The sequence below is a fragment of the Trachypithecus francoisi genome, unplaced genomic scaffold (assembly GCF_009764315.1).
Source record: "Trachypithecus francoisi isolate TF-2019V2 unplaced genomic scaffold, Tfra_2.0 Lachesis_group21, whole genome shotgun sequence".
NCBI lineage: Eukaryota > Metazoa > Chordata > Mammalia > Primates > Cercopithecidae > Trachypithecus > Trachypithecus francoisi.
In genome coordinates, this window is record NW_022681467.1 from 52,761,694 (window position 1) to 52,833,782 (window position 72,089).

A 72,089-nucleotide genomic window follows, 5' to 3' on the forward strand; every position below is an offset into this window, starting at 1 on the left:
TTCATTCATATAATTGCAAAGGTTAGCATGGTAGGTGCTCTGATGAATATGCTCCACCTCCATTCCATCCTCCCTCTAGCATCCCTGCCTGTAAGGCAGAGACTATAAAGATGAAAATCATATTTTCTGGACTCTTTTGCCCCTAGATTTCTGGATGTGAATTAGATTCTGCTAAATGGATACACCTGTGTGGAATTTGGAAGGCAAGGCAGGTGCCATTGTCCTGCCCCTTTTGGATGTGAGAGATGGGGTTTACTGCAGCTGCAACCCGCTGTGTATTTTCCAGCTTGCTCATTGTTGAGAATCAGGTGCAGTCATGTGCTCTTGAACCCTGTGTTTCTACTGGCAACCTCAGAAGTTGCAGCCCCACGCAAGGCCAGTTCTTCATGCTATAGGAGTCTTTCTTGGAAGAATACATTGGATTCCAGTCCCCAGAGCTCCCAGTGGTTTTGCAAGCACCCTGTTTCTTACATTAAACCCTAGAAAGCTTTCTATTTCTTGCTTTGAAACTTGACTGATATGATTCCATAATTAAACATTACAGAAATAAACAAAAAGTAAAAGCTTCCCTCCCTATCCCAATTCCAATTTTTCTTTGTAACATATTTATTATTTCAGAAAATCTTTCTTTGAAAATCTCTTATAGATAAGTGCATATAGTGTTGAAATATGTTGTTATATATGTAAAATACATATATAATACATATTATATTATGTAATATTACTTTTAAAAAGTTGTAATATAGCTATTGTCTTGCATATTGACTTTTTAAATTGCAAATCTTTTTGAACCTCAATGAGAACTCCTCACTAGAATAACTAAAAAAAGAAAAAACCTGACACTAGTAAGTGTTGACAAGGACCAGGAGCAATAGGAACTCTCATACATTGCTGGTGTGAGAATTGCAAATTAGTTGGACCACTCTGGAAAACTGACTGGCAGTTTTCATTAAAGTTAAATATACACCTATCCACTGCCTCAGCAACTTGTCCACAAAAAGACTCAACAAGAATGTTCAGAGCAGCTTTACTATATTAGTCAAAAAGTAGAAACAACCCAAATGTCCCATATGTAAATAAATAACACATTGTGTTATATCCTATAATAGAATGTTACATAGCAATGAAAAGGAACAAAGCACTGATGTATACATAACATGGATGAATTTCGAGACCTTTATGCTAAGAGAAAGAAGCCAGGTATAAGAGAACGCACACCACGTGATTCCTTTTCCTTGAAGTTCAAAAAACAGGCAGAACTACTCAACGGTCCCCAAAGTCAGAAGAATGGGTTCCCTCGTGTGGGGAGAGGGCGTGACTGATTCTAAAGGGCACGGGGAGCCCTCTTAAGTGACGAGCAAGTTCCATCTCTGGATCATGGTGGTGGTTACAAGGGTGTAGACACATGGAAACATGACTCAAGCTGTGTACTTAACACTAGCACACTTTCCTAACTAAAAGGTTATCTTTTTGTATCAGCACATTTACATCTGATTCCTTCTGTTGAATATCTGCAGAGATTTCCAGTGCACAGAGTTCCATGTTTTAACCACTCCCCTGTGTGTGGACTTAATAGGTTGTTTCCAGCATTTTTGCCATCGCAGATGATGCTATGATGAGCATCCCTGGACATACCTCTTGTGATTCCACTGCAAGTATCCGTAGGGTAAATTCCTAGAAGAGGAATTGCTGGGTCAGAGGGAATGTGGCTGTTGATGTTTCACAGACATTGCCCAATTGCTGTCCAAAAATCTTGCAGCAACACGCAGTCCCACGAACACCACAGTCACTCATGGGAGTGCTGGTTTTCCCACACCCTCCCCAGCACTGGAGATGATCAACTTTCACAATGTTTGCCGATCTGATAAGTGAAAATATTTTATCTTTGTTTTGATTTTTGATATTTTTTTAAAAATTACAAACTGCTCTATCTTTATTCATTTATCGTATTGGGTTTCTGCATCTGATTTTGTTTTTTTAAAAAGGAACAAATTTGTTTTATTCGTTGCTACATAAAACAAATTAAAATGTAAGACTAGAATAAAGCAAAGATCACATTTCTTGAGATTTGACAGCCAAAGGAACACCAGAATTTCTCTCCAGTGGGTCATTTCTGTAACACTGAGGCTGGGAGACCGTGTGGACGCCCAACTCACAGCTCCCGGGGGCCAATTCTCGCTTTGGGCACGATGTTTCAATTTTCTGTGCCTCAGTTTCCTCACCCATGAAGCGGAGGGAACCACAGTGTTATTATTGCTGTGACAGTCATTTGAGCTGTGACTCATGCAGTGCTCAGACTGCGCCTGGCACGTCCTGGGTCTTATCTCCACTTCTGCCCTTGCCGACATCAGCATGAGTTGTCTAGAGGCTTCCCCTGTGGGCTTGAGTTTCTGTTTTTCTAAAATCAGGCTGCGGAGTGAGATCCCGTCCAGCTCTCCCGCTCTCCTGATTTCCTGTCCCGTGGCCCTGTGCAGACTTTGCTTCCCTGCCCTGGGCACTATGCCCCAGCCTCCTAAGGCCACCCAGCTGCCAACGTACCTCCCAGGCTGTGCTGCCTCCGCCTTCTCCTAAAGGCCAGGCCACACTCAGTTGCCCGGCCACAAAGCGATGAAGCTGAAGCTTTCTCCAGAGCCTCAGGATCCCCAGAGAGAGCGTTTCCCTTGGCTTCAGCTGCAGCCCCTCTTTCTAGAAGGAGTGAGCTCTGTCACAGGGGTCCCCCGGGGGACAGATGCCTTCCCGTCCCCTCTGCCCAAGGGCCCACGCTCAGAGCACTGCCTCCCACACTGTCCCTCTGCAGATCAACCAAGGCATTGACTCCAACAGAGACTGAATTCTAATTTAGTCTTGGCTGGGACCCTTTTCCCCAAAAAGATATCTGACCTGATGTCTTGCTAAGTCTCCATCCTCCTCGGCTTACATCATGGAACCTCTCTCTCTCTCTCTCTCTCTTTTTTTTTTTTTTTTTTTGTTGAGACGGAGTCTCGCTCTGTCACCCAGGCTGGACAGGCTGGAGTGCAGTGGCCGGATCTCAGCTCACTGCAAGCTCCGCCTCCCGGGTTTACGCCATTCTCCTGCCTCAGCCTCCCGAGTAGCTGGGACTACAGGCGCCCGCCACCACGCCCGGCTAATTTTTTTTTGTATTTTTAGTAGAGATGGCGGTTCACTGTGTTAGCCAGGATGGTCTCGATCTCCTGACCTCGTGATCCGCCCACCTTGGCCTCCCAAAGTGCTGGGATTACAGGCGTGAGCCACCGTGCCCAACCAGAACCCGTCTCTTTAACTTTGTAGAATTCAAGAACGCTTTCTTCCCCCTGGGTCTAGATATGAAGCCAGTCAAGAAGGGAAGGCACTAACTTCTCTAATTGAAAAATCCTCTCCTCCACATTGTAACGGGCCCAGACGAAAGGATCAGATCATCTGAAAGACAAATACTCTCTAAGTAAGTTTCCACATTGTTAATATTTCTTGCCTCTCTGGCCCCCACTTTCCTATTTCAAGGCCTCTCTCTAGTCCTGGTTGTGTTCACTGGAGCCCAGAACCTAACCTGGCCTTTTTTCCATTAAATAATCAATTATAGACTCACATTAGGCCAGGCGCAGTGGCTCACACCTATAATCCCAGCACTTTGGCCTGAGGTCACGTGTTCGAGACCAGCCTGGTCAACATGGTGAAACCTCGTCTCTAACTAAAAGTACAAAAATTATCCTGGTGTGGTGGCGGGCACCTGTAATTACAGCTACTTGGGAGGCTGAGGCTGGAGAATAGCTTGATTCTGGGAGGTGGAGGTTGCAGTGAGCCGAGATCGTGCCACTGTACTCTAGCCTGGGCGACAGAGCAAGACTCTGTCTCAAAGTAAAAAAAAAAAAGACTCACATCAAAGGGAGGTTGATGAGAAGCACAGGAGGGAAAGACGTGCACTTCTTTATTAGTTGTTCATTTTGATGGCTCTTTTCATCTTCGCTTTGATGGCTGGGAAGGCACTATATGTTAGATTTGAAGGGGTTATTGTTAAATAAAGTGCAAGGCATCGAGAGGCACACTCATAAAAAGAAAAGTGATTTCCATCGGTTATCCTGAACATTGATTCACTTCATAGCTTGGAAGTTTGCTGTGTCAGGGTCCTGCTAATGTTGAATTCTAAGCCTGCAAGCAAAAGTTTGCAAAACCCCTTCTTTTTGCATAGCTCAGGCGGACAGACAGGTAGGTGGATAGCAACAGCGGCTGGGACATGGTGAGAATGTAACTATGTGTCAGGCATGAGCTAAGCATTTGACTCACATCATCTCACTGAAACCTCACACCCATCCTGGAAAGAATGCTACTTCCACTAACCTCAGTCTACAGAAAAATGAGAGTTAGCCAGGCTTATTAATAAGAAGTTCAAGGTCACACGGGAAACCTGAGCAGAGCCATGACGGAGGCTCGGTCTGTCTGGGCCTCCAACCTCCCTGTTCTAGGGCTTCTAGATCTCCACACTATTGACATTTGAGGCTGGGGTAATTGTGTGTGTATGTGTGTGTGTGTGTGTGTGTGTGTGTGGTAGGGGCTGCATCCTACAGTGCAATGTTCTATGCATTGTAGGATGTTTAAAAGCATCCCTGGCCTCTACCCACAAGATGCCAGCGGCACCTGTGCCCCAGATGTGACAACTAAAAATGTCACACATTGCCAAGTGTCCACTGGGGGACAGCATCACTTCTGGTCAAGAACCAGTGTGTTCAATGTTTTCAGTGTCTCTGTTCTCTTCCTGCCACCCACGTGCACGTTGGGACATGCTCCTTGGGACCCTCTACAGACTGTGGAAGCTACTTGGGAGGCAACCACTCCTGTAATCACTGAGCTTCTGAAACTGACTCTCCACCTGATGGGCCAGGGTATCTCAGTTCCAAGAAACCTGCTACCCCACCTGCAATCATCAAGAAGCTACCGTGCGCGAGTGGTTTGGAGAAGTTACAGAAATGTAGAAGACGTAGCCTTCCCTCACCACCGAGAGTAGAGGTTAGAATCTAGTGCTCTACAGGCAAATCTGGCTTAGGAGTGTGTTCGCTAGCTTTGCAAAAGATTTATACAAAATTGAATTAGTGGCCAACACCTAAAAATTTGAAACTTCCATGTTTTTTAATTTAAAAGAAATCTGAATTTCTGGCTTACTTGGAAAACTGGAAGATCTGGCTATGGTGGAGAGTGGGAAACCCCTGACGACACCATCAGTTGCCCTGCATTTTGCCATGGCTCCCTGTCACCCCCCACCCCCCACCTCCGTTACACAAACAGCTCAGCCCCTCTGGGCAGTTCAGAGTGGGGCCCCGGAGCTTGATCAGAAGCTCCTGGAGGGCTGGTATTAATACTAGTGATATTAACTTGTAATCCCTCCTACCAAGTCCCTTCAGATGACTGACCTTAATGCAGCAAGATTCCCAGAGGAGGGAGGGATTACTATGGGCTGGAGACTCAAAGAGGGCTCCCTGGAGGAGGTGAGCTGGGCAGTAAAAGTAGGTCGTGTTTGGCAAGATTGCAATTCAGAGAAGGAGATGCTCCATGGTAGACGCTGGATAACAGATGAGCTGTTATGCGCAGAAAGGGGCCAAAGAGAGAGCAGGTGGCCATAGGGAAGAAATGTAGTTCCTGTGCCCATGGGGCTGCCAGTCTGGCTCAAGAACCCCAATGCCCTAACTTCCTTACCTGAAGGGTGGGGACTGATCATGGCACCCATCACAAGTGCTGCTTTGCCCCAAGGGAGCTCCTTGACCTTAGGTGTCATGTTCATTCAGCCGAATTCCTCTGTTAGTTGCTCTATGATTGGTGTCTATTTTTATTGATGTTGATAATACACAGGCTCATGTAACACAGGCTCATGTATGTGGATCATCCAGCGGCTGAAGGTGAAGAAGGACCTCCTACTAGCTCACTTGTCCTAAGAGAATTTCCAGCAACAAAAAGGGAGGGGCTCCTTGGGCAAGGCCTGGTGCAGGCAGCCTTGCTACGAGGCGAACATGCTCTTCAGAGGGAAAGTCCAACTAGGAAAAGCAAATCAAGGGGAGCACTCTCTCCAGGGACTCCCAGTTGCTGAAGAATTATTGTGGGCCCAGCTCATTGTAAATGCAACCACATTAGTTTTTGTGAACATCGCTTATTATACCAGCCCAGGGGCTGTTGCTTCCAGCTAGAAAGCTGGCCAAGGAGAAATGGGTAGTAAAGTATTTCATAAAATTGGTTTGAGAATTGAGGGGTCAGCTTCACATCAAGGCATGAAGAGAGGCACCGGGCCCGAGCAGCTGCGTTTACTGTCCGGTGTAACTGGATATAAGCATGGTTGTAAAACAGATATTTACGGAGTGAGTCAGACGGAGAGGTTATCACCGGGTGCTTCTGTGGCCTCATCACATAGGTGACAAATTAAACAGCAGAGTTGGAGTTAAGAATAAATAATGTTTAATTACAGGTCATTGCTGCCCTGGCTGCAAAGTGAATCATGTTCAAATTCACGGTAGGTGAACTAGGGAAGCCACACATCTGAGATCCTGCTTCCTCCTGCTTCCTTCCCACCACTCTACCACTCTGGGTTTAAGAGCTGGATGTTCAGGCTGGAAGAGAAGACCTCCTTTTCTTTTCTTTTCTTTTTTTTTTTTTTGTTATTGTTTGTTTGTTTGTTTGTTTTGAGATGGAGTTTTGCTCTTGTTGCCTAGGCTGGAGTGCAACGGCACGACCTCGGCTCACTGCAACCTCCGCCTCCTGGGTTCAAGCGATTCTCCTGCCTCATCCTCCTGAGTATCTGGGATTATAGGCACCTGCCACCATGCCTGGCTAATTTTTGTATTTTTAGTAGAGGCAGGGTTTCACCATGTTGGCCAGGCTGGTCTTAAACTCCTGACCTTGTGATCCGTCTGCTGTGGCCTCCCAAAGTGCTGGGATTACAAACGTGTGCCACCGCGCCCGGTTCCTAACCTGTCTTTTCTGCCCAACCAGAGTGTACATTATTTTTGTTTTGTTTTGTTTTGAGATGGAGTTTTGCTCTTGTTCCCAGGCTGGAGTGCAGTGGCTCGATCTCAGCCTACTGCATCCTCCACCTCTTGGGCTCAAGCGATTCTCCTGCCTCAGCCTCCCCAGTAGCTGGGATTACAGGCACACACCACCAGGCCTGGCTAATTTTTTGTGTTTTTAGTAGAGACAGGGTTTCACCATGTTGGCCAGGATGGTCTCGAACTCCTGACCTCAGGTGATCCACCTGCCTCGGCCTCTCAAAGTGCTGGGATGACAGGCGTGAGCCACCGCGCTGGCCCTCATTCTTTAAGGGTAGGGATCCTTACCTCCACCCAGTGCAGCAAAACCTCATTCATGCCTATAGAGAAAACGAAAACGGAGATCCTGCTTCGAAAACCTGACAGCCCAGTGAGGAAGTGTGAGCTGAGCTGTGAACGTGTGCAAATTCACCAATGGAAATCCCAAATCTATTCTTTCTTTTAAAATATTTGCTCAGCATGCATGACGTATCAGGAACAGTCATAGGTGGTGGGGATGCAACAGAACTGTGAAGGTTCTAAGATTTTTCCATACTTGCAGCTAATAAGTGAGCCTGTCACAGTGTCGTGGATGCAGGAAGATGACATAAGACTACTGGGTCGGAAATGAAGGAGTGTGTTACTACACAGCAGGCAGCATGAGATTCACGTTTGTGCCTGTTCCTCTTTACCCCTAAGTCCTATGAGAGGTGACAGAGAGTGACCCAGGTGGTTGCTATATACACAAGGTTTTTCATCACAGCAGAGGAAACTTGAGTTTAGTGATCCCCAGTTTTTTATAAACTTCTAGATCCTGCCCACCCTTTGTCCTGGAGGGAGACATTACTGGTAAGCAAGCAAACTTTCCCTCTGTTATCTCTATTTTCCAAGACTATTTGCTTACAAACATCCTTGGAAAGGTAGGCTGGAACAAATGCTGTCAGTGTCTCTGCTCACAAGATGTACTGACATTCTAAAAGCCCATGGAACACTGTCTCCCAGCAGCTACCACTTCAGAAGAAGTTTGTCAGGGAGGAGATCGCAGGACTCCTCCTCCGCCATGTGCTGGTGGTGAACCGTTTCCAGTTCACTATGCAACAGGCACTGCACGTGGCTTGTCTCACCCCTCTTCATAACCCCATGAGACAGACTGTTGTTAGGCCTATTGACAGGGTAGGAAATTGGGACTCAGAGAAGCTAACTTGTCCTAAGCCACCTCTCTTGTCAGTAGCAGAGCCAGGACTTGAACTGAGGACGGCTGACTCCAGAGCGCCATCCCGTATTCTGCTCTCAACATATAACACTCATGGAACAAAACAAGTTATTTAGAAAATACCAGTCAATGCGGTTCTTGGAACCTCACCCTGGTCTGTGACCCCAGAACCAACATGTGCCCCTGCCCCTCTCTGACCTCCCTGGCAGCCAGCTTCCCTAAGGTGACAGGCTGTCTTCTGCCGTCTCCATCTCCTGTGGATCCAGAAGCCTGGTGCCCTCTCTCTTGGTCTGTGGTCAAGTAAGGAAGAACAGCCATGTCATGGGTGCTGGGCAAACATCAGCAGCAAGGGAAGCCCAGGCTCCGGGAGGAAGATCCGCTTCTAAGCTGCTCTAGTGTTGTGTGAATACTCCACAAACCTCCCAGCTGTCTTCCACCTGCCCCCGGGGTTCCCTGGCCAACAGGATCCCTCCACCCAGGGCCCCGAGAGAGTCTCTTGGGAAGTCTTTGAAAGCTGGAAGGAGCTTTTCGTGAAAGAAGAGGTTTGGCTAGTCCGGTTTCTTGTCTTTTAAACTGCCCTGCAAGGACAGAAAAAGTCCTTGGACTTCTCATTGCAAAATCCCCATCCACCGCCTTCTAGAATGGCAGGAGTTGCTACTGGGGAGAGGGAGTGAGGCACGCTGAGAAGGATGCAGAAGGTGAAGTCCAACCAGCCTGAGTTCAAATCCCAGTTTTACCTTTTTCCAGCTGTGTGACCTTGGGCCTCAGTTTCCCCATCTGCAAAGTGAGGATAATGCTTGCACCTACCTCATAGAGTCACTGGGAAGGTTTAATCAGATTATGCATAAGGAGGCATTCATTCTGTCTTTAAAAAATAGTTACTAAGCACTTAATATGTGCAGGAACAGTTCTAGGTGCTAGGACTACAAGAGTGCAAAAAACAAACGTCCTCGCCTTGCAAAGCTCACATTCCAGAGGAGGAGACAGACAGCACCAGCACCTGCGATGTAGTAAATACTCAGTGATTCTTCGCCACAGGCAGAAACAGGCTGCTTGGGGGACCCCTCTTCTGGTTAGTGGGGAGGTCTCAGAGAAAGGAGGTGATCAGCTAGCTGGAGACCCCGGAAAGCATCTCAGACAAGAGGAGGCATCTAAGGGCAAAGAACAGCTGGGTGGCTGACAGGGGACGCTAACAGCATTCTACTTTCTGAAGTTATAGGAAAATAAATCAACTCTCTGGGAACTGACTCTGGACCCCTCATGGGGGTGGGAGGTAGTCAAAACAGAGGGACTCCCTCTAACTTCTCAGAAAGCCGTCCTGGGGTAACTCAGCACCCATGGCTGTGGCCTCCTGGGAGAGGCAGAGTAAAGATGCCTGCTCCCCGGCCTGCCCTTTCACTCCCATCTCCACCCACTTCCCTTCACCGCCGCTGTCAGCCTGGGCCCCTCTGCAACACCTGGACCTAGGCCAGCTGTGGAGCATCTGCTCCTCAATCCGCCCCGAAGGGTTTGGCCCGCTGGAGGTGTGGCAGCCCCCAAGGGTGAGTGGTTCCGGAAAGGAAGAGACAGCCCTTTGGACGCGTTCTCGAGTTTGTTCATTTATTCGGTGATTAGACATTGTTTTGAGCCTCTATTGCAAACCAGGCACTGGACGTGTGGGGCTGTGGGGTCGCCACCAGCTTGGCGGAGGTGGGGATTATGGTACATTTTAAAAACACAAAAAAATCACTTCAAATAGTACATAATACTATCTCCGCAGGTCCTGAGATCCTCACCTTGAGCCCACATGTTCTCTGCCACTGGGGTTCAGCAAATGGCAGCGCTTTCATCAAGGTAGAAAAGAAAAACAACAAAAAAGTCAGAGCACCGCACCTGTGCCACCTGGTGGTGGGATCTGTCCACACTGCAGCCCAGCAGCGTGTCTCCCGCCACCCCACCGCCCCGGGGAGGCTAACCCTGCCCGGTGGCTCTGGGACTGGGTGTGAGGAAGGCTCCTGAGGCCTGTCTGGCCTCCAGGATCTGGGTGAAGCCAGAGGAGCAGGCTCCGAATCACCCCAGCCACTGAAAAGCCTTAGGAGTCAAGTTGCACCTACCTCATAGAGTCACTGGGAAGGTTTAATCAGATTATGCATAAGGAGGCATTCATTCTGTCTTTAAAAAATAGTTACTAAGCACTTAATATGTGCAGGAACAGTTCTAGGTGCTAGGACTACAAGAGTGCAAAAAACAAACGTCCTCACCTTGCAAAGCTCACATTCCAGGGGAGGAGACAGACAGCACCAGCACCTGCGAGGTAGTAAATACTCAGTGATTCTTCGCCACAGGCAGAAACAGGCTGCTTGGGGGACCCCTCTTCTGGTTATGAGACTGTGGGAAGCCTGGGGCTCTGGTAACAACTCAGCAAGACTGCGACAGCCCCGGGCCAGGACTCAGGACAAGACAACCCTGTTGCTGGCTCCTTGGCTTAGGACAATTTCTAGTTTACCGAGTCTCAGCTTGGTCTCCGCTAAGGAAAGTGTCCCTTCCTCTCAGAGGTCCATTAGCCCAGGGTGCCTTGATTCAGTGAGGAGGGGACACAGAATAAGGAAAATCCCATCTCCCATTACCGGGAACTCCTGCTGCAGGAGAGTACAGCGTGGTGTGACAACCAGGAACTCAGGACCAAGAGGCCTGTGGCCGATTGCTATCCCGCCTCTTCCTGTGTGGCTTGGACAAGCTGCTTCACCTCCCAGGGCGTCTTTATTTATGATAAAGAGAATAAACGTATCCTGATTATAGTGTTGTTGCAAGGAGTAAGCAGGAGGATGTAGCCAAAGCACTTAGCACAGTGTTTGGCAAGAACTGTACAATAAATAAAAAATTACTATTGTTATTATTATTATTACTATCATTTCTTGAGCATTTACGTTCCAGGCACCACAGCAAATGTATAGCAATAGTAATATACAACCTTTGATGAAAGCTTTCTTTATGCCAGGCCCTATGCTGAGAGCTTTATATTCATTATTTTCATCATTTTGATCCCCACAATTCTATAAGGTAGGCTACAATTAGCTCCACTTTTTGATGAGAAAACTGAGGCACAGAGAGGTTAAGTGACTTGCCAAGGTCACACAGCCAATGAGGTTCAAAGGTGAGATTAGAACACAAGTCCGTCCACTCCAAATGGCTTGTGGGTGTTAAAATAGATATTCAAAGGCAGCCCCATGGTGGGGAATTGAGATCTAAGGGACAAATATGATGAGTTCTTCAGTTTAAGATGAGTTACTCAGGTCACAATGAATGTGAAGGTAGAAGTGGCCATTGTGCCCCTTTAGGAGCCTGTGAGTGTGGATCAGGAGGCTGACTGGCAGCTGATATTGCAGCTGCTACAACCTCAGAGAACTGGGAAAAGTTGAGATGCAGGCAGGTGGCCAGAGGGAGCATAGACTGAGGAGCTGAGCTAGTCTCAGGGTGGCAGCCGCTTGGGGCCTCCATAGGGAGGAGAGCAGAAGTGGGAAACCAAGAAGTGGGGCATGAAGCTGAAGAAAGAGGAGGGCTCTGTGAGGGTCCCAAAGGGCCTTGTCAATGATGCCACAGAGTTTAGCCTTTATCCTGAAAGCCACGGGAAGTCTTGGAAGGAGGTTAAGCAGCAAGAGGATCAGATTGGCATTTAGAAAAATTACTCTCTGACTGGGCTCGGTGGCTCACAACTGTGATCCAGCAATTTGAGAGGCTGCTTGAGCCCAGGAGTTTGAGACCATCCTGGGTAACATAGTGAGACCCCCTTTCTACAAAAAACACAAAAATTGACCAAGTGGGGTGGTAGCATATGCCTGTAGTCCCAGCTACTTGAGAGGCTGAAGTGGGAGGATCACTTGAGCCCAGGAGGTGGACGTTGCAGTGAGCTGAGATTCTGCCAGTGTACTCCAACCTGGACAACAGAGCAAGACCCTGTTTCAAAAAAAAATCACTCTGGAACCTATCACGTAACCAAAAGTCACCTGTACCCCAAAAACTATTGAAAATAATAATAATTTTAAAAAAGAAAAATCACCCTATTTGCAGTGTGGAAAATGGATTCAGCTGCCTCCATCTAGTTCTCCAGCCTGTCTTTTAAATATTTTTCACCACAATTAATACACATTCATTGTAACAAATATAAATGGGAGAGGAATATGTAACATAAATAAAACACTCTCGCCCTCCAATTCTACTCTTCAAAAGTAATCACTATACCATAAAGCGTTTTGACACATACAGTTTCAGATTTTCAGCTGCACGTATAGAAGACATGGATACAAATATAAAATTGTTACCTAGCAACTGCTGGGAGAGCCTAACGTTTCATGTGACACCCAGGGTGGTGTTTCCCAAAGTGCACACCACCCCACTCTGGCGGCACTCAACGGGGCCTAGACCAGTTGTTCTTAACCAGGCAATCCAGGGGCATTTGGCAATACCTGGAGACATTTCCATTATCACAATGCATGTGCTTGGCAGGTGCTACTGGCATCTAGTGGATCAAGAGTGCTCTGCGAACATCTTAGGTATTATAGGATCCCCACAACCAAGTGTCATCTGGCCTCAGATGGCAACAGTGCCAAGGCTGATAAACCCTTGGGATCTTTGAGGGAATCCCATACTGGTGAGATTTGCTAGTTGCAAGGAACAGAAATGCAATTTATTTTTATGGTATCAGGCAGCTTCTGAAACTATCTAGAGGTTGCAGAGCCAGGTTTATGCAGCCAGGGACAATGCCCTTCACCCTGCTGTGGAACTGGTCATGTGATGGCACGGTGCACCGCTGTACCTGATGAGCACAGATGCTGAACTTTGCCCCAGACTGTTCTCTGGACTCTGCTTCTGGAGCTCATTGTAGCCACTGCAGCTACCACCTCCCCACAGCTTCATCAGTGCTGCCTGGAGCTGCAGTTTTGCACTGGCAGCTTTCACTATGTGTTTGGGATGGGTGCTTCTGATTGACTGAGTCTAGGTCATGTGCTCATGTCCTAGCTGCAAGGGAGTCTAGTAAAATAAGTTTGCATCATGTTGAGCTCCTATAGGGATTGGCTGTCTGCCTTATGAGGCAGAGAACTCCTCAGACATGGGATGGAGGTTTGGAGGAACCTGACAAAGGGCCAACCTATCCAGAGACAGGATGTTCAGTAACAGTACCTCAAGCCACACTGAATTTCGCTGTGAACCATGTATTGTCTCTCTCCTGTTCGGGCCACTTTCTACCTCCTAGGTAATCTCTCTCTGACTCTTGCTCATCTGCCATAGTAGCAGAGACAGGCAGGTGTCAGGCTTGGGTCTAGGGTCAGCGACAGTATCTAGTTAAATATACAATAATTTGTTTTCATGATTTTTCCTGTAAGAATCATTTTTAGGCTTCGTTTCCTCCTGAATTGTTCTTTTTTATGAGATATTAATACCATGGATATATTGCATATCTCTTTAGGTGTTGTCTGTTTATCTGTGTTTTATCAATAAAAAGAGCAAGACTTTCTTATCCACTCTCCATCATCCTCCCCAACCAATATTTGCCCTCCTGGGGGCAATTTTGCCCTGCTGAGACTGCATGGAGAGACAGACCTCATGTTTAGAGTGTCTCCAACTAGCCTAACATCAGACTTACCAGAAGAACCCTCCTAAAAATACAAATCCCTGGCCTTGATCCAGACCTATTGATTCAGAACTATCAAGAGAACAACTTGGGAATCTGCATGTTTAACAAGGGCCTCAGGGGATTTTGATAATCTGATAAGTTTTAGAAATGATCCTGTGGGCCAGGAGAGGTGGCTCATGCCTATAATCCCAGCCTCAAGGGATCATTCCACCTCAGCCTCTCAAAGTGCTTAGTCGGTCGGGATGCTGGCATAGCAGCTCACCAGTTGTGTGCCTTTGGGGAGGTGGCTTGCAGTCTCTGAGCTTCAACTCCTCGGGCCTGGAAGATGAGGTTTGGTGAGCATCAGTGAGGAGGTGGACTTTTAGTGGTCCACACATAGTAGGTTCGAAATAAATGGGAGGTCTTTGGCTATTACAATTCAGAGATTGAACATTCCAGGTCTGTGTTTGCACCTGTCTTGATCTGTCGCCTGGGGGTCTTGTTAAAATGCAGATTCTGATTCAGCAGATCTGGGTGAGACCCAAGATTCTGCATTTCTAACAAGTTCCAGGAAACATTAACATTGCCAGTCTGAAGAGTAAGATGCTACCTAGACCAGGGTTTCTCCACCTTGGCACTCGTGGCATCGTGGCCTGGATAATTCTTTTGTGGGGCTGTCCTGCTCAGTGTAGGATGTCAAGCACCATCCCTGGCCTCTACTCACTGGAGGCCAGGAACACCCCCATCCCCAGTCCTAACAACCAAAGACGTCTGCAGCCATGGCAAAATGTCCCCTGAAGGGACCAAATTGCCCCCAGTTGAGAAACACCAGCCCAGGGCAGTGAGATGATAGTGAAAAGAGGAAGAAATAACTAGTGACCCAAGTCAGCTGTCTCTGTACAACCGGAAGCCCAGAGGGCTGGGACGTATGTGTTGCTGGATGACGACATGAATGGAATGAATGAGCAGACATAGAATACCTGGGAGACAGAGGAGCTTCTCCTGTGGAACTTGATTGCCGCTGATCTTGAAGCTTGGTCTCCCCTGGCTGCGAGAGAAGAGTGTAGAAACGTAACCAAAGTGACTCACTCGGGAGAACAAACCAGACCATTCACAAGCAGAAACCAGTGCCGGTTCAGTTATGTTTGGTATATCCAGGAGAGAAGGGAGGCAGTGTCCCATTTCATGTACAGACACGATGTGGGTAAGTTTACGGTTGTGTACGGTTGAGGTTGCCTTTGAAGGGAAGCGACCCAAGACGGTAACACCAAACAAACATGCCTCTGAACCAAGGCCCCGGAACTGCCAATCTAAACCTTGGGGGAACCTCCACACACACGCACACGCACATGCACACACGCACACACATGTGCACACACACGCACGCACACACACTCCTATGCACATGGGTGGCGAAGAGAGAGCAGGTCTGAGCAGGTCGTTGGAAAACACGGGCTCCCATTCATGCAATTACCCTGCACGATTGTACATCATGCAGTCGGCATCTCTAACTGATGCTCCAAAGCATTTTGTTTTATCTGGGATTCAAATCCATGACCACCCAACTCCAGAGCACAAACACTGTTCACAAACCTTCTGTGCAATTCTCAAAGCCATTTCACTTTCATGACAAAATGACCATAATAATATGGCTACTTTTATTGCACATTCTGTCTGTGCCAGTCACTGCCTAAGCATTTTATAGACATCATCTCCTTGAATCCTCACCAGAACAGGACAGAAAAATGCACCACTGTTTGCAGATGAGGACACAGAGAGGTTGAGCAAAGTGCCTGAGGTCACACAGCTCATAAGTGATGAAGCTAGGATCTGAATCCAAATGTGTCTGATTCCTGAGTCCATGCCCATAATAACTACACTTCTGACTCCCAGCTGACCCGAGACCCTCACTTCGCAAGGTAACAGCAGCCCCAACGCAGCAGCCTCGGCACCATGGGAGCTTGCTAGAAATGCAGAGGCCTAGGTGCCCTCGGACCTGCTGAGCAGAGTCTGAGCCCTGGCCAGGTCACACACACATCACCGTCTGGGATTTACTGGTGCAGAGAACAGAATGACACCTCACCTCCCTGCATGTTGAAATCCCTCATCTCCATGAATTAAAGGGTTCCTTACATTTGTTTTCCAGGCTGGGCAAGATGGCTCATGCCTGTAATACCAGCACTTTGGGAGGTCAGCACTTTGGGAGGTCAAGACAGGAGGATCACTTGAAGCCAGGAGTTTGAGACCAGCCTGAGCAACAAAGCAAGACTCTGTCTCTCCAAAAACACAAAAAAATTAGTGGAGCCTAGTGGAACACATCTGTAATCCCAGCTACTTGGGAGGCTCGATTGCTTGAGCCCAGGAGTTTGAGGCTGCAGTGAGCTATGATCGCATCACTGCACTCCAGCCTGGGTGACAGAGTAAGACCCTGTCTCAAAAATAAATAAATAAATAAATAAATTTGGTTTCCAAAAACTCATTCAAGAAATGAATGCTTATGGGGTTTACAAACATCAGATATGGTGCAGGAGGACTTCTAACAGAAAGCAAAGTCCCGTTTCCACCCTCCCCACCCTACACACACCCAGGGACGGTGGCTCACAAGGATTGGCTCTTCCTGTGGTTTCTACCTGGTTCCTAAAAAGTCCACTCGAATAGCTGTGTATCGAGTCCGCAGGTCCAACAGGCACAGTTGGCAATGGATGGATATTTTGCTCAGGTATGTAACCACTCCAAACCTCCTCCCTCCTGCCCATATATTCACGTCACTGCTTCCAGAACCTCTGCGGGCAGCCTTTGTAAATGGAGACATAGAATTAAACTTGTTTCTTGCTCTTCCACTTTTCCATAGGGCCCCTGACCATTCCTGTTTTGTGAGATGGAATCTAGAGCCCCATCCCTCCTTCCTTCCTTCCTCTCCCGTCCACTCCTGCCGTGGATCTGGGGATCCAGAGAGGCAGGGCCAGGGTCCGTGGGCTGAGCTAGGTGAGCTGCTAAAGTCCAGAGCAGAGGCATGGAGAATTGGGAGCTGGAGAATTGGGAGCTGGATTTGACCCAGTCAGTCCTGTTGCCTCTCTGAACCTGATACTGAAGCCAGAAGTTCCAGGTCGAAGCTCTGGCTTGCCTGTACCTCCCTGTTGGATAAGACCCTTTTCCAGCCTGAGCCTCAGTTTCCCTACCTATGAGGTGAGAAGGCTATTTTTGTTGTCTGAATTTACTGGAGTCATGGCTGAGCCCTCCTTCCACACACACCTCTGCTTGGCTGCAGGCACTTGTGGAGCCAAAGGAGGTGCTGCCACGTGCTGTGCAGGTGTGTCACGTTGTCACCCAGGCCCACTTCATGGCAAACAGATGCAAATGACAACATAGTCTTCAGAGCCACCTGGGCTGTGGGCAGGGCAGGTGGGAGGGAAGTTTCTCTCTAGGCACCAGCCCAAGAACAAAAGACTGCTTTGGACTTGAACTGTTCTTTAGCAAGGAAACGGTAACTGGAAGCTCATTAAAATCATCACGAGGGCTTCGTGGGTTGCTTTGGGGATTTTCTCCTTCCTGGTTATTTAGGATTAACAGTCAGTGTGGGATCTGTGCCTGCATCCAGACGTGGGGATGGGAGGTTTGGAGGAGGGGAGGAGAAGAAGCCATGGTGAAGGTTCACAGTTCAGGAGACCCGAAGCCAAGGGAATGGGTTAGAAGCAGATCCTGGGAATGGCCACAGTCCTGGCCAACCCCACCCCCCAGGACTCTCCCCAGTGCATCCCAGTTACGGCTCTCATCTCCTGCCCTTGCTCTGCAGCTCTGGCCACACTGACCCCCTCGCAGTTCCTCCAATGTGCCAGGCATCCTCCCGCCCCAGAGCTTTTGCATGTGCTGTTCCCTCTGCCTGGAATTCTTTTCCCCACAATATAAATACGTCTTACTTTCTCATTTCCTTAATCATGTTATCTTCGAGAAGTCCTTCCTGACCACCCTCCAAAGGAAAGGAACTTTAGGCCTGGCATGGTGGCTCACGCCTGTAATCCCAGCACTTTGGGAGGCTGAGGTGGGCAGATCATGAGGTCAGGAGTTCGAGACCAGCCTGGCCAACATGGCAAAACCCTGTCTCTACTAAAAATACAAAAATTAGCCAGGTGTGGTAGAGGGCACCTATAATCCCAGCTACTCAGGAGGCTGAGGCAGGAGAATTGCTTGAACCCGGGAGGCGGAGGTTGCAGTGAGCCAAAATCGTGCCGTTGCACTCCAGCCCGGGAGACACGAGCAAGGCTCTGTCTCAAAAAAAAAAAAAAAAAAAAGAACTCTAACCCTGGCACTTCCTGTGCTCCTCATCGCCCTTACCTCCCTCTACAGGACTCAGCGACCTTGGACATCTCCTGTGCCATTATTTACTTGATTTTTGGTGCACACTCAAGAGCTTTGAGAGAGGGGGGATTGCTGCGTGTTTAGTTCACGGCTGCCTCCCCAGCTCTAGAACATCTACAGAATGGACACTGGGTAAGGATTTGTCAAATGCCTGGATGGAGGTTAGGCAGGGAGAGTGCCCTGCTGTGACTGGTGTCAGCAGAAGCTCAAGAGCTCTTTAAGGCTTTAGGATAGGCTGAGCATGGCCCTAGAGGAGCACACTCTTGGCGCTGTTCCCGTTGGGTGGTTATCCCCAGTGCTGATGACATCACTTCCCACCAGAGCCCTGTCCACATAGCATGGTGGGGACCGGTCTTCTCTGCAAGACCTCCCCTGACTCCAAGCTTCATGAGGACAGGGACCAGAACCAGCTTGTTCACTGAGGCACCCTCAGTACCCACAGCAGGCTCACATCTGGTGACACCAAGAACACTTGTCCGTTAGTGAAATCATTTATTTTCTTAGTCCTCACAATTACCCCCATGATGTGGGGTTGATTATGCTTGTCCTGGAGATGGGGACACTGCAGTGGTGGGGCCTGGATTCGAAACCAGCACATCTCTGACTCCAAAGCCCTAAGCGACAGCCCCAGGGCAATACAATTTATCAGGATGGCCACAGGGCTGGAACAGCATTGTTAACCAGCACGGGTCATGGGCATCTCCTTAAAAAGGAGGCTCATCCTCTTTCATCCATTGACTTGGCCAGTTCAGGTCCACAGTCCCTTACTGAGCAGGTATTGATGAACATGAGCTGTTAGGTGATGCTAATTGGGACTGAAAAAGAATGCTGCCCGCAAAGGGCTTCCAGATTGATACACATGTGGAGAGAGAAGCTCCTGGAATCTGGAGGAGCTGCATCCCTGGCAGCTGGGTGATAAGTGAAGCGCCCCAGGTCAGGGTGGGGTGCGTCTTGGCTGAGCCCCCAGGGCGGTGAGGTACCAGCGGGGAAGGGAAGGAGAGTGCAGGGGACTCAGGCAGACCACACACCGCCTGAGCAGGTGTGTCCTGGGGCTGGGATGCCCAGGCTGTCTGGGAAGCTGAGGTCTTTGCCTTGGTGGTCAGAGCTGCCAGGAATCCTAAGGAGGAAGAAGGTGGCGTCGAGGTGGGTTACGACCATTAACCCGTAGGGGAGAATCCAATGGTTGGTGTATCAGTCAGGGTTCAGCTGGAGAGGCAGAATCAGTAGGAGGCAGATACTAAGGGATTTATTGCAAGGAGTTGACTTAGGTGACTGTGGGGTCTGGCCAGGCAAGTCCCGAGTCCGTGTGGACAGGCTGTCAGGAACAGTTGTGACTCACGGCATGGGCCCAGGTCTCTGTCACGGGAGGAATTTCTCCTTATGCAGGGAGCCTCTGCCGGCTCCAAGGTCTTTTCACTGACTGGACCAGGCCCACAGGGTCTTTTATTTAAAGTCAGCTGATTGCGGGCTTTAATCACATCTAGAAAATCTCTTCCTGCAACACTCAGATGAGGGACTGGTTGAATAACCGGACTGCAGCCTTGCTGGGGTGACACATCAAGCTGACCTTCACAGACCGCAAGGCCCTGTGCGTGGTCTGGCTCCTGCCCTCTCTGCCTCCCTCTTCCCTGGCACCTGCTCCCTGCTAGTCCTACCTCACTGCTTCGTATTTACCCTTCCCTGCGTGGAGCACTTCTCTTTCAGGTAGAAGCCGGCCTCCCTCCCTCACCTTCTTCCAGCCTCTCTTTCCGGTCTCAGGCAGGTCTTCCCTCACTGGCTCAGCCAAAGCAGCATAGCACGCCCCACATCCCTCTGTTTTCCTGCTACATTTTTATCACTAAGCACCTATCACTTCCTGACATGATATAATGTAACATTTATTTGTTTACTTATTTATTTATTTATTTGAGACGGGGTCTTGCTCTGTCGCCAGGCTGGAGTGCAGTGGCGCGATCTCGGCTCACTGCAACCTCCGTCTCCCAGGTGCAAGCGATTCCCCTGCCTCAGTCTCCCGAGTAGCTGAGACTACAGGCATGCGCCACCACACCCGGCTAGTTTTTTGTATTTTAGTAGAGATGGGGCTTCACCATGTTGGCCAGGATGGTCTCGATCTCCTGACCTCGTGATCTGCCTGCCTCAGCCTTCCAAAGTGCTAGGATTACAGGTGTGAGCGACTGCACCCAGCCCATTTTGTTTATTAATTGACTTGGATGAAAACTCAGAAAAAGTGGGGATGTGTTTTGCAGCTAAAGGTTGTGTCTTTAGAGTTTACATCCTGGCAGCCTGGGCAATATAGTGAGACCCCCACCTCTACAAAAAATAAATAAATAAATAAAAATTAACTAAGAGTGGTGGCACACGCCTGTAGTCCCAGCTACTCAGGAGGCTGAGGTGGGAAAATCGCTTAAGCTCGGGAGGTTGAGGCTGCGGTGAGCCCCATGATTGCACTGCTGCACTCCAGCCTGGGTGGCAGAGCAAGACCCCCTCTGAAGAAAAGGAACAAAACATGGTTTATATTTACCTCAATTAAGTCTTCAGATCTTGTTTTCGATATTTTCCCCAGGACCATGATCAAACTATTCAAGCACTGCTGTTCCCTTTAAAAAACCTCCAAACAAAACCCCAAATCTATCACATTAGTCAGCAATGATTTTATGACTCTTGATGATGGAGGAGGGGAGGGAGGCTGCAAGAACAAAATCAGAAATTCCTAAGAGTTTTTGCCCATATAAAACCCTATCTCTGTTGCATCCAAGCCCATGGAGATTTACAGCAATTGCAAGACCATCCAGGGAATTCCCCTGTTTCTCACCTTACCTCCGCTTAGATTTAAGACACTGATAAGCCTTTTAAACAGGATCTCCTCCTTCCCATCCTCATGACTAATAGGCTTGTTTCTCAGCTTTGTTCAAACATCTGTACCTTGAAAGGTTTGGAAAACTGGGATTTCCAAAGAACATTACAGCCTGAGCCCAGGAAGATCCTCCAGATAAGAGCAAATGCTCAGGGGGCTCCTGAGTCAAGCATTAAACATGGAGGTTGAGAACAGTTATTCCAAGATTTCTAACAGGAAGCTTTTTTTTTTCTTTGCCTCTTTGACTTCTAGTAATTAGTTAACTGCCCTTATGACTAGTTTGCAAAAGTCTGCAGAAGGAACTTCCAGTCCCTTGAGAATAAAGCCTCTTCTATTTTAAGGATATTTTCTTTCTTTTTGTTTTTGTTTTTTTTTGTGTGTTTGCTTGAGATTTGAGGCTAGTGATACAGGGGAGATTTAAAAAATAGCAGCATTTGGCCAGGCGCGGTGGCTCATACCTGTAATCCCAGCAATTTGAGAGGTTGAGACAGGTGGATCACCTGAGGTCAGGAGTTCCAGACCAGCCTGGCCAATATGCCGAAACCCTATCTCCACTAAAAATACAAAAAATTAGATGGGCGTGGTGCTACACGTCTATAATCCCAGCTACTTGGGAGGGTGAGTCAGGAGAATCACTTGAATCTGGGAGGCAGAGGTTGCAGTGAGCTGACAGAGTGAGACTCCATCTTAAAAAAAAAAAAAATAGAAAAGGAAAGAAACAGCAGCATTTGCTTATTAGCATTAAGCCAGCTGGTACCTGGCTCTCCGGCTACTATCCCCAACTCCAGTCCTCTTCCAGAAAGCTCTGGGTCCACCTTTACCTCTCAAAAGCTCTTTTAACACAAATTCTATGTGAAAATGCTCCCCAACAAGAAAAAAAAAGGGTTGCAGAGTTAAAAATAAATTACCCAGGCAGTGAGAGAGGAAAAAAAAAAAATGGAGAGTAGCTGGCCTCAGGGGGAATGTGTGTTTTCAAACAGGATTTCAAAAGGAGATAGCTGATTGATTTAGAGACTTAACAACTCTTCAACCAGAGAAGAGAGAATAAAGAAAAAGCTCAGGGGACTTGGAGTCAACTCAGGACTCCATAAATTTATCTTACAAATGGTGTTCATTCCTTTCCAAAACTTTCTAATCACATGTGCAGAACAGACAAGTCTTTCACCTTCACAAAATACATCAGTTCAACAATTTGATTTTCTCTCAGAAATGTCACAGCGTAAAGAAGGGTTTCTGTCTTTTTTTTTCCCTTCTTTTTTCTTAGACCTAAAGGTGATATCATCGTGACTAACAGCAAAAGGTATTCTTGGATCCCAGTTTTGTTTTATGAACTGTTATATATTAAGTGTTACCCCTTTGGTGAGAGCTGTCAAAACAGTTTCATGTAATCTTCCCCAGGAGAAAGATCTTTGTGATGCCACAAAACTCAAATTATACAAATAACTGTCAAAAGCCATTAAAGTCAGCTGCAGAGGTGTGTGGGGGAGGAGAGAACAGGCGAGAGCCAAACCCTTACTTAACGTGTAGGGAAAATTCAAGATGTGGCATCTGCTCGTGTTGATGAACAAGAATTCCTGCCTGCCTGGAATCTAAGGGTGAACAATTCATTGACTCTTGTGCTCCTAAAAGAGAAGATGTTGAGTCTGGTGACACATTTGGGCTCTGAAAGACCCCGACAGCCTGGCTTTGAATTCTGGGGCCATTGCTGACCGCTTCTGTCACCTTGGGGTACCTACTTAACCCCTCTGCGCCTCAGATCCTCATTCCTGAAATGATTTTAATCATGGAGCCCACGTGGTGGGTTGATGTGAGCCCTGAATGAGGTGATTCAGGACACAGTGGATACGGCGGTGGTAGACGAGGGTGGGACTCTGACGATGGGTCCTCACCCCCACTTATTTTCACCCAGTACTTGAGGTACAGCAGGGAGCATTTGCCTGGCGCAGAGGAGATCTGGGGCTGCATTCTCTCTCCCCCACTCTGTGTGGTTTGGGCCAACTTAGGCTTCTGGACACTCAATGGGTTGAGAGGTTGGGAAAAAGCAAAAAATCTCTGATGGAGGAGAAACTGGAGTTCCAAGCATGTAACATTCTCAGGAAGTGCGAACAAGGCCCCAACCCTTTGAGATTAGGTCGCTCGTTCCTAGGTAATGAGGGCGGGCCAGGAGTCCCCTTGTGAATCTCTAGCCATCTCCCTTGGATGCACAGTTGAACTCAGGAGATCTCTTTCTTGACATCTGTCCCCAGGAGGGATGGCCCCCAGCTGAGTCTCAAATCAGAAACAGCTGTGGGAGTGGGAGCCGGCTTTTGTGGTTGAAAAGCCTCCATGAAGTCAAATGGCCTTCCACTCTGGGTACTTGGGAGCTGAAGTCCTTGATGCCCCTCTCAGCAGGTGTATCCTGAAGTTCTCAGCACTGAAACAGTTTTTGCAGGAGGCTGATCTTTGCAGAAGAGGCCCCCCACCACGTGGGAGGCCGAGACGGGCGGATCACAAGGTCAGGAGATCGAGACCATCCTGGCTAACACGGTGAAACCCCGTCTCTACTAAAAAATACAAAAAACTAGCCGGGCGAGGTGGCGGGCGCCTGTAGTCCCAGCTACTCGGGAGGCTGAGGCAGGAGAATGGCGTAAACCCGGGAGGCGGAGCTTGCAGTGAGCTGAGATCTGGCCACTGTACCCTAGCCCGGCGACAGAGCGAAACTCCGTCTCAAAAAAAAAAAAAAAAAAAAAAGAAGTGGCATTCAAACCTAGCCTACTAGCAGGACCCAGATTGCAGGTTCCAGTCCTGGCTTCGTCATCTGTTGACTGTGGCTCTGGGCAAGCCACCTCTTCCCCAAAAGTCTCACCTTCCCCCTGTAGAAAATGGGATGATGATGGTACCCTCCTCGTGGGTGGCTGTTGAAGCAGCAAATGACATATTATAATGTTTGGCACTCAACAGGCTCTCAATAACTGTAGGCAACTTTTATTGCATTATGTTTTCATTTAACATATCTTAAAAAAACAACAACAACAAAATACAGAAAATCAAAAAGAAAGTTAAAAAAAAATCACCCATAATCCTACCAATGAGAAACAACCAGGATGAACATTTTGGTGAAAATGATTCCAGTCCTTTTTCGACGCATATAGTTATACCAAAGTCTAAATAGAAATATGCATAGACGTAAACAGATATTTACGACATACACATTTACATCTCTATCTTAGCTTTCTTGAGATGCAATTTGCATACCGAAAATTAATGTATTTGAAGTGAACAATTCAACGCTATTTAGTATATTCACAGACTTGTACGGCCATCATCACAGTCGGATTTTAGAAGATTTTTTGGCCGCAAAATGAAATCCCATCTTCATTAGCAGTCATGCCATGTTTCTTCTCTCTGCCCAGCCCAAGCAACCGTGAATCCACTCCCTGTCTCTGTGGGTTTACTTGTTCTGAGCATTTGACGTAAATGGAGTCATCTGATGCATGGAGTCTTGCCTGGCTTCATTCATTCGGTCTCACGTGTTCGAGGTTCACCCGAGCTATAGCATGGAGAGCACTCTATGTCTTTTTATGGCTGAACGATATTCCAGGCTATGGATAGACCGCATTGGTTTGTGCACGTCACCAGCCGATGAACGCTGGCCTTGCTTCTACTTTTTACTGTGTTATTGTGAATAAAGCCCCCGTGAGCATTCCTGTGCAAGTTTTTACCGTATGTATCTATTTTAGGGGAGTGAAATCTACATACTGTTTACAAGGTGTTTTTCCCACATTGCAGATATTCTCCATTAAATATTCTTCTACACAGTCACGGGTCTTGGCTTCACAGGATTAAATCTTGGCATATAACATAATTCACTTGGCCACCCAGTTATTAGTCAGTCTCAGCTCCATGAGTGCCCCGTGTCCGGTTTGTGCCTTCCTATCATCCCTCCCTCGTTCCAAAAGCATCTCAGGAGCTGGGAGGCTCACCTGTGAGGCCCAACTCCCTGGATGGTTGGACCCAAAGTCCCCCTGAGAAGTAATCTCCCAGCAGGCAGCCGAGAGACAACGATGGGAGAGCAGTGAGCAAGGGATCAGGTGGGTTCTTGCCAGGGGGCCCAAGGTAACATGGGTGCGATGGACTCCTTAGGTCCCTCAAACTCAGCATGTGCAATGCTGGCTCAGCCCTGACCTTCTCCATTCCTATGTTCCCTCCATGCCCTTCCCAGAACCTCATTTGGAAATATGGGGTCATTCTCATGCTTGAGAGTGAGAATGCTTGCAAGGATTCCCATGGCCTGCCTGCCCGCCAGGCCTCAGGGCCAGTCCTCCTGGGCTCCAGGAGCACCCAGAGAACATTTCTCTCTCTACTTCTGCCAGCCTGAGCGTGTGTGTGTGTGTGTGTGTGTGTGTGTGTGTTGTGGGGGATAAGAGGACACATTCGCCTTCCTGCTTTTCAAAGATACAGTCACGGCTGGGCGTGGCAGCTCACGCCTGTGATCTCAGCACTTTGAGAGGCTGAAAAAGGTGGATCACTTGAGGTCAGGAGTTCAAGATCAGCCTGGCCAATATGGTGAAACCCTGTCTCTACTAAAAATCCAAAACCAACAAAAATTAGACAGACGTGGTGGCGGGCACCTGTAGTCCCAGCTACTTGGGAAGCTGAGGCAGGAGAATCGCTTGAACCTGGCAGGTGGAGATTGCATTGAGCTAGATGGCACCACTGCACTCCAGCCTGGGCGAGAGAGCGAGACTCTGTATTAAAAAAAAAAAAAAAGAAGATATAGTCAAGCATCACTTAACGCTGGGGATATGTTCTGAGAAATGTGTCATTAGGTGTCGTTGTGCAAACCTCATAAAGTGCACTCACACAAACCTCAGTGGTATGTCCTACTGTATACACCTAGGCTACGAGGTGTAGGTCATTGTTCCTAGGTACCAAACCTACACAGCATGTGACCGTACTGAATACTGTAGGCAATCGTGAGTACGTGTGTATCTAAACATAGGAAAGGTCCAGGAGGAATACGGTGTTAGAATCCTAGGGAACCACTGTCGTATACGCCGTCCATGGTTGGCTGAAACATTGCTCTGCAGCATGTAGCTAGCTGTATTTCATCTCTGCCCACAAATCCTCCTCGCTCTTCTTTTTAGTTACTCTATGCTGTCTCTAAATTCTCTTTTGTTTTTCGAAAAACAAAGGCCAGACGGACTTGTAGGCCCCTTCTGCTCTCCCCTGCCTAGTTCCACTGGAACAAAGGAGCCCAGGAAGAGGCAGGGGTGGGGAGAACAAGAGGAGGAAAAGGTAAATACCTAAAAATACCACCTGGCTGCTATAAAAATAATAGCTAACATCCTTTCCCTTCACCTCACGCAAGCGGTAACATAGTTACTACTATTATGCCCATTTAATAGATGGGGAAAACTTAGGCTCAGAGAGGTGGAGTTACCTGCCCAGAATCACACAGCTTGTAAGTGGTAGATCAATGATTTACACCCAGGTCTGTCTAAGCTCCAGCTCCAAACCACCACTAGATACCCCCCAGAGAACAATCGCCCCTTTGGTGCTCCTACTTTCTGTGAGAGTTTTTATTTTTTCCATTCTTGATTTTTCTCCTTTCTTTCCTGTTTATGTATATACAAACATATTTTTAGTCACACTAAGTAGTTCTCTGCCATTCAAATAAAATGAAATGCAAGAGTAAAAATGTGAAAGCAATTTTTATAGCTCAAAATAAGTTGCTGTGCATTTTAAATAGTGAACATTTTCTAAGTCAGCTTATTCTAATATGACTCCCTTTAAGAGACTGTAATCTATGAAAAGCCTTTGTTTATCAATAAGAGTTCTAATTCAGTTCTTTTTCACTTTGGAGAGAGTGAAAAACTAACTCATAAAACCATCATCTTGTTATTACTCTCCTCATCCTTTACTAAAACTCTCTCTCTCTCTCAGACAAGTTATGGCAAAATCTCCACTGCACGTGGCTTAGTTTTATTCCAACACTGCTTTGTATAAGAATATTTATTTATTTTTGTAAGGTCAAAAAAAAATTTCAAACATTTTTACAAAAGTGAATGTTTCTCTTTGATTTTGCACTCTTTCTCCTATGTTTTCCTCTGTTTTTATTTCCCGATTTGATTCCTTTGGTCACAAAAAAAGTATGTATTTTTTGCCCAAGTGATTTTGGTCGATTTCAGTATCTCTTTTTCAGGGTTTTGACATTTGAGAAAACTTAATTCAGGTCAGGGAGTACCTGCTGCTGAAAAGAATCTTCTGGAATGCCATTTTGATTTGGTGTGACCTTTGTTAGCAAGTTCACGTCAAAGGTCATTGAGCACATAGAGCGCGGGGGATGGCCAAGACCTAAACAAGGGAGTACATGTCAAAAGCAATTTTCTGAAAGCGCGTGCCTGGACAAGCATGCCACTGGTCCGCGCGGGCCGCGGCAACAGAGCGCTCAAGACCTTTCCCTCGGGTGCTGAGGGAACGATCCCCTATCAGAGGTCTCCAAGAGAGGCCCCGCTTCCACCTGCCCCTCCCGCACACGGTACTGCTGCAGAACCCTCGCCTGGCCGGTGTTCACCAAGCGAAAGAGTTCTGCTCCAACTCATTTACTCATGAAATTAATTGCTGCCTCGAAGGAACGGCAGTTCACGTCAAAATCTGCACCTGAAATCTTTCACCTGTGCGTTTTCCTGCTACCCGTTTGCAATTCTCATGTTCGCCCCTCACCCTCAACTCGAATGCTGGGTTTGACCCCACCCCTAATACCTTCAGATCGTTTTCATTGATAGGGCACCTCGTATTATAAAAACGGATGTCCTTTTTAAGTAGATAATTTTTATATTAGTCGATGTACAAATGTGCTAGAGCAAAAGAAAACTCCTTTCCCCCATTCACTCCAGCCATGCGGTTGCCCTCCCCAGAGGCAAATCTATCTATCTATCTATCTATCTATCTATCTATCTATATCTATATTTTTTGAGACAGGGTCTCGCTCTGTCACCCAGGCTGGAGTGCAGTGGCGCAATCATGACTCACTGCAGCCTCGACCTCCTGGACTCAAGTGATCCTCTCAGCTCAGCCTCCCAGGTAGCTGGGACCACGGGCACGTGTCACCAAGCCCAGCTAATTTTTATATTTTTTGTAGAAATGAGGTTTCGCCATGTTGCTCAGGCTGGTCTCAAACTCCTTTGCTCAAGCAATCCACCCACTTTGGCCTCCCAAAGTGCTGGAATTACAGGCATGAGGCACCATGCCCCACCAAGGCAATTAATATTACCAGTGCCTTGTACCCTTCCAAAGACACTTTATGGATATGTCAGCAAATATGTGCTCATAGTTGTTTTTCCTTCTGTTTACACAAGTGGCAGCAAGCTTTACTCAAGGTCCACAGGACACTGGATGGTGTTCTTTGGGGCATCCGTCAGCAATGAGCAGGTACTTTCTGCAATGCTTGATGTACAATGATCTTAGCAGCTAACACCAGGGTTTTCTGAGCCAGCACTAGGCTAAGCTTATCATGCTCACTTTCTCACTGAGTTCTCACCATAACTTAGTGTGGTAGGTAATATTATTGTCTCTGCTTTGCAGATGGAGCAGAATTCAGAGAGATTTAGAGGCACATCTAAGTGACATAACACACAGCTAAGTGGAAGAGATGGGATTTGAACCCAGGTTGGCCTGACCAGAGAAATCTGAACTAATTTGTTTGTCTAGAGTTCAATTTCACTCTTATAGTATGCTATATTAGGTTAGGCTTAATTATGTTTATTGAGCAGCTGCTATGTGCCAGGCACAGTGCCAAGGCCTAGAGATACAACAGTGAACAAGAGAGAGATGGTTCAGCCCACATACAGCCCATGATCTTTGTGGGAGACAAACTTCAAACTAATGTAGTGGGTTGAACAGTGTCCCCAAAATTCATGTCCATCCAGAACCTCAGAAACAACCTTATTTGGAAGTAGGTTTTGACAGAGGTTGTTAGTTAAGAACAGGTCATCCTGGATTAGGAAGGGCTCTAAATCCAATAACTGGTGTTCTTCCTAGAAGAAGAGAGGACACACAGAGAGACACAGGAAAGAAAAGTAGCCATGTGAAGATGGAGGCAGAAGTTGGAGTGACACTGCTACAAGTCCAGTGACACCAGGAGTCACCAGCAATGGGAAGAGTCCTGGAAAGGATTCCCTCCTAGAGCCTCGGGAGGGAGTGTGGCCCTGCTGATACCTGGTTGCAGATTTCTCCCCTCCAGAACAATGTGAGAATGAATTTCTGCTGTTTTAAGCCACCTGGGTTGTGGTCATTTGTTACAATAGCTCTCGCAAACAAATGTAGATGGTACACACACAGGTACATGGGTAAGATGCTACGAGGGATGAGAATAGGAGGCCCCTAATTTAGGTTTGGGAGAGGATGTTGGGGAGGCTGGTGTCTAAAGCACAGAGTGGGCCAATCACCTGCACAGCAGAAAGAATAGAATGTTCCAAAGCATGACTTTGCTAATTCTTATAATTTTCCTTCCTTCCCTTCCTTGCCTGCCTGCCTGCTTTCTTTCTTTCTCTTTCTTTCTCCTTCTTTCTTTCTTTCTTTCTTTCTTTCTTTCTTTCTTTCTTTCTTTCTTTCTTTCTTTCTTTCTTTCTTTCTTTCTTTCTTTCTTTCCTTCCTTCCTTCCTTCCTTCTTCTTTCTTTCTTTCTTTCTTTCTTTTTCTTTTTTTTTGGACAAAATCTCACTCTGTCCCCCAGGCTGGAGTGCAATGGTGTGATCTCGACTCACTGCAATCTCCACCTCCTGGGTTCAAGCAATTCTCCTGCCTCAGTCTCCCGAGTAGCTGGGATTATAGGAGCCCGCCACCACCCTCAGCTAATTTTTGTATTTTTAGTAGAGACAGGGTTTCGCCATGTTGGCTGGGTTGGTCTCCAACTCCTGACGTCAGGTGATACACCCGCCTCGGCCTCCCAAAGTGCTGGGATTACAGGCGTGAGCCACTGTGCCCGGCCTAATTTTCCACTTTCTAGGAGCTGCATTCAAAAAGATAAAAAGAAATGAGTGAGGTTAATTCTGTAAATTTAATAAACTGATTTCACAAATAATTATTTAATATCATATAGTTTAACAAATAAGAAGTAATAAATTTAATTTAACCCAATGCACCCAAAATATTATTTCAACAGGTAATCAATATAAAAATCCTTAGTGAGTATTTTACATTCTTTCTTTTGTACTAAGTCTTTGAAATACAGTATGTTTTATACTTATAGCACAGCTCAGTTAGGACCAGCCACATTTCCAGTGTTCAGTAACTGCGTATGGCTGGTGGTTGCTGTATTGAACAGTGCAGGTCTAGAAAATTCTAGTATTTTCCATGGCCCTTCACTCACCCCTTGAAATGAAAATAATAGCCAAGGTCAGGCTCAGTGGCTCATGCCTGTAATCCTAGCACTTTGGAATGCCAAGGCAGGAGGATCACTTGAGGCCAGGCGTTTGAGAACAGCCTGGGCAACATAGCAAGATGCTGTCTTCACAAAATATTTAAAAATTAGCTGGGTTGGCCGGGCACGGTGGCTCACGCCTGTAATCCCAGCACTTCGGGAGGCCGAGGCAAGTGGATCACGAGGTCAGGAGATCGAGACCATCCTGGCTAACACTGTGAAACCCCGTCTCTACTAAAAAATACAAAAAATTAGCCGGGCGTGGTGGTGGACGCCTGTAGTCCCAGCTACTCGGGAGGCTGAGGCAGGAGAATCACTTGAACCTGGGAGGTGGAGCTTGCAGTGAGCCGAGATGGTGCCACTGCACTCCAGCCTGGGCGACAGAGCAAGACTCTGTCTCAAAAAAAAAAAAAAGAAAAAAAAAATTAGGTGGGCATGTGGTGCATACCTGTGGTCCCAGCTGCACAAGTAGCTGAGGTGGGAGAATTGCTAGAGCCCAGGAATTTGAGGCTGCAGTGAGTGATGATCGCACCCCTGCACTCCAGCCTGGGTGACAGTGAGACCCTGTTTCTAAAACATAGTAGCCAACATTTATTGAGAGCTTGCTGTCTTCCAAGCACTGTGCAAAGGGATCTACATACATTGTTCCAATATTCTCTCCTCTAATGAATTCCTAGTGATGAACGAATGCATTGGGGATTTCCTAACAGTAATTCCTTCAGCTTAGTACCTGGCAATATGAGATGGTTGTCTTAAGGCAGACCAGATTCTTAAATCCTCCACAAGCAGGAACAGACTCCAGTGATGCAGCTCTTCAGATATTTACTGCTCGTCCAAATGAGGCCAGACAATGAACTGGGCACTCAGGGGTTCAAAGAATCAGCTTCTCTTAAAGAGGAGCACTCTACTGTCCAGCCTCTGTCTAGTGAAAATCAGTAAAATGCTAGACATTGTGGGGAGATTTTAAGAAGTTCTTGCATCTGGACCAGGACCAGACAAAAATCCAGGCCCCTTCCTAGAAATCATGGCAGATTCAAAATGAACACACACCTTAGGGTTATTACTTTCAGGGATGTGGAAATGAATGTTTGGGGAAAGGTCTGGTTAAAACTGGAATCATCTTCCCAACAGCCTTCAAGAGCTCAAGTGGAGAGACCACAGATTTGGGGAAAGAGACACTAAAATAACAGCATTTCCCCCTCTCCTCCCCTTACCCAATTAAAGGTCCCCTGCGGTGTGGGGTGCAGGAAAAAGAGAGCTGGGGGATGTGAGAGGAGAACTGACATTGTGGGGCCCTGAATCCTGGGGTCACTTTATTCATCTTTCACAGCTCAACTTCCTTACCACTTCCTCCAGGAAGCCTTCCCTCCTGATTCCCGGTGGAGTTGGTGTTCCTCCTCTGGGTTCCCAGAACTACCTTTCGTCTAAGTTAGCACTTCTCTCCCAGAATTATAATTGCCTGGTTTACTTGAGTGTTTCTCCCTAAATCAGAGACCTGCAAGTTTTAAAAAAATAAAGAACCAGATGATAAATATTTTAGGCCTCGCAGGTCTTACAGTTTCTGTCGCGACTACTGAATTCTGCCATTGTAGTGCAAAAGCAGCCACAGATAAAACAAAAACAAATAAGTGTGGCTCTGTTCCAACAAAACTTTGTGGACACTAAAATTTGAATTTCATATAATTTTCGTGTGTTGCAAAATATTGTTCTTCTTTCTACCTTTTTTTTTTCCTCAGCCATTTAAAATGTTAAAACTCCTTCTCAGCCTGTGGATTGTCCAAAAGTAGAGGATGGGTGGGTTTGACCCCTCAGCCATAGCTTGCCAATCTCAGGTCGCAGACGTCAGCTCAGTGAGGTCCCAATCCAGACGCAACGCTAACTTTTAACCGGTGAATTCCCAGTGAGCAAAGCCTCCCTAGAGTGGAACTTGACAAATTGTTGTTGAAGGAATAAATTACAGAACTGGGGAGGTAAATGGTTAGAGACGTTAACTTGTCAGAAAAATATTAAATTTGCAAATCGGTTTTATTTGCTCTAAAGTGTCATTGCTTTTTTCTCCCCTGCCGAATGTTATGAAATGCTAATTAGCTCCCATCACAACCATGGTTCACAGATCTGTTTGATCTCCTTTGTCGGGTGTGCACGCAGCACCTTATATTGCAGACTAAAATAACTCAGCCTTGCCAGTGGAACCGCTGCTGTAGAAGGATACTGTCAGTCCAGGAGCCGGAGGCCCAAGGAGAGACCGTGGAACTTGCCAGAAGAAAGAAAAGAGACCTCAGAAAGATCCTGTTCCAAGGTCATGCTGCTGGGCTGTTGGAGACCTTTCCCAAATGATAGAAAATCATTCAACCCACAGGAGGTGAAGGTGCTGGGGTCCCCTGAAGGCAAAGTTTCCCTAACAGTGAGGGGCATGCACGGGGCAGAGCATACTCACCTTTCTCTGACCACACACCTCATGTCACCTCAGCACATATGTGGATTGTAGACAAGCAACCCACCTTCTGCCCTTCTGACAAACTGGTGTATGGCACCATTTCCAAATCCCCACAGACCTCTGTGCACCATGGTTTCCCAACACCACGCTGCTGGACCGAGGCAGGAGCCTTCTCCCCTGCAGGGCATCCTGTGCACTGTACCATGTTAAGCGGCATCCCTGATTTCTACCCACTCAATGCCAGGAGCAACCCCCACCCCCAGGTTGTAAAATGTTATTTATTTATTTAGAGATAGACTCTTGCTCTGTCACCCAGGCTGGAGTGCAGTGGTGTGATCTCGGTTCACTGCAACCTCTGCCTCCCAGGTTTAAGCAACTTCCCTGCCTCAGCCTCCTGAGTAGCTGAGACTGTAGGCGCACGCCACCATGCCTAGCTTATTTTTGTATTTTTAGTAGAGATGGGATTTCACCATATTGGTCAAGCTGATCTCGAACTCCTGACCTCAGGTGATCCACCTGCCTCAGCCTCCCAAAGTGCTGGGATTACAAGCGTGAGCCACCATGCCCGGCCCAGGTTGTGAAATTTTAAAATTTCTCCAGTCATTACCAAATGTCCCCTTGGGGACAAAATTACTCCCCTTCCCTTGGCTGAGAACTACTACTCTAGGGCAGTCATATCCTAAATGCAAGTCCTCAGACCGTGGTGAGCCTGCAATTCAGCTAGCCCTTGGCAGGATGAGAGAAAAAAAAAAAAAAATCAGAGCGTATCTTTTCTAGGGCCACGTGATTGATGTGGGGAAATGTCTTTTTCCAGGCCATCTCATTTGTTAGCACAAACGCGCCTTTTATGAAGTGCTGATGCTGAAGGATGTCTGCCTTTTCTTTCTTTCAATCAATGTCAATCCACCCATTATTACTATTATTATTTAAAGTTTTACCGGAGTGAAACTCCAGCGTCCAGGAACGGCTGGGCTAGACAACTGTAAAAAAGAAATTGGATTTTCCATTCTCTCCCCTTAAAGATCTCTTGATCCCAGCTACTCCTTGTGACTTGCCTCAGTTTTCTCAACTGTAAAATGAAAATGATAATTGTGCCCACCTCATATGGTTTTGGTTTTGGGGAAGAATAAGTGAGAAAATACGTTCAAAGCACTGGCTTGGTTTATATTCTAAAGATCCTTTGGCTTAGAGCCTGTGATTCACCCAGATTCGTGTAAACCCAGAACACATGTTAAGGATTATTACTGATATCTTCCAACTTTGCAGGATATAGAAAAGTGTTGTTATCCCTGCCTTATCCAGTGCCTCTGTTTCTGGCAAGTTCTATGGTCTGCACACGTTATTCTCTGCAAAATAATATTAATGCAAGGAACTTCCCTGAGTTGTCCCAAAGTTCTGCACTCAAGGAAGGCAGTTAACTGGAAATTTCTCCAGCAGTCTTTCTTCCTTGCACATTTGCCCACATACAGCGGAGCGTCCAGAATGAAAAGAGAGAGAGGCATAATTACCCATTCACATGTCTGTGCTGGCAGTGCCCTTTAAAGACGGGTGTCATTCAAATGTCGACACCGCTAATTATGGGGTAGGGAACATGAAAGTGGAGGGAAGCGGTGAGGTGGTCAGGCGGCCTCCCCGCCCCCCTTCCTTTTAAGTGCCCATTATGAAATATTTCTCTCTCAGCTGATTGACAGCTCCACCTCCAGCCGGCTTTCATGTTGGATGGCTCTGTGCTCCCCACCCAAGGGCCTCCCAGCTCCCCCTCTGCAGGCAGGAGAGAGGGGGTCCTGGGGTTGGCTGCTGGAGGTATCCAAGGAAACCCTCAGGGGCACTCGCCCTCCCACTCCTGGAGCCACCTGACATTTGGGGCTCATCCACATTCACTTTTGGTAAAGCCGAACTTCTTGACTCTCAGAAGAGGAGGAGGAAAACAACACATTTAAGAGACCATTTTTTAACACAGGCATTTCAGACCTGAAACGGCTCCCCAAGTACCATGGTTTAGGGAGAAAACGATAAATGTGTCAGAAGCATACGGATTAGATTTTCCTTCTGCAAAGCCTCAGAAACAATCAGAAAGGCAACAAACAAAATGCAGCTGGTCTGTGCTCAGCACTGAGCAGTTGAGAACTGCAGTCATTCCCAGAGCCAGTGGCATCCGCATCCCAGATGGCACCATCATTCATTCATTCAACAAATATTCACAGAGCCCTACTGTGTGCTGACCGCTGGGCCAGGCATGGGAATACAAAAAGCAAACCAAGCTCCAGCCCCTGTGGGGAGTCCTGTCAGGCTGGGGAGACAGGCGCCCTCCAGGTAAACCCACGTGCTCCCCTGTGAGCGGTGCTGCGGGGAATCGGGCAGAGGAATTGAGAGATGCTGCGGGGGACCTGTACTTTGGGGGGCTGGCAAAGTTTCTCTGAGAAGGTGACATTTGACGTTTATGACTTATGTCCATGCCTTGCATACTAAAATACAGAGTAGGGTCGGGAGAGATGGCGTTGGAAATGAAGGAACCAGCTGGGAAAGTCAGCCCAGGGCAGAACATGACTTTCTGGGCACTTTTTATTAGTGTTTCCTCCCTGCCCTGTAAGACTATCGCATATACTTTTTCAACACCCCCGAAACAAAAACTCCCTTCTGAGATTTCAACAATGGGGCTATCAGATCTCAAGTCAGCTTAGCTGTTTCTTCCTTGCTTGGGTTAGGTGGGTGAGATAGAGGGACGAGGGGAGTGGGCAGAGCAGCCTTACTAGGTGGATGGAGGGGGGTTCCGGCACATGGGATGCTTTTGCCACCATTGCCCTGGTCCAGGTCTCCCAGCCTGGCCTGAGCTCTCCAGGCCCTCTGCCCCAAGCATCTCCCGACTCTCACGAGAGCTGCATGGGGATGACGCTGTACAGTTTGTACATGGCTCATTGGATCCACACACGAACCACGTAAACCAGGGGCAATGGTCCTCACTTGACCAACAGGCAAGCGACGTCTCAGCCAGGTGAAGTGACTTGCCCAAAGTCACCCAGCCTGCAAGTGGCACAGCCAGGACTCCAACTCAGGACTTCTGCCTCCATGTCTCATGCCCTCCCCACAGCTGCATTCTTCTCTGAAGTGGAGCCCACCACAGGGTGAGATGTCTGAGGTCTGTGTGCGGGGATGTGCTCAGCCTTTTCCGAATCTCAGCCCAGGTGAGCCGAATTCTTCCAGGGGGCAACCTGCCCGGGAATTTGAGCCCAGAGCCCGTTACAGCCACGAGGCCAAGGCTGAAGGGACACAGAGGGCAAGTGGGAGGAGGTGGCATCTGAAAGAGTCCTGGAAAGGGACATCCAGAGACAGAGACACACACAGGAGTATGGAGGAGTCTCCAGGGGCTGGAGAACCTGCCGCACCTCTCCCCTCTCTGCAGCTTCCGGGCGTGTAAATGCCTTTCTCGTCCATCTGTCAGTGGAGCTGATGTCCTTGGAGACTCGGAGTCTCCCCAGGTCTCACTGGGGTTCTCGGAAAGGGCGTGCCTCTCGCTCTCCTGGTCCCCTCTGGCTGGTCTCCCTCTGTTGTCCAACTAAAGGGCCTCTCAGGCCGGGCGCGGTGGCTCAAGCCTGTAATCCCAGCACTTTGGGAGGCCGAGACGGGCGGATCATGAGGTCAGGAGATTGAGACCATCCTGGCTAACACAGTGAAACCCTGTCTCTACTAAAAATACAAAAATTAGCCGGGCGAGGTGGCGGCGCCTGTAGTCCCAGCTACTCGGGAGGCTGAGGCAGGAGAATGGCGTGAACCCGGGAGGCCGAGCTTGCAGTGAGCTGAGATCCGGCCACTGCACTCCAGTCCGGGCAACAGAGCGAGACTCCGCCTCAAAAAAAAAAAAAAAAAAAAAAGAGCCTCTCATTGTCTATATTTGCTGGCCCTCGACTGGCAGCATCTGGCTGTGGAACCCAGACCCTTTCCTTAATTTCCAGTTCAGACTCCCACACGCCCTCTGTGTTTGCTGCTGTTTACAGTTGATGGCTGAAATTTTAAGCAAAAACAGAGGGTCGCTCTGCTGTAACACAGGTGACTTCAAAAGAAAGAGTGTTCTGCCAAAAACTTCTTTGCCATTTCTACCAGTTTGAGCCCCAGCTTCGTCCCCCATCTCCCTCTCCTGGCTCTTCCCCGCCAGCTTTGTTTCTAAAACTGTTAAGTCTAGCTAAGCGTAATCAATTCAAGCGTCTTGTCTTTCCAAAACTTTCTTCGGGTACTGGCCTCCACATCCTCGAAAGCTTATTGGGGTATTTTCCTAATTCCCAACTCTCTACCCTAGAAAAATTCTGACACACCTGCTGGGTTGAGAGAATTTTTCACTCTTCCACATCAGGGATTGGGGAACTGTTAGATAATGGGTCACCCAGCATGCATTTTAAGTTTGTGGTCCATAGAGTCTCATTCCAGCCAGTCAACTCATGCTGTCTTTATAGGATGAATGTAGCTATAGACAATATGTAAATGAATGGATGATGCTGTGTTCCAATCAAACTTTATTTATAAAAACAGGCTGTTGGGCCCAGGGGCTAGAGTTTGCAGATCCTTGTTGTACATAATCAGCTACTTAGCTGAGGGGCATGGAAACCACTGAATCAGCAGACAGGTCTTTCCTGAGCTCCCATTGGGTGCCTCCTACTAGGTGCTGTGGGAGGTAGAGAACATTTCTTAGAACTCTGTTCACAATGACCCTGGCTTTGAAGCTGGGATAAGGTAAAGCCGGTGCCCACTTGTGTAGTGGGTTGAACAGTTTCCCTGAAAAATCCATGTCCATCTGGAACCTCAGAATACGGCCTGACTTGGAAATAGGATCTTTGCAGATGTAGATAAGGTAAAGATCAAGATGAGATTATACTGGATTTGGGTGGTCCCTAAATTCAATGAGGGTGATCTTCTACAAGACCAAAAAGGACATACAGTGAGACAGAGAAAAGAAGGCCATGTGAAGACTGCGGCACAGATGGGTGTCAGGCGGCCACAAGCCAAGGAATGCCAAGAGCTACTGGGGGCTGGAGGAGGCCAGGAACAGATCCTCCCCTGGAGCCTTCAGAGGGACCGCAGCTCTGCCAACACCTTGCTTTTGGACTTCTGGCCCCAGAAGATGGGGAGAGAGAATCCATTTCTGTTGTTTTAACCCACCCAGTTTGTGGTCGTTTGTTACAGAAGACCTAGGAAACCAATATGGCACGTGGGCATTGAAAATTGCCTGCTGTAATTCAGTTGAGTTTCCCTGAAAAGTTCTCCTTTTCTGTTGCAAAGATCTCCTCAGGTGGATGTGTCAGTTCAATGTGTTTTGGCCTCATAGGAACCATGAATCCGAGATATCACTGTAGGGATTTCAACTCCCTGGCGCTGGATCTCTGTTGATTTCTACTCTTGTTAAATGACTCTTGTACAGTAATAAGAAGCCATTTGGCCAATATTTACCCAACTTGCTCTCCACTTCAGGGTAAGTAAGCCAGTAAGGAGGAGGCTCCTGGCTCTGACGTCACAGCCCAATGGGAAGGGGCCAATCAGAAGGAGGATCTCTGGCTGGACCACGAGAGGAGGGAAAGTGTGGGTCTTGCGATGTTTCCACAGATGGCGTTGATGCCCAGAGCCCTGGCTTGCTCCAATCAGTTACTGGAGGAGAAAACTCCAAGCTGTTGAAATGGAGACTTCAGACAGCCAAATCGTGATCTAAGACGTGCAGGTACTGATGTGGACGGAAAATTCAGGGCTTTGGAGTCTGTGTTAAAATTATCTTTCCTCCAACTCAGTGCTACCTCAACCACGGGGAATGGAGGAGATGTGTTTTCCCAAAGGAAGGATGCTGGACAGGCAGTGTGCATCCCTTACAGGATGGAAACCACCAGAAAGGGAAGGGCTAGGAGTAGATCATGCTTTTCACAGCCCCTCGACCCCACAATGCACCACTTCACACATTCCCACACACAAGCCTTTCTTCACCCTGATTACCTCTAGCTTTGGACAGAGGCAGGCCTTCACTGTGGCTGCACACAGGACCCCGTGTTTGTAACTGGGCTGTGAAATGCTTCACGTGGTATAAATCACCAGGGTTTAGTGGGTGCAAGCAACGGAAACTGACCAGCTGATGTGAGGAAAAGGGAATTTATTGGCAGGACACAGGGAACTCACAGGGCTCTAAGCTCTTTAATGATGGCATCTGCCATCTCCTTTGCGAGTCAAGAGGAGCCTCTGCTGTTCTCCTGGTGAGTGGTCACATCATCAGTGAGTTCTCTGGAATTTAATTTTCCCCTTATACACAGTGTGTGGATGTGGCCTCAGAGTTATGCATTGTGGGTGCACACTGCAAGGACTATAGTACTTGTTGCTTTTAGAGAGCCTCCCATCTGTTGCCCTCAGGGGTCATTGCCAATGTTGATACAATCTCCCCAGAAAAGCCCAGGAAATGCTATTATTATACCACAGGCCTGGACCAAGGCAGAAGCAGAGCCTCCAAGTTGACCTGGATGATCTCTGCATGGTTCTGGGGTACCTTATGTTAGGGTAGTTGAGTCTGTGTCTTCAACTACCAGGATCCAGGCAGAGGGTGGGCAATTATGACTTTTTGCCCAATTATATCATCTCCCTGGGGTGGGGAGTATGACCCCAAAAGCTTCCAAGACACCCTCAATGAAACCTCAGAGGGAATCTATAACATTTGTTCCAGTTTACCAGTGCTTTCCCCAGGGCTACTCAGGGACCTCATGGTCTGACTACTTTTTTGACATAACTTTCAAAACACCTTTGCTAAAACAAACAGACGATACTTTGCAGCATGCCTTGGTCACAGGGCTGAGCTGGTACAATATTTTTTTTTTTTTTTAGTCTTCAAAAAATAGTTTTCTTCATCTTTCTAAATTTCAAAATCTTGAGTGACTTAGCCATTTGAACAGGACACAGAATGGTGATGAGTTTTATTTTATAGATGAAGAGAAATTAAACATTCAGAGGGGCTGTAACCTTCCCCTTCCTCAGAGAGCTTTGAGAGGATTCTCTGTGTCTCTCGGTTACAATCTCCAAATCTCAACTTTGTCCATGGAAGCACACTCCTTCTCTACGTAGATAATAATTCTTGAACCAAGTTGAAATCAAACCCCAGCAGATTTGAGCTTGTCCTGGGAAGAAGCAGTGGGAAAACGGTTCCCATGGGTACAGATTTTGACATTATCAACTGCAAATGTTCACCACCCCAAGATGACAAAACTCCAGTAACTTCAAAGCTGTTAAGCATAGCTTTAGGGCAAATTTTAATTAAATTTAGATAGCATATATGAAAAGCATCTAATTTGTACTCTATAAAAGAGTTTGGGAAGCACAGCACTGGAGCCTCAGGACTGTGGCTGTAACAATTATCTTGCAACTTTTCACAGCAGAATCACAACATGTTAATTTGTTAATGAGTCAGTCAGAGCAGAAGAGAGCTCCTGACAGCAGGGAGGAAAACATACAGATTCCAGATTCCATTTACATTTCTATTTTTAAATAAATTAAATGCTTCAAGTCAAACTCAAACTTCATGTGAAAGTTTAAATTCCTACTTTTTTTTTTTTAAACTCAGCATGGCTGCTGGATTAAGTATTAAGATTCTTGGGATCTCTTAGAGAGAACTAACTAAGTGATTTCTTTATTTGAAGGTGGCTGCAATTACATACCTCCTAAATGTGGCCATTTAGAGGAAATGGAATGTTTGTTTTGTTTTGTTTTGTTTTTTGACAGTCTCGCTCTGTTCTGGAGTGCAGTGGCGATTTTGGCTCACTGCAACCTCCACCTCCCAGGTTCAAGTGATTCTCCTGCCTCAGCCTCCCAAGTAGCTGGGACTACAGGCACGTGCCACCATGCCAAGCTAATTTTTGTATTTTTAGTAGAGACAGGGTTTCACCGTGTTAGCCAGGATGGTCTCGATCTCCTGACCTTGTGATCCACCCGCCTCGGCCTCCCAAAGTGCTGGGATTACAGGAGTGAGCCACCGCGCCCGGCCGGAGTGGTCTTCTTTTTGTATCTCTTCCTTTGTGAAATTCTGGCCTCTTATAGTAAGTGTGGACTAAGGAGGAGAGAAAAGTAACAAAATAGAATATTAGAAATTTCACTGCTAGTCACTTTATTTCTCAATATACTACAAAGAAAGACAATTAGAGGAGGAAAGAGAAAAGGAGCCACTGAGGCAGGGCAGGATGAGCGAGTAGGGCACCAGGGGCATAGAATCCAAGGCTATGATCATGCTCAGAGTCCTGCTAATGCCTCCTTCAATTCTGTGTCCTGGGCGCCTCACTCATGTCACCCTTGTCCTGGCCCTGGACCCACAGAGGCTGAGCTCGCTAATCTCAGGCTGAATGTATCTAGTTAAGATCCACCTTCTCCAACACCACTTCTTACAAGGGAGTGTGGGGTGAGGGGAGCTCAGAATGGAGAGACTTAGTGACCTTCATGGGTTGCAATGAAATCACTGAAGCTCTGCAAGTTTCAGAAAAACATGCTCGTGAGAATATAGTAGTTTTGTCTTATCCTTGGGGGATGAGTTCCAAGGCTTCCAGTGGATGGCTGAAACTGTGGACAGTACACACCCTTTTTCCTATACCTTCATACCTATGGGAAACTTTCACCTCTTCACTTAAAGGAAGCACTTAATGGCTTCTGTTTGACATACCTGAAGGCTGGAGTGCAGTGGCACGATCACAGCTCAGTGTGGCCACAAACTCCTGGACTCAGGGGATCTTCCTGCCTCAGCCTCCTGAGTAGCTAGCACTATAGGAGTGTGCAACCACACCTGGCTAATTTTAAATTTTGTTTGTAGAGATTGGGTCTAGCTATGTTGCACAAGCTGATCTTGAACTCCTGGGCTCAAGCAATCCTCCTGCCTTGGCCTCCCAAAGCACTGAGATTACAGCCATGGACCACCGCACCCAGTTATTTAGTGATTCTAAATGATCGTCAACCTTAGATTTGGCAAAGATTTTTTTTTTTTTTTTGCAATGGAGTCTCTCTCTGTTGCCTAGACTGGAGTTCAGTGGCACAATCTCAGCTCACTGCAAGCTCTGCCTCCCAGGTTCACGCCATTCTCCTGCCTCAGCCTCCTGAGTGGTTAATTTTTTATCCCACCACACTCAGCTAATTTTTTGTATGTTTAGTAGAGACAGGGTTTCACCATGTTAGCCAGGATGGTCTCGATCTCCTGACCTAGTGATCCGCCCGCCTCAGCCTCCCAAAGTGCTGAGATTACAGGCGTGAGCCACCTCACCTGGCAGATTTGGCAATAAATTTTTAGGTATGACAACAAAGGCATGAGCAACAAAAGAAAAATTAATACATCAGACTTCATCAAAATTAACTTTGGGCCATCAAAGGACATTACCAAGAAAGTAAAAAGATAATCTACAAAGTGGAAGCAAATATATTCAAATTTTGTATCTGATAAGGGCTTTGTATTCAGAATCTATAAACACCTCTTATAACTCAACAACTAAAAGACAAACAATCCAATTAAAAAAAAAGCAGAGAACATGAATAGGTATGTCTCCAAAGAAGATATACACATGGCCAATAATCACAAAAAGATGTTCAATTTCAACATCTTAGAAATATAAATCAAAACCACAATGAGATACCAATGCACACTTACTAGGATGGCTATAATTTAAAAAAATAGAAAATAACAAGTGTTGGTGGAGATATGGAGAAACTGAAGTTGAAATTCCGGTGCATTGCTGGTGGGAAGGTAAAATTGTATAGCCACTGTGGAAAACAGTTTGGCAGCTCCTCAAAACATAAAACTTAGAATTACCACAGGACTCTGCAATTTCAAAAAATTGAAAACAGAAACTCAGAAACTGTACACGAATGTTCACTGCAGCATTATTCACAATAGCCTAACAAAAATAACCCATGTCCACCAACAGATGAATGGGTAAATGAAATATGGTATGTCCATACAATAAAATATTACTCAATTATAAAAAGGAATGAATTTCTGATACATGCTACAATCCGAATGAACCTTAAAACCATTATACTAAGTGAAATAAACCAGATACAAAAGGACAAATATTTTATAATTCCATTGATGGGAAGTATCTGGAATAGGCAAATTCATAGAGACAGAAAATAGCTTGGTGGTTACCAGGGCCTGGGAAGAGGGGAGATTGGGGAGTTATGGTTTAATGAGCAAAGAGTTTCTGTTTGGGATGATTAAAAAAAAGTTCTGGAAATAGATTGTGGTAATGGTTGCACAACATTGCAAATTAATTTTATTTATATCACTGAATTAAATGGGAAATTTTATGCCATATATATTTTACCAAATTAAAACCAATTACATGATTTGTAAGAATCAGACTAAAGAATTCAGTTCTATCACAGGTTCAGAAACCCCAAGGAATGTCTCTGGAGGAAGCTTCTCGAATTACTTGCTTTTCCTTCCTCTACAGTATTGGTCCAACTACTCCATCCTGCAGAGAATCATAAAAGAAAATCCAAACATCAACACACAGACAAGCTTTGCTTTGTGATGCTATCTCATAGTTTAAGCTGAAGTTGACCTAGAAGGAATGAAAAGAACAAGACTTTTTGGCCAAATGCTGTTGAGGGGATGACAACCGATCTCAGGAAATACAAAAAGAAATCGAAAAACATCAAAGAAATCTGACCTGGCTTCTCCTGACATCCTCTGGGTAAATTGAGAATCCTTCTTCAGCAGCAGCCCCTCCATCAAAAGGAAGACCCCTAATCCTCACTCCAGCACTACTTCTTATTAGTTTTTGGCATAGGATCTTTCATAAAAAAAATTGCAGCACTGTTTATTTAAAAAACAAACAAATGTCCAAAAGTCTGATGGCAGTAGTTTGAACAACAAATCTCGACACAACCGTGTGATGAGAGGCTCTGCAGAAACAAAATGATGTTGGAGAACTGATATTAATAACCATTAGACATTGATGTCTGTTTAACACCAGGCAACGTGCTAAACACTTCCTAGGTATTATCATATTTCATCCATTCAACAGCACTGTGGTATGGATACTATGAACTTCCCCTTTTACAGATAGGTAAACTGAGGTGCAGAGAGATCATACAACTCATTCAAGGTGGTGTAGCTAGTTCGGCAGACCCAAGACATAAATCCCTGTCTGTTTGGTTCCAGTGATGGGACTACTGATATCTGTTCTACGTTCTTTAGAAATGTATCCACTGAGGTAGATGTTCACAATATGTTAGTGGGAAAATAAAGTTTAAGCCTTATGTATTACTGACAGAGGCTTGGAATATATTAGTGGGAAAATAAAGTTTAAGCCTTATGTATTACTAACAGCAACTTGGAATATATTAGTGGGAAAATAAAGTTTAAGCCTTGTGTATTACTGACAGAGGCTTGATAGTGGATTTATATGTGAAGGATAAAACATGCAAAAACATAATCAAAAGTTTAATATTAGTTGTGTCTTAGAGGTGATATCAGGAATGATTCATTTTTCCTTTTATGCTTATTTCTATCATTCTAATCGTTCTAGTTCTGTGATGTCCAATGCAGTAGTGGCCAGCCATGTGTGATGATTAAATTCTAATTAATTAAAATTAAATGCAATTAAAAATTTGGTTCCTCAGTCACACTATTTACATTTCTGTTGTTCAACAGCCACATGTGACAAGTGGTTTATGGAATTGGATGGTGCTGCTCTAGAACGCTTCCGTCGTCCCAGAACATTCTGTGTAACAGCCCTGATCTATAATGATCATGGATTTTTTAGGTAATTGAACATATTTTTCAATATGTCTCGAAGCAGCAGAAGAAAGGGCTGTTGGAGGTCAGGTTTGCCCCATGCAGGCCAAAAGGTGAAGGTACAAGGGGGAATCAGAGAGGACCTCCTCTCCAGCAAAGAAACTTGGTGGAGAAACCACAGAACCACGGACTGACAGGTTCGGGTCAACTTCCCTTGGGCTGAGCCCCTTCATGGTCCACAATGGTGGCAGCCTTACCCTTCCGCATCTCATCCCAACACTACAACTTCCAGAGGCCAAGTGAGAAAGGTAATGTTCCCATGAGCCTCTAGGCAGCCTCCCTTCATGTCTCACTGGCTGGAATTGCCTCAAATGCTCATGCCTGGACCACCCACTGCTTAGTAGAGTGGGATTGCCTCATCTGACTTACACAGATCAGGATTCACACTTGAGCTGGGAGTAGGGTTGCTTCTCCTGAGGAGAAGGCACTTGAAGTTAGTGAGCATTTTCAGTGAGGAGGAAGGGAGAATAGGAATGTTCAGTGAACAACCAACAGTGTCCACTACTGGTGGCAAGTGATGGAAAACTCAATACAGTCTGACTTGATTTAAAAGCAAAGTATGAGTTCACCCAGTGGCATCAGATGCAGCTCAATTCCAGATTCCGACGATGTCACTAAGATTGGCATCTTGGCTTACAAAATGGCAGCAGAAGCTACGGATCTCACATGCTCACCAACATCTGATGGAAGAGAGGGAGCTGATGGCTGCAACAAATATCTCTGCATGTGTTATTGACTTTAATTGGGTGGCTCAATCCCTGGGTCACTGAGTGACCCTGAACCACTCATGGAAGCCTTGAGGCACTCTCAAAGTATTGAGCTTAGAGTGGAGGAGGGGAGGTCCCAAAGACATTTATTGCACTTTTTACTAGAAGTAGAGAAGAGCAGATGATGGGCATCCACTGGTAGATTCCACCACAAGATAGCAACCCAATGGCAAAGTCAGGAAAGGCCAAGACTTGGAGACCGCACCATTCCCCTTCCTGAAGGTAGAGTCTGCTTTGGATATGGACAGATGTTGCCAATTACAGGGAACAGAGAGGGTGGAAAGGGTGAGCAGAGAAAGAGCTAAAGACTGTTTCTAAATTAAACCAAGGTGGAATTCCCAGGAGCCACGACAGCGAGGAAAGAAGAAAAGAACACCTCTCTGAGTGCCCCCCTCAGTGAAAGGGCTCATTTCTATGAATGTTTGTCTAACCTTTTCTTTAACCAGGAAATCACAGTGGGGTTAGCAATTTTCTGCAGAGAAATTCTTTGGGTGACTTCTCTGGGAACAAATTTACATGGCACCCAATGCAAGCTGCGTTATGTTTTTGCCTCAGTGGATTATACATGCCTACAAAGAGATCTCACTGTGTGCTTCTCTGTATGTTCCTACCTCGCGATTCAGCCTCTGCTTCTCTGTATTTATTAATTTATCTCCCTTTTATCCATCCATCCATCCATTCATTCATCTGTCTGCCCATCCATCTACTCAAATTTTCTATCTGTCTTTATATTACACTTTTATCAATTTTCATCGAGATTGAAGATCTTTGAGGGATGGTTGATTATTCTCTTCCCCTTGCTCAAGCAGACTGCTCTATGCCTGGAATCTTCACAGTGAGAGCTGAAGTCAGACTGTGAATCATTTATTCAATCAATGTTCACTGGGCATCCGCCATATGCAGGCTCAGTGCTAGAGGCTGAGGATGTAGTATCATGGAGCTCGCAGACTAATAAAGGAGATGACATTGATCATATAACCATGGGGATAAATGCCAAATTACAACCATAACAGAAGCTGCAGAGGGGATGTGACAGAGGCCATCCCACAAGTGCTCACCTCACAAAGACCCGCCATGTGCATTTAAGAGAGAGAGAGAGAGAACCTACTGTGCCCCATGGCAGAATGGCACAGGGGACCCTCCCTCCAAGCCTGTCAGTCCCTCTGCCCTTTAAGCAAACTCTAATGCTCTGATGCATGTTTTCGGTAGAACACTGACCCTAAAAACAGCTACCTCTTGAGGAGCTCAGCTCTTCAGGGGAGTAGAGCATGGGAGAGGTCATGGCTGGGGGCCTCATACTGAGTGACCACTCTAGGGCCGAGAGCCTCTCACCCTTACTGGGGTGGCCCTCCAAAGAGACGACATGTGGATCTCTAAGTAGAAAACTCCTAAGGAATTTTCTGTGCAGCTTCTGCCTTACCTGCTCTGTGGAGATGTCTCTGCAGGGGGTTTGGATCCAGCCAGTGATGCTCACGCCCACAGTGGGAGGATACAAATGTGAACAAGGCTCAGGGAGAGGGAGCGATGTGTGCAAAGACCTTGTGGCTGGTGGGAACAGAGTAGGTTCAAGGGGCAGAAGGTTGGCAGAGCTGAAAGCAGACTGAGCAGCGAGATGTGGTGCAAGAGGAGTTGGAAGTTTGGTAGGGCTGGACCAGCAGGGGCTGGACAACTCCGGATGGGATTTCATTCCATGCTCAAAGAGCCAGGGGGTGTTATGAAAGGTTTTAAACAGGGAGGACCTTGATCAATTTTTGTAGCCAACTTCAAATATCACAGGGTGTTCCAGATAGGCCCATCCTGCTCATTAACATAGCCACCCCCACCCCCCACATGTCATCGGCCAAAGCACGTCACAGGAAATTGCTGCATGCAGAGTATGTGAGCGCATCTTCCCCCTGCGGAAGGGCACCGCAGGGAAGGACGGGAACGTGAGGCTAATGGCCTGTTGGCGTGTCACAGAGAGGCTGGGATGGGGATAGAGGGAGCGAGAGGAAGACAAAAAGACCACGATTGAGACGAGAGGGAGAGGTCGAGCAGCCACCTGTCCCCTGCAACTTTGTGGACTGGCAGACCTGCCTGCGGAAAGTTGTACAAAGTTTTTCTGCTTGATACGTTGAATAACCTCCTTAATCCTCAGGAAAGCCTACTGGGGATAAATGTGTCTTTTCAGGGATTTGGGGATTTGGTTTGTGTTTCCTTTGAATCCAGTGCCATGCTGACGCCAGCTCAAAGGTGCAAGTCGGAACTCCCAGGTTAATTTGGGACAGAAATAATAATCTGATCTCATCTTAATTTAGCTGATTAAATCAGCAACAACCCTATTTCTACATAAGGCCACATTCTAAGGAGTTGAGGGTTAGGACTTCAGCATACAAATATGGCGGGGGGTGGGAAGAGGTCAGGGAACACAGTTCAACCCATAACAAATGGTAATTGCTAAAGGGCATTAGCGTATGTACTGTGAGGGTATAGTATGGCAGCCCCCCCTTATTCTCAGGGGATACCTTCCAAGACCCCCAATGGACTCCTGAAACCATGGATAGCACCAAACTTTGCCTATTCTACTTTTTTCCTACAGACATACCTATGATAGAGGTTAATTTACAAATTTGGCACAGTAAGAAATTAGTAATATAGAATAATTAAATAATATACTGCAGTGTCACTACTCCTGTGCTTTGGGGTCATTTTTAAGGAAAATAAGTAAGGATTCCTTGAACACAAGCACTGGGATGCCGTGACAGTCGATCTGATCACCCAGATGGCCACGGAGTGACTAATGTGCATGGACAGCGTGGGTCTGCAGGACAAAGGGATGACTCATGTAGCCGGCAGGATGGAGCGGAAGGACACAAGATTTCATCAAGACACTCACAAGGGTACACAATTTAAAACTTATGAATTGTTTATTTCTGGAATTTTCCATTGCATATTTTCAGACTGTGGTTGACCATGGGTAATTGACATCTCAGAAAACAAAACCACGGATAAGGGGGGATTACTCTGCATCTCACTTCACCTCCACAAAACCCCTAGACATGTGTTACTATTACAGCTGGGGAAACTAAGGCTCAGAGAGCTATTTGTCCAGGACTTGTAAATTACTTAAGGGCATGAAGGGTTTGCATCTCCTTGGGCCTCAGCTTCCCCATCTGTAAGAGGGAGATGGCACAGTTCCCCCTTAGTAGAACTGTTATGAGGATTGAATGAATGCAGACTGGCCATCCCCTGAGGTCTGTGTCTAGCCCACAGTAAGTGTTGTTCAATAACAAATGTGGATATGTCCCAGAGCAAGGGAGAAACCTGAGAAAGTCGAAGCAGCACAGCTGGCCAGGCTGGCAGCCCCGCATCCCGTAGACCACATGGGATCAGCCTGTGAGTGTGGTTTGGCCCCTAGTGGTTTCCTGACGTTTAAGAACGGAAAGACTTCACCCAAGAATGTAAATTTCTGGTTTTGATTGAAGAATCCAGGAGATCTGGCACCATTCCCAGTACCCACCTGTCCACCAGCTGCCCTGGAGCCTGAGGTCCTGCACGGCCTTAACCTGTAATGGGATTCTGTAGCTCCTCCATCTCTTTAAAAATACTTGCAGCCTCAGAAGCCCCAGCACCACATGGACCACCTCTTCGTGTCTTCCTGTCCCCCACTCTGGGCTGTCCCCACCGTCCGACCTCTCTCTCACTGGGAGACAGAGCCCAGCCAACCCTCCTGGCTCCCTTCACCCCTTGCCCCAGGTAAATCCCACATCCTGGAGGATTGATTCAGGGAGGGAAGTTCCAACAACTCCCCCACCTTTTTTCTCTTTCCTTCCTTTTTCTCTTTTTAAAATTGTGTGTGTGTGTGTGTTTTCCCAGCCTTCCTTGCCTCCTAATTTACATCTGCTCGATTTTATCACATTGTGATGGCAAAATGTGCAAAAGCATTTGTAGAACTGAAACCAAATGTGCAGTGAGAGTGCATCGCGGAGAGGTCCTGCTGCCCCTCCCAGAGTTCAGATCCCCACTCCGGGATTCTGCAAATGTCAGCCCAGGTGGGGTGGTGCCGGCAGCTCTGGGCATGAGGGTGTCTATGGATAGAAGAGGCAGGAGCTGGAATCCAAGCATTTTAGAGCTACCAGGATGTTTAGAGATATTGCTACAACCCTGTCAGTTTGAAAGCGAGAAAACAAGACCCGGAGAGATGACGAAACTTGTCACATATTCCCCAAAGAGAAAAGGCTGGCAGAGGAAAGAGCCCAATACTTGATCAATTTCCTATAGATTTCTTTCCTGTTTTATATGAGGTTGAGGTTTCTTTCAGAGAAATTCCTTTTAATCTGTTTTTGCTTTGGGGTCAGACAGATCTGTGTTAAACTGTGGTTATGTCACTGTGAGATCCCGGAAAACATATTTAACCATCCTGAACATCAGTTTCTTCATCAATGAAATGAGAGAAATACAGGCTACCCTGAAAACCTTATCTTGAGGTGCCCAGGTAGGATGAGTTTGGCTGCAAGTGATGAAAACACGGGGACTGGCTGAGCTGAGTGCTGGGGTGCAGAGCGGAAGACGCCAAGTCCCTCAGCAGGAGCCTCCAGCATCCCTTCAGCAAGTACTTACTGAGCATCTATTACATCCCAGGCATTGTCCTAGGTCCAGAGGACACAGGTGCTGTCCTGCTCTCATGCAATCAAGGAACACATGTTGAATGCCTGTGTGGGCAGAGCACGAGGTGGCCCTGGGGGAAGCTTTAAGGCTAGAGGGGAGGAGAAATGGAGCCGAGAAGGTGAGAACTGTGAGCTTAGACTGGGCTAGTGGTTCTCAAACAAGGGCAACTTTGTCTTCCCACCCCCTCTCCCCGGACACTTGACAATATCTGGAGACAGTTTTGGTTCTCAAAATTGGGATGAGGAGGTGGGCTTTGCTAATGACCTCTAGGGGTCATCCTTTTCCAGCTATCTTGTTCCATTTAACAGGGATGCTGTTAAACATCCTGCAATGCCAGGACAGCTCTCACTACGAAGAATTATCCTGTCCCCAGTGTCACTGGGGCTGGAGGAGACAAATCCTGAATTAGGGAATATCGGTGGAGCTGGAGAGAAGGGGATGGATTGGAGGGAGAATTTTTCGTTGAAATAAATGGGACACGAGCCGCGTGTGAGGCTGTCCATGTTTGGGTAGTGCTCGTTGTTTACTCAGCTTGTTTTCTGTTTCTTTGAAAAATACCAGCGGCAGGAACTCCAGGAGCAGATCCCCCAGGGCCCCCATCTAACTGCCCGCTGCAAGGGGCAGGCCTGCTCCCCACACCGTAGGGGAACAGATACTGGCAAATGTTTTTTAGAGCCAAACTCAGGTCTTGTTTTTCAGATTAAAAAAAAAAATGGAGAGGGGCAGGCAGTTGATGGCTTATTAAAGAACCTCTTGATCTTTCTGTTTACATGAAAAGATGCTTGTCTCTCTTTAAATGAATGTGTCTGCCTTTGCTAGGGGAAAGAGGGAAAAACGCCCTGAAACCACATTCCAGGGTGAGACTGGAAACTTTCTTATTAATTCCCCCAGAAAACATGAACCCAAGCAACCACTAAAAACCCAACCCAGAGTTAAGAAAATGCAATAAGTGGCCTTTAGGGAAATAAAGAATAAAGGCAAAAACCCCAAATAGGAAATAAACCCATTAAGTGGAGCGTTTTGGTAGATTCAATCTTGGCCTGGAACCAGAAGCCAAAGACCTGGCCCCTTCCCTGCAATTACTCATGGTATCCAGGTCCAGGCAAATAACTGCATCATTCATTCAGCATTTACTTGGGGCCACGACGTTCCAGGATCCAGGCAGGAAACTGATGGCACAGGGCAGGCAACTAGTCCCTGTCTTCATGGAGAATGTATTTGTTAGTCATCCAACAAATATTGCACCCACTGCCTTACTTATGACTCTGAAGTTCTCTTGCTCAGTCATTTGCTGGCTTGTGTCTTTCATGGCTCTCTCCATGTGGAAGGCCAACTCCAACATGCCCCCACCTCCTGCTATTCATGCATTGTAAGAGCTTCTCCCCTTTAGTGTAGGCTGGCCTAGGGACTTGCTTCTAGCCAGTAGAAGCTTCTAGCCAATACTAGCTTCCAGTCACTTTGCATGGGGCAAAGTGATGAAATATCACTTCCATGATTAGGCTACAAAAGACTGTGACTTCCATCTTCCTAATAGACTCTGTCTATGGCCTTCTTGTCTTGCATGCTTTGAGGAAGTGGTTTTCCAGAAAGGTCTGTGTGGCAAGGAACTGAGGGTGGCCTCCAGCCATGGCCAGAAAGAACATGATGACTTCAGTCCAACAACCCAGGAGGAACTGAATCCTGCCAACAACCACTGAGTGAGCAAGGAAGTGGATCCTCTCCAGTCAAGCCCTCAGATGAGACCTCATCCCTACATGACACTTTGATGACAGCCTTGTAAAACACTCTGCACAGTGGACACAGCTAAATTCTGCCTAGTTTCCTGACCCGCAAAGACTATAAGATAACACATGTGTATTGTTTTGAGTTGTTACATGTGCTGGAAAGGACTGTGTCCCAGTTCCTGGGGCAGTGCCTGTACACAGAAGATGCTCAGTAAATGTTTGAGGAATAAATTAATGAGAAGTTTATGCCATGCCCATTGCCTGGCAGTGAGGGTGCAGTAACAGACAAATGCCACCTCTGACGTCTCAAACTTAAAACCCAGCAGAGGAATAAGGCCTGGTTATTTCTACATTTCTCTCACAATAGATTCAAGGACATGATAAAGAATTATAAGCCTAAAGAAAAGAGTAGCAAATTCTGATCTCAGTCCATGGGCTGAGGTGAGGCGATGGGAAGTGCAGTGGGGGAATGAGGGTTTAATTCAATGAGGATGAAGTAGCTACTATGGGTCTGCATGTGGGAGATCAAAGGGCAGAACAAAATCATTCTTATCCACCTGGGAATTTCTAATTAATACTACAGAGGACAGCGTCAGGAAAAAAAAAACACTTTAATAATGAAGAAAACCACTGAAGCACAAACAATGGAAGCAAAGAACACCTGGGTTTAAAGCCCAGCTAAGCCACTTCTAGCTGTGCAACATAGAGCAGGTTCTTCACCTCTCTGATCCCTGGTTTTCTCACCCGTAAAATTCAGGAACCTGCTGATAGGATTATTGAGGGCAGGAGAGACCATGCCTGTAAAATGCTTTAAGGCATTTCTCAGCACAGAGGAGGTGCTTAGTACATAGAAACTGTGGGGACCACCCAGGGGAGACCAAGGGTGACGTGGAGCAGTGGAGGTGGCAGTAAGTGTTGTTCCAGTCATTGCTTTCCTTGGGGGTTTATACCCTTTCTGATCCTTTATTTGCATTTTGGTTGGAACCTGCAGTGGGAGAAACGATAAACATTGGTGATTAACCCACCATCTTTACCCAGAAGTCATTTCTCTTTCGAAAATGGTTTTCTCTTGATGTTATGGTCCAGCGTTTCTACAGTCTCCTCTCCGGGCTGCTCCTTCTCTGTCTCCTATGGACTGAAGCTTTACACTTTGGCTTCCAGGTCCGGTCAGGGGGCCTCCATTCCTCTCACTCTTGCTTGCCTCAGGGATCTTACCTGCAACTGTGGCCCCAAGTTCTGCCTCTGTACTGTGACTCTCAAACACACACATGTGCCTAGGGCACTCCTCCAGGTTCTAGACTATCTGTCCAACAGCCTGCCTGATGTGCCCACTGGGTGGCTCAAAGGCACTTCTGACCCAGTGTCCTCTAAAACCACACTCATGATTCTGTCCTCCCTAACATTTCCAACTTTCCAGCTCTGTGACAGAATCCATATCCATGCTGGTGAGACAGCCAGGATCCGAGGAGGGGTCTCGGCACTTTCCTCTCCTCCCCACGTCCAGTTCATCACCAAGTCCTCTTGTTTTTTCATCAGACCTTGAGTCCATGCCCCCGGGTCCTCCTCTTCCTCGGCCACTTAGCTGGAAGCACTCAGCTGGGACTACAGTCACCTCCTTGCCCCTCTCCATCCTCTCCCACCAGAACAGCAGAATCATCAGAGCCTAAAAACATCAGATAAGGCGACCCCCTTGCAAAAATCCAGCGATGTTTCCCATTGCCTTTAGGATAAACACCAGACTCCTGGGAAAAATCAAACTCCTTTTAGGGGTCCATAAATTCCTGCATAATCCACCTTTGCCTATGTCTTCAGCCTCACGGGAAGCTACCCTCCTGCTCCCTGCTGGGCTCCAAAGGCACTGGGCTCCCTCCTGCAGGGCACTCCCAAAGGTGCCCACCCCTCTTTCGCCCCAGCCACCTTCTGTTAGTTGACTCTTCCTTCAGTTCTCAGCTCAACCTTCACTCCCTAATGGAGCCCTCCCTGACTAGGTCAAATCCCCCTCTCCTGGGATGGCATGCATCTCCTATTGATCGCATACCATCATCTATCTTTCTTTCTTTCTTTCTTTCTTTCTTTCTTTCTTTCTTTCTTTCTTTCTTATACTTTAAGTTCTGGGGTACATGTGCACAATGTGCAGGTTTGTTACATAGGTATATATGTGCCATGTTGGTGTGCTGCACCCATCAACTAGTCATTTACATTGGGTATATCTCCTAATGCTATCCCTCCCCCAGCCCCACACCCCACAACAGGCCCTGGTATGTGATGCTCCCACCCTGCATCCATGTGTTCTCATTGTTCAATTCCCACCTATGAGTGAGAACATGCGATGTTTGGTTTTCTGTGCTTGTGATAGTTTGCTCACAATAATGGTTTCCAGCTTCGTTCATGTCCCTGCAAAGAACATGAATTCATCCTTTTTTATGGCTGCATAGTACTCCATGGTGTATATCTGTCACATTTTCTTAATCCGGTCTATTATTGATGGACTTTGGGTTGGTTCCAAGTCTTTACTATTGTGAATAGTGCCACAATAAACATACGTGTGCATGTGTCTTTATAGTACCATGATTTATAATCTTTTGGGTGTATACCCAGTAATGGGATTGCTGGGCCAAATGGTATTTCTAGTTCTAGATCCTTGAGGAATCGCCACACTGTCTTCCACAATGATTGAACTAATTTATACTCCCACCAACCGTGTAAAAGTGTTCCTATTTCTCCACATTCTCTCCAGCATCCGTTGTTTCCTGACTTTTTAATGATCACCATTCTAACTGGCCTGAGATACACCATCATGATATTTCTATTGTCATTTGCACACAGGATTGATCAGCGTCTTTCCCCAAAGAGACAGTAACTACCATGAGGGCAGAGATAGGGATCTCTGGATTCCTAACAATGAGCATAGATCAAGCCCAGGGTTGATGCTGAAACAGAACAAAAGAGTTAAACAATGTGCAAGAAATACAAAGTAATAGTAAAATGTAAAAAGCATGAATCACTGTGGTCTTTGGTGTCAGGAGAGCTCCCCAGTGTTGGGATTGTGCCCAAATGGAAGTTGGGGCAGCAAGGCCTTCTGCATCCTTGAGTGAGCCCCAGGGCTGTGGAGGGATAGCTGCAGCTCTAGACAAAAGCCAGGTGAGCACTCCTCAGGTGCTTGCTGCATCCACCATCACAGATTATTTCCTTGGCACCCACTCAAAGCTCCCTGCAAGTCAGGACTCTGCCCCCGTTGAAGCTGGAAAACACGCAGCATTAGCCTTGGGAAAAGGCGGAGAGAACTATCTGTCTATGAAGCCTCCATGCAGCAGGGTGGAAGCCCATCTGGGACACAAGACAGCATGGAGGCTCTGGAGCTGGGTTCTCAGTCGTGGCACTATTGACATTGGGTGGCATCATTATCTGTGGCGGGGGCTGTCCTGGACGTTGCAGAATGTTGAGGAGAGTCCCTGATCTCTATCCACTGGTCATCAGGAGAAGCCCCCAGTAGTGACAAGCAAAAATATCTCCAGACATTTCCAAATGTCCCAGGGTAGGGGGCAAAATCAAGCCAGCTTGAGAATGACCGTTCTGGAGAATGGACCTCATCGATTGATTGTTTCATTCATTCATTTCCGAGCTCCTACTGTGTGCCAAGCTCTCAGGATGCTGCAGGGAACAAGGCAGGAAGATCCCTGCCTTTTGAGTGCTTACAGTGGAGCAGGGCAGACAAGCAGAGAAATAAATGCCCAAGATGAGTACAGAGGGTGGTGAGCATCTGGGATGTGATGACAGTGCATCTGCTCCAAGAGCAGGTGCTGTGAATGTCTGCTCACTGCTTTCCCCAGTGCCTAGCGCAGAGCAAGTGCCCAGTAAAAATATACTGCATGAACGACTCCCTGAAATAATCCATCATTAGCTGCCAAAGAGGGCTGCTTTGGATAGGGTGGTTAGAGAAATTCCTCCTGGGGAAGCAGATTCACAGCTGGTCACTGAATAGTGAGGATGAGCCACTGTGCAAAGACCTGGGGAAAGAGTGTTACAGGCTGTAAAAGCAGCATGCATTTTGTTCGAGGGCTGGAGGGGATTTGGTTTGTTCCGGGTGCTTACCTGTAATGTACTTGCCCCTCATTCACCTGGCTAAGTGCCAAGTGTCTGCAGGTTTCAGCTCAAATCTGGCTTCTTCTGGAACCCACTAGTCTGGAGGTGACTCTGACAGGCACCCCCACAGTACTCTGTTCTTCTCCTTGAGGGTCCTGAGCACATGCCAAGCAATTCTCCTATGTCTCACTGGATGGTGAAGTTGCTGGGGCCAGAGGGCCAGAGAGCCAGAGGCCACAACTGTTTCTCTTCACCTTTGGAGCTGCAGCTTCAGGACTGTGCCTGGCATGCTCAGTGAGCACATGGTGAATAAATGGATGGATAATGGATAGATGATGGATGGAAGATGGATGGATGGATGGATGGATGGATGGATGGTTGCATGGATAATGAATGGATGGATGGTTGGATAGATGGATGGATGATGGATAGATGGATGGATGAATGGATGGATGGATGGTTGGTTGGATGCATGGATGGTTGGATGGATGGATGGATGGATGGTTGGATAAATGATGGATGGATGCATAGATGGATGCATGGATGGTTGGTTGGATGGATGAATGGTTACGTGGATGATGGATGGATGGATGGATGGATGGATGGATGGATGGACTGGAAAGAGCCTATGTGAAACCCAAGCTTCTGAGAACTAAGAAAGTCCAAAGATGACTCAAGAAACAGAATAAGTCTCTTGGACTTTTGAACTCAACAACCTGATCTCCATTCCCCAACCTGAGCCCATGTCCCCAAGTCCTTGCTCCACCTTCACTGGCAGATGCCAAGAGCTGAGATTAGTTTCAAGAAGAAGACAGGAAGTTGATGTCATCCTACCATTAAGGAGTGATTCAGAGAACAGGTTTTTGGTTGGCACAGAAACTTTAAGTATCAGAGCTCTCTCTATAGACTTTGGATGTGTGTGTGTGTGTGTGTGTGTGTGTTCAGGGGTGGGGAGGCTAGCACTCCTAAGTTCAGACAAACATTGAGACATTGAGACAGGATGTGAGCTGTCTATTAGATCTTAGAAGGGTGTTGTCAAGGGGAGAAGCTGAACTTGTTTTCCAAATCCCAAAGTATTAAACCTCAAGGGCTTAGTTTGAGGGCAAATAAATATCTATCGAGTGGCAATCTCACAAAATCCAGCATTCAAGAGAGGCTTGAAATGGAAGTTAATGCTTCCAGTTCGGAGAGGTATCACAGTAAGGCAGAAAAGAGGTGGGCTTTGGAGACATGCAGATGAAAATTTAAATCCCTGACTTTGTCTTTCATTATTGATTTGGCCTTGGCCAGGACATAAGTCTTCCAAATCTCAGTTTTTACATTTGTAAAATGTGTAAAATGAGAGTAACTACCTCTTAAAGTAATAAGGATGGAGTGGGTCACAGTGTGAGGCAGGGACTGCATGTGCAAAGGCCTTGTAGGGACTTGGGAAGCATCTCTGGTGAGTGAGGGAGACTAGTGTGAGACTGGCTAGAGGGATTGGCAGGAGCTGGACCATGAAGGACCACGTGGGGCTCAGCGGTGGATGATGGTGGAAGGTTTGGGTTGCATCTTAAAAACACAGTTCTCAAAATATGGAGCCAGGCCCAGCATCACCATCATCCTCTAGGAACTTGCTGGAAATGCAGATTCTCAAGTCCCACCCCAGACCTTCTGAATCAGAAACTCTAGGGGTGGGGCCCAGAAATCTGTTTTAACAAGCCCTCCAGTGCATCTATCTGATGCACCCTCAGAGTTTGCAAACTACTGCTACGAGCAATAGGAAATGGTTAAAGCATTTTAAGCAAAGCAATGAGAGGATCAGATTCACTTTTGGAAAAGTTTCCCTCTGTCTTGAAGGTGTCATTGGGTATGCATCACCTTTGCTCAAAGAGCAAGCACTGTTTATAGGTAGGGTTGCCAGATAAAAAACAAGAGGCCAGTTAAATTTGAGTTTAAATAAACAACAAATACATTTTTAGTGTAACTATGTCTCAGAGTACGTGTTATATTTTATCTGGCAGTCCTACCATAGTCACTGAATTTGGAGTCCCCCAGTGAGCTCCGGCAAAGGCATGGCTGGTTGGACAACAAGTAGTTTCCTTGAAATCTTCTGGAACCTGGGGGTCACCTTTGAGATAAGCCTATCGATACAATTGCTCAGTGCACCAAGACTTCCAGGGGAATGGTCTCAGCATCTACAGAGTGACTCACACTGAACTGATTAGTTTCAGAAAGAAAATAATAATAATAATAATGACTGCATGTTTGTTTATTACTGGGCTGCATTTCAGACAACTCCCGTGTTGCAACCTCGTGATTTATAGCTCTTTACTGGGCTGACCCAAGTTGGGAGAGAAGGCCTGTTCCACCCTGTTTGCTTGTTGGGCCCTTTTCACCTGCTGGGGACATCTGTGAGGCTGTGGAAGCTGTCTTTGTTAGAGCAGCTGCAGTGGCTTCCCCCACAGTGCCAAGCTGTGTCCCGCTTCTGGCCCCTTGGGGATCCACTCTGGGCAGTGGGCATGGCAATCTTGTAATCAACTGCTGTGATCTTTGGTTTCCAGATAAATACACCATGCACCCCTTGCTTCAAGTCATAGAATTTTTGCCCATTTTCCAGGCAAACACCTACCTGTGGGTTTTCTGTTCAACCCAGAGCCTCCGTCTGGTTTATGGAATTCTATAAGAGGTTTGGAAGAAAACAGACCTGCACGTGATATTGGCTCCATCACTTCTTGGCTGGAGAACCCTGCATGAGTTCCTTTATCCCTCCGAGCCTCAGTTTCCCATTCTGTAAAATGGGAACCATAATAATCACAGCCCCCTTTGTCACAGTGCTGCTGTGAGGTCTGAGTAAGGAAACGCCAGCAAGTGCATCTTTGGAGCAGGAGAACATGGGAGGTCTGGTGGGGGGGCCTCCTCACACGGGACAGGTCCCAGCCAACCACCCCGATGATGCCCAAGACGGAGAACATGGGGTGAAGCACTCCGGATGGGGAAAACAGGCTAATGCTGGTAAAATGCTAGGACACTGGAAAATTACTGCAGCTTGTTCTGGCTTCAAACAACAGGAGAGAGGGATGAGAAAAGGGGAATATCTTTAGCAAGAAACAAATGAAGTCTTGTTTCTGTGCTTTTGAAAATGGAAGTAGATAAATCTTTTCTCCTAGTTGGCATTTTGCTTTATGTGCTTTGTGTTTTAATATCTTTCAGGAGCCTGGCTTATGAATGTGCCAATGGTTTCAAAAGCAACCCCCTATTTTTTTAACTGCCGTTTTAAGTTGTGAATTTCTTCTCCCCTAAAGTTGTCTTGCTTTAATGTTACATCTTTTCACTGAATCAAATGCACTTATTTGCTCACACCATACATTATGGAATATACATTCTATTATTTCCTTGAAAATAAAATGAATAATACATTTATTCCCTAAAAGAGTAGTGTGCTTATGTCGGAAATTAAGGGCAAAAAACAAAAAAAAGAAGAGAAAGGGGAAAAAACAGACTCCTACCACTCCAAGAGATACTCACTCTTTTAAAATAATGGTTTTGTTCCTGATTTTTACCTGAAGCAAAAGGTTATTAAAGTAAAAATTTTGGAAAATAAAGATTAAAAAAGGTAGATTAAAATTGCACTACACAGAGATAGTGACTGTTATTTACACATACACACTACAAATTTGAGATCTAATTATATAAACTCACAACTAGTATAAAATACAGGTTTTAATCATTTAATTTTAAGCCGTGAGAATTTCCCATGTTATTTTGTTCTCTTGGAAAGCAATTCCTTCTGTGGCTGTACAATAGCCACTCCTTCCTATGGCTGTGCCAGGTTCTGACCACCCCCCATCGTTGGGCCTTCAGGTCATTTCTAGCTTCTCCCCTTTGCATACGACTCCCCAAGTACCTTTGCCCACTAATCTGTGCCCACATTTCTGCATGTGGCCTAAGGACAGATTTCTCAGATGTCTTCGTCTTCAGAGAATGCGACTATTTTAAAGTTAAAATTAATTCAGTATGAATCTTCTGCTAATTTTATGTTGATGCTCTTAGAGCTAACTGGAATTCTCAGGGTGGGGATATGGAGAACAGGTTGCTGAATTCAATAATTTATTGAATGTTGGAAGGGTCTGAACACCAACCTGGGGAAAGTAAAATGAAATCTCGGCTCTTTCTGAAACATCTGTGCCTGTGTTGCAGCTGCCAACACAAACTTTGGTGCAATGAAACCACAATGCTCTCCATCAGTGCCGAACACAAAAGCAAGACAGCACTAGCTCACCAGAAGAGGTCCTGGGATGCTGAACTCCATTCCCAGAAAGACACGACTTGCTCGCATTGCAAAATGTCTGCCGGGAGTTTCCTCACAGGGCTCGGTCGGCCTGGACTCCACTCCTGCTGACTGGAGCCATAAACTCAGCCCCAAACCTGAAGAGCCAGTGGCAGCTGTCCTGGGATTCACCCAGTTGCAATTTGGAATGGGTTGAAAGGCTGATTTTTATCTTGAGTGAATATTGCCAGGTTTCCTGGGATGAAAGGGAATCACAGGGATGAGACAGTCAGCAGCAGAGGGTGAGACACGTGGTGTGGTCATGCCCCAGCATGAAACTCTAGGCTCCAGGTTCTCCGGACACAACCCTGCCCTCCCTGCTTAAAACCCTTAGCTCAGAGCACCTGGGCTTTTCAAAAGATGCCTTAAGCACCAGGCACTATTTCCAAACCCATCTTCACCTATGGTACCTTCCCTGACAGTTGGATTAGCACATGCTTCAAATCCCAGGTTCTACTGTGCAACCTTGTGTAAGTCACTTAACCTCTCTGAGCACCAGTTTTCTCCTTTATAAATTAGGATAATATTATTACCTTCCTTCAAGGGTTGATGCTATGATTAAGTACACTAATGCATATAAAGTACTATAAGAGGTCTACCATGGAGTCATTACAATTTTTGTCACCAGAATGTGAGCTCCATGCGACAGGGACTTTGTCTTGTTTGCTGTGCACCTCCGGTTCCTAGAACGGCCTGGCACAACTTAGCATACCAAAATGCGTGCTGAACACACAAGGATCGCTCACCCTGGACCTGCACTCTGAGCAGAGCGTCTGAGCCTTTGATTTCTATTTTCTGCTTCTAGGGATGTGTGCTGCTGCTTTAACTTGGATATGGATATTTGGGACCCTGTGAAAAACCACGCAAAGATGTGCTGATTTTTCTTATATGCCAAAAGAAAGCCTCAATGTATTCATTTGAACCCACGTTTCCATCTTTTGAGTACTTTCTACATGCCAAGCCCTGTGCTGGATCCAAGGGTCTAGCCCCTCTTCTCTGGAGCAGCTCTCGTCTCTTGGCAACACCGCATGTATAGAAAATGGTAGCATCTAGACAGCATCCTGGGCTTAGGCAGCCAGGCTCTGGGGCGTCCGTTATGGGCTTGGTGGAAAACTTCATGGCAATTAAAGTACTGTATAATGATGATAAAGAGGACAAAATACAAAGGATTACGGGGTATACTTAATACTGAGTTTTGTTTAAAGCTTCCAAATAAAATCTTCTCACCTGAGAAAAAAAACTTGAACTTGCTTCCATACAGGTTCCTAGTTTATGCCAGATTTTATGCTTGACATGATAACACACAATGTCTCAGCAAGCATTCTGTTAGGGATATCTGGAAATTACTCACTGTCGCTCTTTATAAGAAGTTTTGAATAAATAAGGAATATAATTTTAAAAATCATTTTAAAAACAATATTCAAAAAAGGAACATAAAAGAAAAGGTGAAATTATATTGAAAGAATCCAAAGGTTCTTTTAACAACATAAAATATTGTCATTTCTTATGACTGTATGAAATAATTTCAAACATGGAAATAACTTTTCCATACCACGCACTTCAAAATAGCAGTGATGCTGTAATGTGGAGAATAGACAGGAATTGTGAGTGTGGGGACTCTGAAGCCAGCCTGGATGATGCTAAAAGGACACATTAGCTGCAAATCAACACAAGCTGGGCTCTGGGCCATCTGGACCCTGCCCACCTGGAGCCTCCACCCAGCCTCCTGCCTCCGCCTCCCTCCAGCTACGCCTGGGGTAGCACATCATTCACCTTCAGCACCTGAGACACGAGCTCCCTCAGTGCCTGCAGGGGCCCTTGTCTTTGAGAGCAGAGGTGTGCTTGCTGTGGGATGTGGATGAACATGCTGAGATGCTGGAGGATCTCCTGGCTGAACCTGGAGCATCAGACAAAGCACAGTTTGTGCCAGTTGTGTGGGGACCATGGGGCAGCCATTCACGTCACCCAGCTTCGGCCATCCTCCAAGGGTCCCTAGAGGAGGCTCCAGGCGGGGGATGGCTGGAACTAGAGCCCTGCAGACTTGGGTCTCTGACCACTCTAAGCCCTGAGCACCATGGGGGCCATATCTCAGCACACCTGTTATGCACTGGTAGCTCACCTGTAGGACTAGAGCAGTGGTTCTCAAAGTGGGGTCCCTGGGCCTGCAGCATCAGCAGCATCGGGGAACTTGTTAGAAATGCATATTCTTTCCCCCCATCCTCTGCACTCTGTGTTTTAACCCGTCCCCCAGGTGATTCGGGGGAATGCTCAAGTTCAAGAAGCCCAGGTCCAGAATTGCTTCTTGTGCCTTACCAGCCTTCCTCTCAGCTATCTCAATCTGTTCCCCCTCTGCCAGGGAACAGTAAGACCCTGGGAACAAAGTTTTGCTATTGCTTCACCTGGAGAGCAATGCAGATTCTTGGGCCCCACTCCAGACCCATGGGGGATGATTCAGAGATAAAGTTTGAGAATGAGGGACAATCTTGTTAAAATGAGTTGCTGATTTGAGAACCTGCAATTCTTTTTCTTTTATTTTCATTTTTTTTTTTGAGACAGGGCCTCATTCTGTCAGTCCAGGCTGGAGGACAGTGGCAGTGGCACAATTTCTGCTCACTGCAACCTCTGCCTCCGGGGCTCAAATGGATCCTTCCACCTCAGCCTCCTGAGTAGCTGGGACTACAGGCACTCATCACCACACCTGGCTAATTTTTGTATTTTTTTTTTAGAGACAGGGTTTGGCCATGTTGTCCAGGCTGGTCTCCAACTCCTTGACTCAAGTGATCCACCCACCTCCACCTCCCAAAGTGCTGGGATTACAGGTGTGAGCCCACCATGCCTGGCCAAGAACCTGCACTTCAAACCTGCTCCCAGGAGAGGCCGATGCTATGGACTTCAGCCACACTTTGAGTAGCAAGGAACAAAGTCCCCTGGAACAGGGCTGGTGAGCAGAGGAGGAAAGAAGCTCTCAGTAGGATTTCTCCTGCCTCACCCTCAAGCTCAAGTCCTGGGAACTTCTGGGAAGTGAACTGTAGTTGGAATTACTGAGGAGCTGTGTGACCTTGGGCAGGAGACTTCACCTCTCTGGTCCTCAGTATCCTCAGCTATAAAATGGGTGTCCTGAGAGTGACTCTTCCCAGGGCTGCTAGGAAGAGATGGAAGCAAATGAGCCATCAGGCACGGGGTGCAGGCGGGGGTTCCCCTCCTCACGTGCTCTCCTATGGACTAGTGATGCTGGTGGGTGGCAGAGGACACATCACAGAGACCCCTCCGGTGTGGGTAACTGGAGAGAACCGAAAGCCTCGGGAGACGCCCTGCACAGAGACCCTGCATAGAGGGGGAAGGAGGCCCTTCATTGATTGGGACATGCTCGTCTTGACTGTCCCTTGACCACCCCTAGTCTCAGGAATGCAGATCCCTGTGAACTGTCCGGAGCCCACACCCCAGTGCTTCACAGAACCCACTCGGAGCTTCATTTTCATTGCCTTCGATGTGGGGGTTGGGGCGAACCCCCTCCTAAAGGTGGGGCCTACGGAGTGGTTGCCGAGATGAAATTCAGGCTTGGCCCCATTTAAATCCAGCCCCCACTGCCTCCTCCTTCCCGATTCGGCCTCCTCATCCTGCCAACCTTGCTTCACACCCCGACTCAGCCAGCAAAGAGAGGTCTCCCTTCTCTTCCTCCAAAATGGAAGGGGCTCCCCCAGGGCCCCCGCTGGGGTGGTTCTGGGTACCCCAAGTCGGAAGCGCAGTCTCAGCTGCGCCCTCTGCTGCCTGCAGCGGGAGTTTCACTTGCTCCGCAGGAATCCTGCCCCTGGTGACACCTCCACCCCAGGAGGCCAGAAGGCCCCTCAGGGAACAAAACCAGTTGCTCTGGGAGGCCGGGGCCTTCCCCACTGCCTCCCCCTGTCCACAGAGAGGGGCAGACATGCGGGACCAAAGACCGTGTTTCTGACTCTGGCATCAAAGGTCATCCCTCGTTTCTTCCTCTAGCGACATTCAGCGACCCTGGCTAGGGGCCAGGTACTGTGCTGGGACAGGCACTGGTGCCAGAGCAGCGAGGAAAACAGACAAAAGTCCCTGCCCTTCTGGAAGCTGCATCCCGGCAGAGAGACAGAGACAGCATTCCAGTTACTTAATAAGTAAATACTAATACGGTGTGTCAGGTGACAAGTTTGTTGGAAACAAAGCCTGATAAAGTCACGGGGCCGGGTGCTATTCTAAAGAGGGAGTCCAGGCAGGCCTCAATAAGAAGGGGACATTTGAGTCACGACATTAAAAAGGCAACGCCTGAGTCAGGCAGGTATCTGGGGAAGGGCTCATGCGGCAGAAGGAACAGCCAGTGCAAAGCTGCTGAGGGCTGAAGAAACAGCAAGCCCGCCAGCGTGGCCACAGCGAAGTGCAGGTGGGAGGGAAAGAGGGGAACTCAGAGGCTCTCATCACCCGCGGTTCTCAGGGGACATCTGGCAACATCTGGAGACGTTTTTCCATTGTCATAATTTGGGGGTGCTACTTGCCATCGAGTGGGTGGGGGCCAGGGACACTGCTAAACACCCTGCAATGCCCAGGACAGCTCCTGCCACAGAGAATGACCCAGCCCAGTGTCAAAAGTGCAGTAGTTGAGAAATTCTGCTATAGGGCTCGGCCCTGCTCTGCTCATAAGTCACTGCGATGACCTTGCTGTCATCCTGAGTGGGAAGGAATCCATTGCACGGGTTGGAGCATCAAGATCACACTTTGGTTGCAGCAGCACCCCCTGGCTGCTGAGTTGAGAACGGGCAGCCCAGAGGCCAGGAGGGCAGCAGGGAGCCCAGGGAGGAGGCTGATGGAAGGCCCAGGAGAGATGATAATGGATCAGAGTCTCCACCTGTGATTTCATCTTCACCCAGTAATTCCAACCTGGGGCACTGGCCTAAAAAAATAGGCGCACACGGCGGGCGCGGTGGCTCAAGCCGTAATCCCAGCACTTGGGAGGCCGAGAGGCGGATCCGAGGTCAGGAGATCGAGACCATCTGGCTAACACGGTGAAACCCGTCTCTAAAAAAAAAAAAAATACAAAAAACTAGCCGGGCGAGGTGGCGGGCGCCTGTGTCCCAGCTATCGGGAGGCGGCAGGAGAATGGCTAAACCCGGGAGGCAGCTTGCAAGCTGAGGTCCGGCCATGCACTCAGCCTGGCGACACAGCGAGACTCCGTCTCAAAAAAAAAAAAAAAAAAAAAAAAAAATAGGCGCACACTAAACAAACAAACAAAAAAAAGGTTCGAAAAGGAATGGGGGAGGCTCAGGAGTGGGGTCAGATGAAAATGCCAACATTATGATTGACAGAGAAAATTGAGAGTAACATCCCCATTCAACAATACGGGCCCAGACAGCCACTGCTGGGGTGGGAGTTCCAAAAAGGCAGACTGCCCTCCAAGGTGCCTCCTTGCCTGGAGAGGGGCTCCCGCACTGTGTCACCTGAGCCATCAGAGAGAGTGTGACTAGCACCTCCATGGGCTCCCATAGACCCCCTCTGGAGGAGCTTTGGGGATGAACCTGTGGCTGGAACTGGTGGCTGGAAGGATGTGTGGAAAATGAAGACAGAGTTGGTTGAAGGATTTTCTTCTTTGTTTTGATATTTGAGTAATAAAATCCGGGTAATACGTACTCAGAAAAAAGAGAACAGCCACACTCACCAGACCCACCAGAGGCATGAGGGAGGCAGGAGGAGCCTGGAGGTCTGGAGAGGGGCAGGCCCACCTCAATCCAGTGGGGTGGGGGTTTGGGACGGGGGTCAGCACACAGCATCGTGCCCTCTGAAGACCTGGCCCTGAGATTCCAGGGCCGCTCCTCCGCTTCGCTTCCCACCTATCATCCATGCCTCCCCCAACCCCCCACCTCACTTCCCACCCATCATCCATGCCTCCCCCAACCCCCCACCTCACTTCCCACCCATCATCCATGCCTCCCCCCACCCCCCACCTCACTTCCCACCCATCATCCATGCCTCCCCCAACCCCCCACCTCACTTCCCACCCATCATCCATGCCTCCCCCAACCCCCCACCTCACTTCCCACCCATCATCCATGCCTCCCTCAACCCCCCCACCTCACTTGCCACCCATCATCCATGCCTCCCCCCACCCCCCACCCTCACCGCCTTCTAAACCAAGTAGTGTAATTAAAGTCAGTAATTTTGTTGGGCTCAAGCTGAACATGTGGGTACACGGGCTCCTGATTTGGCCTGCCTCCGAGCGGCAGGAGGTGTTTCCAATAAACTTGGGCGTTTTTAATGAGTCCTTTACAACTGCTAAATGATTAAGCCAAAGATTGACAAGAGCAACTGGTAGCCCCAAATCTTGGCAGCAAATAAGAGGAGCAGGGTCCCGCCCTGCCATCCCCTCCAGCGGGCCTGTAAATTACGGCCGCAAAGCACAAGGAGAGCTGTCGGAGCGCGGCAGCTTGTGCAGCTTAGGAAATAATAAGCACCTATAGGGCTCCTATTTACCTGGGAGGCCTTATTTTATTTTTCTCCAGGTTTGATGAGGATGTGCATTGAGGATGGTATCTATGCCACATGTATGGCGGAGACTCAGAGTTCCGCAGGTGTGTGGTCGAGGCTGCCCAGCAGCGTGTCCAGAGACAGAGCAGATAAAATACAAGACGTCCAGGTCGATATGAACTGCAGATAAACAATGAGTAACTCTTCTTAGCACAAGCAAGTCAGGACATACTTACAGTAAAAAAATTATGCATTGTTTTTCTAAACACCCAATTTAACTGGGTATTCTGTATTTGATCTGGTGATTCCTTTCCACATGGAAGGCCTATTTGAAAATATATTTACCTGGAGAGAAATTCAAAACATGGTCACTGCTTTCTCATTGGGCCCTTCCACGGCATGTAGCTTTGGTGGGTGCTGACGCAGTGAGCTTGCAGCAGGCAACATCCACAGCGGCTGAGATGGGGATTCAGGGCCCGGGTCAGAGCCCTGACTCAGCCACTTGCTTACCTGTGTGATCTTGGGCAGGTTTTTAACCTCTGGGAGCCTCAGTTTCTCCCTGTGCAAAACGGGCATGATAATAGGAATACAGTGGTCCCCCATCTGCGGTTTCATTTTCCTAGGTTTCTGCTACCTGCAGTTAACTGCGGTCCAAAAATATTCTGGAACTAGAAAATTACAGAAATAAACAATTTGTACGTTTTAAATCACATACTGTTTCGAGTAGTGTGATGAAATCCTGAGCCATCCTGCTCTGTCCCACCGGGATGTGAATCCTCCCTTTGTCCAGGGTGTCCACACTACCTGCCCTTTATTGTATAGGAAAAAACGTGCATAGGGTACTATCTGTGACTTCAGGCATCCAGTAGGGGGTCTTGGAAAGCATCCTTCATAGATAAGGGAGGAAGACTGCTTTTCATAACATTGTTTTTATGATGTCCCAACATACTTCATATTAAGCACTTAGTACAGGGCCTGGCACTTAGTAAGCCCTTGAACACATGTTAGCTGGAGTCATTCTGTGTTTTAAACTTCATTCCCATGGAATCTATATCCCAAACTTCTGATGGCCTTTCCATTTAAAGGACAAGATCAGAATGCCTGTGTTGGAAGAAAACATGGCCCCTTGTCCAGGAATGATGGTACACACCTGTAGTCCCAGTTACTCAAGAGGCTGAGGTGGGAGGATAGCTTGAGCCTAGCAGTTAGAGGCTGCTGTGAGCCGTGATCACTGGTACTCCAGCCTGCATGACAGAATAAGATTCTATCTCTTACAATTAAAAAAATGAAAAAAGAAAACATGGCCCCAGGCTAATGTTTTGGGCTGGACCCCAAAAAGCTAGGACTTTCTGCTTTCAGAGTCAGTCTGCTTGACTTCGAGTGTTTATGGGGTCCGACCAGGACAAAACCATGACACACTTTGCACAGTCCCCCAATAGCAACACAGGAACTGTGCTGGGGCCACCTGGTTAGAGGCACTGTTCCAGAATTTGAGAACCAGTTGAAAGGTAATCCTGACCGACTCCCCAGTCCCACATCTAACTGCTGGGCTCACTGCTATGGAGATCATACCAGGACATGGTGACTGATTGTGTTGGAAACTATTTGAGTCCCTTGCCTTTCGAATTCCCGCACAGCTCTGAGCACCGGGCCAGGTTCAAAATACAATCATGCATTGCTTAACGATGTGGATGCATTCTGAAAAACGCATCCTTACGTGATTTTGTCGCTGTGTGAACTCTGTAGCATGTACTCACACGAACCTAGATGGTGTATAGAAGGTATAGCTTACCACACACCTAGGCTACCTGGTATGGCTACTGCTACCCAGACACAAACCTGTACAAAATGTTGCTATACTGAACACGGTAAACAACTGTAACACAATGGTGAGTATTTGTGTATCAAAACATAACTAAACATAGAAAATGGAATGCATTGCACTATGACAGCATGGCAGCTATGCTGTCACTAGGCAATAGGAAATTTTCAGCTCCATTATAATCTTAGGGGCCCCTCATCATATACGGTATATGCAGCCCATCATATATGTGGTCTGTCATTGACTGAAACGTCTTTATGGGGTACGTGATTACAGAATCAGAAATCTGCTCTCCAGGAGCTGAAACTGTGGAAGAAGAGATGAGCTATGAGTGTGAATAAGGATAAATCAGGCTGGTACTCTTCACTGAGCAACTATTATTTGCTGAGTGTCATTTGCATATGGCACGCCATTTAATGCAATTTGGAGGACAGCCCTGAGAGGCTGTGTACAGAGGGAACACCCAAGACTCAAGAGGACAAGGGAGGTGCCCCCAGTGTCAACTGGAAGGCAGGGGACTGAGACTTAAACCTGGACTTGAGGCAGCTTGAGAGATCGAGGCAATATTTAGGTTTAGAAATGGAGAAGTCAAGATGAAGGGCAGTGAATTCTCCCCTAGAAGCTCAGAAGGAAATTCTGATAATTTACAGAGAAGAAGCTAGTGCTGATCTATCCAGTATGGCTGCCATGAGACACGTGGGGCTATTTAAACTAATAAAAATTAAATGAAACTTAAAATTTACCTCCTCCGTCACACTATCCACATTCAAGAGCTCAGAGACCACATGTGGCCACTGGCTGCCATTTACACAGAGCAGGTATGGAGGCCACTTCACTTCCATCATCCCAGAAACTTCTATTGTTGAGCACTGGTGTAGGGTCTAAGGAGAAGTTTCTTGAGTCTGTGTCTAAATGCTCCAAGAAAAATTAGAAATGAAATTTTCAATTTTCAAATGAAAAATTCAATCCTAAGTAAATATTTGGGTTGCTTAAGCCTGAGGATAAAACCTAAGTTCTGGGCTCCTGTGAGAAAGATTACACAGCCCTAAGAAAAAAATTCAAGGGTAAAAGAGCACCAGAACCCCAAAACTCCCATAGTAAAAGCAGAACCCTAAGAAAACCATCTAGCACTCTTAAGAAAGAGTACACTTCCACTGCAGCCTTTCTTCTTTTAACTTCTTAGTGGATTGTCTGATGAAATAATCATGTTCAGATATATATATATATATATATATATATATATTATATATATATATTCCCAGGATCAGCTTGATTTGGGGCACCGATTTCTATACTAATTTTCAGATGGCCAAGTCCACACAGCAAAGTTGGAGCCCTGACAAACACCTAAAGCAGTATTGCAAATTACTTTCTTAAAGAAAGGAAATGAAGGTAAAAGGGTATGTTGTTAAAATTCCATTTGATTGCCTATAACAGAGAACTCAAATAAGTGACTTAAACGAAGGGGACCTATTTCCTTTTCATCTAAAAGATGTCTAAAGAAGAGCAAACCAGGACTGGCAAGGGCACGTGCTCACTGAGAACCCAGGCTCCTTATGTTTTTCTGCTTTTCAAACTTAGCATGAGACTTCTTAGAGTCTTAGGTCTCCTCATGGTCCAGGATGGCTGCTGGAGCTCCAGTCATCATAAATTATTCTAGACAGGAGAAAGATGCAAGGGAATTGGCAATGAGAGAAAGGGAACACTTCACAGCTGAGCCAACTCGACTTTAAGAAGCCTACAAAGCAGCCCCCATGCAATGACTCTGCCTTACGTCTCATGAGCCAGCTCTACCTGCAGGGAGTCTAGAGATAAAGTCATTTAACTGAATGAAAGAAAGGAGGAAATGAAGGAGGGAAGGAGGAGAGATATTGGATAGGTACCCAGCAGTCACACATGGTGCAAAGTGTAGCTACTTTGCCTCCAAACACCTAGGAGCAGACAGGAAATTCAGTCTGCTCAATGGTGGTAAAGGGCAGGGTCTCAGCCCCCAATGCCTATGGAGCCAGGTGTGACAGACAGCAGGGAGTGGTGGGGACTGTGGCAACCTGGAGGGTCCATGCAGGAACCTCTGCTCATCACTCTGGCTGATTGTCCAAACCAGACCTACTGATCCCAGTTCCTTATTTTTTTTAAAAAGAGCATCAAGCAATCTAGATTGTAGAGTTTGATCTCTCCGTTTTTAAATGCTGCCTTTGCAGCTACTAAAAAAAAAAATTAAACAATGTGGGTGACAAATAAAATCGACAGGATTTGACCCAGAGTGAGGGGTGGGGCTACAAAGTTTTACCTTCTGATTATAAACAGGAAAATAAAATAACTGCACCTCATAGGATTATCTGATGAAATGTGTGTATCACTTGTCAAGCGGGAGGAGGGATGATTCACCAAACACAGGCAAACCCACCGAGGTTGGAAGATGTTTGAGACTTTGGGTGGCTGCGGGGGCGGCCAAGCGAGGGGTCCCTGGGCCCCCCCACTCAGCCCTCCTTGTCTGCTATCAGCACCCACATCTCCCAACCTCCCTAGAGGTGCTGGGGCCAGGCCATGTGAAGAGGTGAAGGTGGGGGGTTGCATCAAATCATTTCAGGAGTGCCTCGGGGGAGGGCGAAACCTGATCAAGTCCCGGCCTGCGCTCCACAGCCGGTGCCTTCTCCCACATCGGGGTGTATTCCTTTGGGGATGAGCCAGGTCTCAACCCCGGGGTCTGGGATCTCAGGGCCCACAATCCACACTGAATCAAAGGTCAGCTGGCCTGACCTGGAAGAGGAAGTTCTAGGGAAAGGGGTTCAGGGTTCCTGCTCTCTGGCTCTCACAGCTGAGGCCAAAATGTCAGGCACCACACTAGCATCTCGGCTTGCCATTTCATCACCACCTGAATGCCAGTCGCAAACACAACCCAGTCTGTTGTGAGCACAAAGAGTGTTCGGGATAACCCTGCTGTCTGCTGTGTGGACACAGCTTCCCGACAGCATCAAGGCAACTCAACAAACAAGGCTAGGGAATGCGTCCCCCACAGAGGCCCACTGTCGGCCCCGACGCCCGCCTTCCAGGGAGTGCATTCCAGTAGCTGACCTAACCTTCTGGGCATTGACAGAGCTCCCGAGAACCAATTGCAGGCCGTTCTCTACCCATCGTGACCAACCGTCCTGGTTTGCCTGGGACTGAGGGGATTGCTAGGCTGTAAGACTTTTTTTTTTTTTTTTTTTTTTTGAGACAGAGTCTCGCTCTGTCCCCCAGGCTGGAGTGCAGTGGCGCGATCTGGGCTCACTGCAACTTCCGCCTCCCGGGTTCAAGCGATTCTCCTGTCTCAGAACTGGAATGGGTTGGCCCTTCAATCTGCACCATTGCTTTCCACAGACAGCCTCATTTCCAGGGATGGGGAAAGAAAACCTGTACCTGCCTGCAAAGGGTTTAGAGAGTGCTGGTGTCTTCTCAGGGAAGGGTGAACACCACCCTTCTCAGGGAAGACTTAGAATCGGTCCAACCCTACAGAAAACCACAAGCAGCCACGAGGCAAGAGTCTTACACCCAACCGAAAATAAACAGAGTCGGTATCCTCATGGGAGAATCTCACTTTGGAGGTTTATTTTTTTTTTTTAAGTTGCTTTTAAGATCGTTCTCATTT